The sequence below is a fragment of the Scardinius erythrophthalmus genome (assembly GCF_964197995.2).
Source record: "Scardinius erythrophthalmus genome assembly, chromosome: 5".
Classification (NCBI taxonomy): domain Eukaryota; kingdom Metazoa; phylum Chordata; class Actinopteri; order Cypriniformes; family Leuciscidae; genus Scardinius; species Scardinius erythrophthalmus.
The window spans coordinates 15,225,051-15,297,139 of NC_138225.1; the positions used below are offsets into that span (position 1 = coordinate 15,225,051).

The 72,089-nt window shown below is 37.3% G+C and overlaps 5 protein-coding genes across 9 annotated transcripts; 2 read left to right on the forward strand and 3 right to left on the reverse strand.

Moving 5' to 3' along the window:
- The first annotated feature begins 2,947 nt into the window (after positions 1-2,947).
- Positions 2,948-8,941, forward strand: gja2 (gap junction protein, alpha 2). The gene is made up of 2 exons (XM_081365659.1): positions 2,948-3,099; positions 6,182-8,941. Exon 2 carries the CDS (start codon positions 6,199-6,201, stop codon positions 7,255-7,257), a length of 1,059 nt encoding a protein of 352 aa, XP_081221785.1. The 5' UTR covers positions 2,948-3,099; positions 6,182-6,198; the 3' UTR covers positions 7,258-8,941.
- Positions 8,942-10,196: 1,255 nt separating this feature from the next.
- Positions 10,197-29,417, reverse strand: tbc1d8b (TBC1 domain family member 8B). Of its 2 annotated transcripts, XM_081367150.1 has the most exons (21): positions 29,108-29,373; positions 24,466-24,576; positions 24,237-24,355; positions 23,882-24,104; positions 22,303-22,543; positions 22,016-22,223; positions 21,375-21,542; positions 21,025-21,126; positions 20,374-20,524; positions 20,043-20,257; positions 19,143-19,260; positions 17,926-18,211; positions 17,446-17,572; positions 17,069-17,167; positions 16,173-16,241; positions 15,799-16,039; positions 15,615-15,680; positions 14,720-14,800; positions 14,343-14,384; positions 13,926-14,023; positions 10,197-12,551 (listed from the first exon to the last, which is right to left on the reverse strand). In XM_081367150.1, the coding sequence occupies exons 1-21, from the start codon at positions 29,232-29,234 to the stop codon at positions 11,985-11,987; spliced, it is 3,459 nt and encodes a 1,152-aa protein (XP_081223276.1). In that variant the 5' UTR covers positions 29,235-29,373; the 3' UTR covers positions 10,197-11,984. The 2 variants fall into 2 exon arrangements, with proteins under 2 accessions (XP_081223276.1, XP_081223277.1); XM_081367151.1 differs by lacking the exon at positions 14,720-14,800 and having other exon boundaries at positions 29,108-29,417.
- A 652-nt stretch (positions 29,418-30,069) lies between these two features.
- On the reverse strand, positions 30,070-44,700 carry rnf128a (ring finger protein 128a). The gene is made up of 7 exons (XM_081365890.1): positions 44,048-44,700; positions 42,704-42,948; positions 37,825-37,896; positions 35,991-36,073; positions 35,779-35,875; positions 31,725-31,896; positions 30,070-30,860 (listed from the first exon to the last, which is right to left on the reverse strand). Exons 1-7 carry the CDS (start codon positions 44,469-44,471, stop codon positions 30,769-30,771), a joined length of 1,185 nt encoding a protein of 394 aa, XP_081222016.1. The 5' UTR covers positions 44,472-44,700; the 3' UTR covers positions 30,070-30,768.
- Positions 44,701-51,992: 7,292 nt separating this feature from the next.
- gbgt1l1 (globoside alpha-1,3-N-acetylgalactosaminyltransferase 1, like 1) lies at positions 51,993-61,742 on the reverse strand. Of its 4 annotated transcripts, none has more exons than XM_081366816.1 (6): positions 61,606-61,742; positions 55,494-55,612; positions 54,368-54,403; positions 54,004-54,027; positions 53,659-53,793; positions 51,993-53,080 (listed from the first exon to the last, which is right to left on the reverse strand). In XM_081366816.1, the coding sequence occupies exons 2-6, from the start codon at positions 55,556-55,558 to the stop codon at positions 52,390-52,392; spliced, it is 951 nt and encodes a 316-aa protein (XP_081222942.1). In that variant the 5' UTR covers positions 55,559-55,612; positions 61,606-61,742; the 3' UTR covers positions 51,993-52,389. The 4 variants fall into 4 exon arrangements, with proteins under 4 accessions (XP_081222942.1, XP_081222944.1, XP_081222941.1 ...); XM_081366815.1 differs by having other exon boundaries at positions 52,113-53,080; positions 54,004-54,060; positions 61,606-61,650; XM_081366818.1 differs by lacking the exon at positions 53,659-53,793 and having other exon boundaries at positions 61,606-61,648.
- A 5,483-nt stretch (positions 61,743-67,225) lies between these two features.
- Positions 67,226-69,584, forward strand: LOC308691504 (uncharacterized protein). Its single transcript, XM_081366812.1, has 3 exons — positions 67,226-67,414; positions 67,891-67,967; positions 68,348-69,584. Exons 1-3 carry the CDS (start codon positions 67,289-67,291, stop codon positions 69,177-69,179), a joined length of 1,035 nt encoding a protein of 344 aa, XP_081222938.1. The 5' UTR covers positions 67,226-67,288; the 3' UTR covers positions 69,180-69,584.
- Positions 69,585-72,089: the final 2,505 nt, after the last annotated feature.

Below are 72,089 nucleotides of genomic sequence, written 5' to 3' on the forward strand. Positions count from 1 at the left end.
CAAGCCATCATCTACTAAGCACACAATGTGCCAACTACACAATGATGGTATGAATACAAAACACATCTGGCTTTTGCTTTCTCTGTGTACAGATGTCAATTTGAGGTCATACTTTTGTCATAGTGTCATGTAAACATATAAGGATCCAAACTTCAAGTGTTGGTGTTTATTCACACTCATCAAAACCAAGACAAAGTCAGAACACAAAATAGTAATTTCACAAAAAAAAAGGAAAAAAAAAGACAATCAGCCTACATCATGTCGTCTTTCTGGGTCCGGCCACAAAATTTCATCCACATCGCATGCGATATCCTCCAGTCCAAGGCACCGGGGAAAATATCTCCTTGAATGCCGTATCCAGGCCTGACATGATGCCTGGTCAATATCTCCACATGCCTCCTCCATTGCCTGTAAAAGGGCTACCTGCTGATGAGGATGACGGTCGTACACTTTCCAGCGCCAGGCAGAGAAGAACTCCTCGATGGGATTTAAGAATGGAGAATATGGAGGGAGGTTGAGTGCCATGAAGGATGGGTGGTCTGTAAACTAGTTGCGGACCAAAGCAGCCCTATGGAAACTAACATTGTCCCATATGATGACATATTGGGTCTGCTCTGGTCTCTGAACAGTGAGCATGTCATGTAAGGTGTCCAGGAATGCAATAATGTGTGCAGTGTTGTATGGGCCTATAGTTGCATGATGGTGAACAACACCATTTTGGCTTATAGCTGCACACATGGTTATGTTACCACCACGTTGTCCTGGGACATTGATGATGGCACGGTGTCCAATAATGTTCCTGCCACGTCTCCTGGTTTTACTGAGGTTAAAACCGGCCTCATCTACAAAAAGTAGCTCATGTCCCATGACATCTGCTTCTCGTTCCATCACTCTCTGGGCAAGACAAAACAAATGCAACACATCAGGCCCATGCACAGCACTACAGTATGCACTTCCAAATTCAGAACCAATGACACTATAGCTTACCTGCACATAGTCATATGGCAGTTGCTTTACACGTTCTGTGTTTCTCTCGAAAGGAACTCTGTAAATTTGCTTCATTCTTATTCTGTGGCGCGCAAGTACACGACTTAGTGCAGAAATGCTTACACTGTGTATATTTTGAAAGATGGTGTCATTATCAATTATGCGCTGCTGTATTTCGCGCAGTCTTATTGCATTATTGGCAATCACCATGTTCACTATATGGGTCTCTTGCTCTGGAGTGAACATTCTTCCTCTGCCCCCAACATCTGGACGTCTAGCAATTCTGTAAAGTAACAATTTCAGTATTTTTGCATACTGTTGTGTTTCTCATTAGAGTATGGCAGTGCTACAAAGTACTTACCGATTCTCATTTCGAAATGTCCTAATGATGCTTGCCACAGTGTAGCGGCTCAAATTAGGCTGAACCCGTTGGCCAGCTTCCCTCAGGGTCATCCCATGGTTGATGACATGGTCCACTATTGTAGCTCTGATGTCATCAGTTATTCTATTTCTTACTCTTCTTACCCTTCCTCTTTCCCCTCCTCGTCCTCTTCTTGCTCCTCCTTGTCCTCTTCCTCTAACTTCCTCTAACCCTCTCGCTTCTTCAACTCCACGTCCTCTTCCTCCGACTTCTTCACCTCCACGTCCTCGGCCTCCTCGTCCTCTTCTTGCTCCTCCTTGTCCTCTTCCTCTAACTTCCTCTAACCCTCTCGCTTCTTCAACTCCACGTCCTCTTCCTCCAACTTCTTCACCTCCACGTCCTCTTCCTCCAACTTCTTCACCTCCACGTCCTCTCCCTCTGCCTCCTCTGATTCTCTCTCTTCTCACTCTTACTGCTCCTTCCATTGTACTCCACACAGACAGCTTACCTGTGGCTTATTTATAGTGCTTAGGCTGATTGCAAAGTGAACTAATTATCTAAAACAGTTTTCACATGTGAAAGTGTGCCAGACAGTTGGCAAAATAGTGTTAATGTTAGCCATACATGTGTATAATTTTGCTAGGAGTGTGTTGGAAATTTGGTAATTGAGTGTAAGCAGTGAGTTGTGTTTAAAGTTCTGCAAAAAGAGTGTTGTGCAGTGAATTGTGCCTACAGTTTTGCAAAGTGTGTGTTACAAAATTGCAAACTGAGTGCAAAGCAGTGTTTGTGCTTTTAGTTTTGCAAACTCAGTGAGTGGTTTTGCTATACGTATTAATAGTTTTAGAAATTGTGCTACAAGAATCACGATTAGCGCTTAAGCATTCAGAAAAAACTGTAATTGCACAAGAAGCCTACTCGTAACTTTGAGATTTATTTTTGTTTTACTTGTCTTGTACTCTAGGTGGCGCTACAGTTCCAAAAGACCAACTCTCGATAGAAACCACAGTGACTGTAATGCTTTATCTACAATATCAAGGTCAGCCTCTCGGAACATAATGATGATAAAATATTTTTTTGATGAATTACTTTTTACATTATAAATGGGCAGGACATTTGTTTTAATAATCTGTTGTTAAAATGCTTATTATTTTAATTTGGACTGACCCACATTTGCTAAAGAGGTCAGCAAATATTAAAATATTTCATAAACCTGTTTATGAAACTGTTTTGAGCCCTGGGTCTTCTGTCACCAGCCAATCCAGATTTTACCTGGGCCTATAGGGAATGTAAAATATTCCCTGTCATCTGTCATTACATATCCTACATTCAAAATAGCTACAATCTGAGACACACAGCCTTGTTTTTTGTCTACCTCTAACTACTTGATCTCTGTCCGGTGCTAAACACACTTTAAAAAGGTAGAAATGAAAACAGAAAGACAAAATGCATCCGTTCAACTGTGAACTCAACCATTGGGCCTGACAGCTGTCACTCACCAGAAAGGCTTTGAGAAACAAGGCAGGTGGTACACTCTTCAAAATTCTCCCTAGGGATTGTGTTCCCTGCCAAAATTAACCCTAACGCACACACACACATACATGCACACATATACAGTGTATTTGTATGGGTCAGTCTTCTCTTACTGTTTGAGCCAGTGCTGGAATACAGAAGAAAGTGTGTGTATGACAGAAGACGTGCAGCACTCCGTTTGTGTGTGAGGGGATTATTCTAACTCTGGACATTTAAGAAAGGTAAGTTTCACACAATAAAACTAAACAACTTTCACACACTCTACCTTATACACACATAGAGACTGACAGCACAGGAACATCATCTGTCAGAATGAAAAATCAATTTAATTTAAACATTTCAGATTGTACTCACAGTTTTTTATTCCTTTCATTTAACAGCATGAATCAGTCTTTGTCTCTATATGTAAAGATGATGGCTTAGTGGCACAAATGATTGTCAGACCCTTCAGGTTTTGGGAAGCAAAGGGGGTCCTATATTTAGTATTATGACTAATGTGATTAATTCATATATGACTGTGTGTGTATATTTGTCAATGACTAATCACAGTATGTCTGTGTTATTATCTGAGGAAGGATGTGTATATTGAAATACTTTGTGTTTAGCAAGTATTTGAGAACCTGTTCTTCAGTGAATTTGTGTGTGTGTGTGTGTGTGTGTGTGTGTGTGAACTAAATGAACTCAGTAGTTAGATTCATATAAAATGGAAAAAAATCCATATTTTAGCATTTTATTATTAGAAGTGTATTACATTAGAAATGTAGAAGCAAACAGGAAGTTCAAGGGCAGATGCTGCCGCCTCACGCAAAACTGAATCAGGCTCCGCCGCCTCTGGAGAAGTGTACACGGCCCAGAAACACAGAATGACCATCGCCGTAACAGGCAGTACAATTGACCTCTGAGACCCCCTGACTTGCTACCACCACAGAAATGCCAAACTGCTCGCACCGCCATCAGCGGTGTGTCCGCCAAACTGGAAGCCAGTCTCAAATGCCTATAGCGACTGCCTTGGTAGCTTCAGGTGCAGCGTTCCGACAGCCGGAAACATGGCATGGCTGCCATGACGTGAAGAAGCTCTGGCGTGGCGGCCATTACGGCTGGAAACTCTGGCGTGGCGGGTACAGAGTGAATGTTGCATTCATCCTACATGACACCCACAGTAAAATCAGAGCCGCTCAGCTGCTATGCAAGATCTATATGTTCCAGAGTCTTAGTTTTGATCTTCTGCCATCTTTTTTTGTGCTGGATTTCCCTGTTTGCCTGTGTTTTCTGCTCTGGTGTTGTTTGTCTGGGTTGTCTGCACGGTGTTTTGACCAATTGCCTGTTACATGGATGTGATCTGGATTCTGGATAGGCCAAAAAAAGCTGCATTTGGATCTTCACCCAAGTCTCAGAGTAGTCCGTAACAGAAGACTTCGCCAACTATGGACCCGGCAGTGAGAATTATGCGTCACTGACAGGGAGATTGACCAGTCGAGGACTATATCAGACTCTATTGAACTGGCATATCTAACACAGTATGCCTCATGATATGCCTCATGTCTATCTGAGCTGTTTACATGGACACGGAAAACCAGGATACAAGGGCTCAGAATTGCAGTGTCACATTGAAAATACAAGACTTTGCAGTTCGCACTGAATGAGTGAAAACACCAGGCTTATATGGGCAGAGTTTAACCAGATAATGAGACACAGGTGGTGGTGACCAAACAAAAATGAGTACAGGCAATGGGTTATGGGAGTTGAAGTTCATGTGGGAAAGCAAGGGAGTTGGGAGGAGTGCCCTCTGGTGGAGATCATGGGCATGGTGGAGAGATGTGATAAATATATGACTGAATGTAACAAATCACCATTTAATTCTGCTTTTTAAAAACTGGTCTAATGAGATTAATCACTAATTATTTTGTTCTATTGACAGATACGAAACAAAAATATGTAAATGTTACAAATATTACAAATTAGATATTTTCCAGAAAATATTTTACACATATTTATAATGTCTTCAATTTTTACAGTATACACAAACATATATAACTACCTTTATAATTTAGGAGGGGGGCCCCTTCGCAAGGCCATTATCCTATTTGGAGGTCCATAGCTTTAAAAAGTTTGAAAACCCCTGAGTTAAGACAATTTAATGTTTAGTTAAATGGAATCAATACACAAACAGTATGGAATACAGAAAGGATGAAGTGTTAGAAGATCCATGTGTGTGTGTGTGTGTGTGTGTGTGTGTGTGTGCGTGCGTGTGTGTGTGCGTGTGTGTGTGTGTGTGTGTGTGTGTGTGTGTGTGTGTGTGTGTGTGTGTGTGTGTGTGTGTGTGCGTATGTGTGTGTGTGCGTGTGTGTGTGTGTGTATAGGGGTCGAGCATGTCCACCTGTTTCAGGTCAAGCTCAAGCATGAAGACATGCCAGTCAAACCTCAGGGCATATGACAAAATATATGACAAAGAACCTTCAAAACCCCCCTCTACTACTGTGTATGTGCGTGTGTACATACTTAACCAGATTACTTGGTATATATGCATGTGTGTGTAACAAATTAATCAGATTTTAAGGACAAATTTGTAAACTTTTGTGTGAGCCAAATCTGCTAAAAAAACCCACTTGGGGACTCATTTGTAAAAACAGTATAAAGTAAATAATGTTTTATGTTTTTTTGTTTTGTTTGTTTTTTTAAATACAGAAAGATTTCTGTTAGGGTTAGGTTATAGTATTTTAACAAGATGCAAAAACAATACAAGTCTATCCCTATTTAAATAAGTGCGTGTGTGTGTGTGTGTGTGTGTGTGTGTGTGTGTGTGTGTGTGTGTGTGTGTGAGCTGTGAGCGTGTGTGTGTGTGTGTGTGTGTGTGTGTGTGTGTGTGTGTGTGTGTGTGTAAAAGGGTCAAGTTGTTCCAAATCTGTATTTCTTTCTTCTGTTGAACTCAACTGTCTGGTTACTAACATTCTTCAAAATATCTTCTTCTGTGTTCAACAGAAGAAAGACACTCGTACAGGTTTGGAAGAACTTGAGGGAGAGTAAATGATGACAGAGTTTTCATTTTTGGGTGAACTATTCCTTTAATACATGATGGATCTGTATTGGGCTGAAATTCAAAACGCTAAGATATATCAGAGTATTTTTGTAGGGATGTATCGGTACAAAGTATTGACAGAATTATTCATTAAAATTATCATTCAAACAAAATACTAAATAATTTTCATATCTATCTTTTATTGATTATTGGCCATAAAAAACGATTATTGGCTAATTCATCATTTTGCTATTGATGCATCCCACTATATTTGTATGTTTTTGCAGGTGGGCACGAAACAGTAATGGGAGATTGGAACAGTCTTGGGAAGCTTTTGGAAAGTGCCCAGGAACACTCCACAGTGGTTGGCAAAGTCTGGCTCACCGTACTCTTCATCTTCCGTATCCTGGTGCTCGGTGCTGCCGCAGAGAAGGTTTGGGGTGATGAGCAGTCCGGTTTCACCTGTGACACCAAACAACCTGGTTGTCAGAATGTATGTTATGATGTAACCTTCCCGATCTCTCACATACGATTCTGGGTGCTTCAGATCATCTTCGTCTCCACTCCGACACTGATCTACCTGGGCCACATCCTGCACCTGGTGCGCATGGAGCAGAAACATAAACACAGTGAGGACAGCGGGGCAGACAAACAGGCACTTTTAAGCTCCAAAGATGGAAAAGGTCCTATACGTGATGAACAGGGGAAGATCCGCCTGCAGGGAGTCTTGCTACGCACGTACGTCTTCAACATCATCTTCAAAACACTGTTCGAGGTGGGCTTCATTGTGGCACAGTACTTCCTGTATGGATTCGATCTCAAGCCACTGTACACCTGCAACAGGTGGCCCTGCCCTAACACCGTCAACTGCTACATCTCACGACCTACGGAGAAAACCATCTTCATCGTGTTCATGCTGGCCGTGGCCTGTGTCTCTCTGCTGCTCAACCTGGTGGAGATGTATCACCTGGGTTTCACCAAGTGCCGACAGGGCCTCCGTTACCGGCGCGCTCATTCTGTCTGCGACACTGAATCTAAAGCACCCAGTGAGATGGTTCAGTTTGTGCCAAACTACCCATATTTTCCAGCTCACGCTCCTCCTCCGGCTCCCTTTCCCGCTGAGCCGCACTTCAACCTCCCAGAACCCGATGGAACCTTCCCACAGCATGGCAGCCGCTCTGTTTGCAAGCAAAACCGCGAGAACATGGCTGTAGAGCGCAGCGGAAAACCTGACGCAGCGGATGTCAAGACCAGTAAAGCGACGAATTCTGTCCCCGGATCACCAGCGAGCCAGCAGCGCAGGCCCAGCCATTCAAGTCGCTACAGCAGCAACAAGACCAGGATGGATGACCTCAAAATCTAACCAGAAGGAAACGAGACTCCATCACTGTTTCCGGGCTCTTCCGTTCTGAACACACAAGAGATTCCCTCTCTCTGGGAATGATGAGATTCATTTACAAAAGTGTAATTTAGAGTGACATCAGAATCAGGGAGTCTGAATGTAAATTGGTGTGATGCTTTACTTGAATTCATTTTGTGGGAACATTGCAATCACTTGATCATCGATTGAACAGATTGATGATTGAATAATGGACTGAGTCATATGGAGCCCATTTCTGCCAAATCATGCTTTTGGTAAATTATAATTTGGACATAATTATGAGATAAAAGTTGAAATTATGACATACTAAGTAGGGGCATTCCAAATGAAAATGAACATCTAAAACCCTTCACAGGAGGGTTCACATTCAGATAATCAACTCAATTAATGAGATAAGAGCAGACTTACCTCTGTTCTATGACAGTTTTCCAGCATCCCTCCACCACACCATCTCCTCACTTCTAATTATTCCTATCCCAACCTGGGATGGGGAGAGCTCTCTGGGTTCGGGCCAAAATCGCCAAATACGCATTACCTTTACTCTATTTAATTATATACAAGTGTGAACTCGTGAAAGGCCCTTCCACAAGTTTGTTAGCAAAGGGTACATGCCATGGCCACTTCAAAGAAGTGTTTTTATTGTTTATGGTCATGTGATTCATGGTGGTGATGGAGTCCTCATTCATTTTAAAGCTAGATGGCGGGAGAGTTTGAGGTAACATATAAATAGAATAATTTATAGAATAAGAAGAAGGGGATTTTGCGCAACAAATTTCAGTATTCTATGAAACAGGTCCGATCACCTCTAGTCCGGGTCATTTGCATGCGCTTCATTAATTATAGAGCTGCTTTACTCAAGATGCCTTCAAAAGAGCTACTAAAGATGAGCATAACTGATGTCCTTTGCATATGCTGCTGGATATCTAAATGTTTTTTTTTTATTTTTCTTCTTCTCATAACATTCGGATATTCAAATTTAATAAAATGGCAAGAATAAAAAGAACTAGCTTGGTTAGCGGATTACCTTAAAAGTCCATAGATATGGCCGTCAGTTCATACTGCTGTTAACACATTCTCCGACAAGCAATATTACACACATTTGTCATACATTTCATATGAAGTTTAAATAAGTTTCATCGGTAAGAAATGTGTTATTAGTAGATATGTCAGGTAAAAGTCTCCAAACAAGAGACTGCAAATTTGAGAGCAGAGAGCAATTTTTGTCATAAGTATGTTTTACCAAAGCATGATTTGTTTTGTGGCAGAAATGATCTTCCATAGGTATGATACTTTAGAATGATTCAGAATTACTATACATTTACCAGCAATAAAATACTTAGGAGACTTACGGGTAAAATGTGTATGTCTGAATTTTGTGAGGTTTTTTGGAGGGGTGGGGGGTTTGGACAGACTACGGAGGAAAACTGATTTATTGATATTCTTTCATTGGCAACAATAATCACATTTTACACGTCAAAAGCTTACAACAGTTACATCATTCAGACTCCAGGTCTGTTTTTTTTTTTTTTTTTACCAGGTGTTTACAGAGTCTTCAATGTGTCTATGGCCTGTTTAAATCTTTTTAGCCAGAGAACCAGCACTTTATGAATGTAGTGTCCACACATTCTCAGCATGTAAACATGATTGATATAAAGCAAAGTTGCTATGTGTGTGTTCACTTCTTAAATAAACACTGAAGACTATTCTTAGAAAGATGAAATGAGTGCCCAGAGACACTCTGTATGAGCATGAGTGTCCGGTTTGAAACCTGATACAGGTCTAGCAGACGGACGGGAAGGAGCACCGATTGGCTAAATCTGTCCCATTAGGCAAGAGTAGCTCAAATTCAAGTGGCTTAAATAGTTGCAAAAAGCATTTCAGCAGATCCAAAAAGTTTAAAGTGTCACATGGGCAGTTATGGATCGTTATGTCAAGCCAGCTAGGCTAGGCAGCTCACAAGGTTTTGGAGCAGGGCTAGAGAGATGTTGGTCATTCAAAGGCAGCATCATCCTGACTGAAAAGGAGCCTCAAAAGTGACTAATTTGAAATAGGCTACAAGTAAAAAGGTTTAATAATCACTTATGCCCACACAAAGATTCTCATGTTAGCATGTTGCTAAGCTAATTGCTTGATACTATCACAATAAATACACAATTTTACACGCATTTTCAAATATATGAAAGACCGGTGAAAGATTAGATACTTTCAGTACAGAATAATACAATGTAAATGTTTTACGCAGTCTGAGGAGAGACCAAACCCACTAGACTTTTGGTATTTTGGAACATGACCAGAGACAGACTTTCCCTCAGAGGGAGAGTACAACCTCTGCTTAAAATTGACATGAAATGCAAATTCACCCCATCTATTTTCTAAATGTATGTTTTGTATGTGAATGTTTTATCCATGCATATGTTTATTATTATAATTATAATTATCACTGACCTGACCTCATAATTACTACAGTCAGAATATTATAACTTTATATCATAACTTATTTATTTAGCTTAATCCATCCACAATCGACTGCAAGTTCACATTTATTTTTGAGTGCAAAGCCCACATCTCAAAATCCAATTCAACAGCCAAAAAATAGAACCAAATCAGTTACACTCGGATGTACGTCACAACTTGGAAGAGTCTTAACTGCTGTTGCATTGCGACTTGAGGATCATTGAGATCAGAGGCCGTTCTAGTCAATGTAGGGGTCATAGGACATGATGTCAAGCTGTGCCAACATGGACTTCATAAATTATGTAACATTCCTCATGTAACCTCTCAAAGGCAGCTGAAGCAGATCACAGCAGGGACCTGTCTGCATGTCTGCAGTTGGGATCGATCACTCTATTGACAGCACTGTAGACGTCCTGCATACATTGTTCTCATTTTACCAGGAGGCTTAAAGAAAAATAGACATGGGAGATGTTTTCTTCATACATTTTATTTTATCATTAAATTTTCATTATGTGACAGAGTTTATGAGGCACAAACAGTTTGTAACAAAGAAAAAACTTTTAGACAAAGAAAAAAAAAATCGAATCAAAATGACCACACTATTACCCCGCAGAACATGAAGTGAACATCAAATGTTCAGTATGAACAGCAAGAGAGTGACTTGGAGAAGATGTAACACTAATAATTTAACTTTCAATTCAACTCCATCTGCAAAGTCCAGAGCGGGTTACTATGGAATTGGAGGTTTGTGTGCAAGAAAGCAAAACTAAAACAGCATTTTCCTTAGATGAACAACCAAACAAATATAAAATACGCACTATGGCTTCCTTGTCTTAGGGCGCCTTTTAGCTTTAGAAGAACATAATTACTTCATTAAACATTGAACAAAAACGTGTTTAGCTGGTATAGACCTGACATAGCTTTAAACAGAATAACCACAAAACATCAACTTCCCTTTTTGCATTCATCACAAGCTCTCAACATTTACACAAAGCTGAAAATTAAGAACAATTCTGCATATTCATTGGTCCATTTTAAGCATCATACAACATATTTTACTTACGATTGGACTCATCACTTAGTGTTTCTTACAGGTTTGATTATGTGAACTCTGACAGAAAAATTACTGTGCATATCATTTACAGCGCAATAGTTGTACATATTTTTCTTGCCAAAGCATTTCCGTATGTTCTGTATGAGATTTTTTAATCTGTAAAATAATGGCAGAAAATATCCTTGTTTTATGACAAAATTTGCATTATTTGGAAACAAATCTTATAAATGGTTGCGATAAATGTTTACAAATCAATAAGAGGAATGATGAAATAGGTTTCGTTAAATGGAAGCACTTGTGATATTCGTATCCGTGAAGACCTGAATCAAAAACTAATAAGGCATAAACCACAGATTCCGGTTTGTAGACACAAACACATTCAGTGAATCAGAATTAAACAGCTATGATCTGGATTCCTAATACAGACCTTCAATGCGATGGATATAAACTGCGGACTAAACTCTGCCTCCTGATTGGCATAAGCCCATTTTTGGGATTTCCTAATCAAGCCTCTCAAAAAAGAACAACAATTTCATTTCATGGAGCATTTTAGTAGGGTAAGTAATGTCAGGTGACATGTTTAATGGACTGAGATATTTTGAACGAATTCTCAAACAACATAGTTTGTCAGCAGTTCAACAGCATAGCACTTTGATTTCCCTTAGAATTATCCCACTTTTTGTGGTTTTACATGTGCTTACGTGAATTAGGTCAGGCTGGGAATGAGAGCTGGAGGAATAGGTAACTTAAATAAATAAAGAAGGCAAAGCCTTTTCATGCCATCATCCCAAATCACAGGTGCCATTTATATTATCATTTAGAATATAATACCTCATTCAGTTCTCTATATTACATCATAATACCGTCATCTACATTATATCACCTGTCCTCTATATTACATGAATAACATCTAACACTAATCATTTATTTGACATTAAATAACCTCATACCCGTTGTACTTCTTTCCTAAAACTATACAATCTGAATCATTTTATACCTCAATTCTTTTTTTTTTTTGTCCCTCTGACCTGCATATGTGCATTTGTATTTAAATTAAACGATTTCCTCATCTTTAACAGACATAGAAGTGTTTCACAAACACTGACCTGTAGAGGTTGCACAGAGTAAGAGAAAGAGAGGAGGAGGAAGGGCTTATGGCTTTTAGGGCAGTGTTTTGCTGTGATTGCTCTGAAATAGTGTTTTAGTGTGCGTCTTTAAGCTGGTTTTTACGTGCGTGTGCGATCAGAGCGTTTGTGTCAATAGCCCGTTCAAAGAAGCGAACGACAGACGGTTCATTCAGGAGAGATGCGAGAATCTGCTCGAAGGAGAAACTCCAGTCCCCATCTCTGACCGTGGAGGGTGAGCTGGGTATGTCTGTTGGTGTGTCCAACGCAGGGCTGCTGGTTCCGGTGGGACTGCTGGTGGGCGTAGAAGGGCGCGAAGTTGAGTTTGGGGTAATGTCAGAACGGGACGGGACGGTTTCATGTTGACTGACCGGAGACTCAGTGTGGTCCTGGGTGCCTTCACCCTCAGCGATGGTCTCTGCCTCAGGGCTGGTCGGTAATGTTGGGGAGGTCTCTGTCTGAGCCGTGCTGGTGGGTGTATTTTGGGGTGTTTTTTGTGGGCTGCTCTGCTGTAGCTTCCGCCCCACCTCCTCCATGCGCAACAGAAGACTGGTCACTCGCGCCACGGCGCGGTACAGACTCTCCTCCTCCTCATCACCGTGGAACACACCATACAGAGTCTTCGTCAAACGAATAAACTGCACCTGGAACAAATACAGTCTATTTAATTGATTTGAACTGCATTTACATGGCTTCACATTAATCACAACAAATATGTTCAGCAATGGGCAACATTCCTATTACACTTCAATAAGATAAGTCTAAACTTAAGTTCGAGGGCAAGAACAAGTTGTGCGTTCAGGACAAAGAACAGCGAGACTCACAGACTATGCCAGAGAACAGGAATAGAACCGCACTGAACAATGTTAGTCAGTAGAGAATGGACACTGTTGACACAATTGTCAAAACACCTCAATGTATTTGTGGAATCAAGGACTAAGCAAACCAGGTGCTGTACTCAAATTAGCATGAGAAACCGTCTTGATGTCCCAAATTCATTTCAGAGATGATATACTCATATTCCAATAAAAAAATATGTATATATTCCTATTTTAATAGTACACTTACAGTATTTGTTTAACACTACATTCATTTAATAGTTTTTAATATATATTATTATTATTTACATACACTGCCTTTTCAAAAGTTTTTTTTAAATTAATACATTTATTCTACAAGGAAAAAGGAAAAGTAAAGAATACAAAAAAAATATTCTCATCATACTTTCTAAATATATTTATAAAAAAATGTATCCCAGTTTCCACAAATATATTAAGCAGCAAAATATTTATAACAATGATAACAATAAGAAATGTTTCTTAAACACTAAATCAGCATATCAGAATGATTCTTGAAGGATCATGTGACACTGAAGACTGGAGTAATGATGCCATCACAGGAATAAATTACATTTATTTTTTATAGAATAAAAGTTATTTTAAATGGTAATCATATTTCCACAATATTACTGATTTACTGTATTTGATCAAATAAATGCAGATTTGCTGCATATATACATATATATATATATATATATATATATATATATATATATATATACACACACACACACACACACACACACACACACACACACACACACACACACACACACACACACACACACACACACACACAAATAAAATAAAATCTTGAACCAAATAAAACAATTTAATCAAATGAATCTGACTACCCAAACTTCCCAACACTATATATGAGAAAGAGGGAACTTTATGAGAGAATATTTGATTATTGCCTTCGCTCAGCTTTCAGACGATGTGCACAAACAATGTTAAAACAACAAGGTAAACACTGGACAGTTAATAGCGATGCTATGCAGTGCATAAAGTGGAAAATCTCAGCATCACACAGAAAAAGTTAACAGATAATGTTCAGTCATTATTAAATGGCTGGATAATGCCATTTAATACCATTGATTTTTTCCTTTTTCCTGCACAAAGACATTGAGATTTATGTACCCATTAAATTCTTACCATGTTTCATTTTTGTGTGTGTACCTGATTAATTCTGGGCAGATCTTTAATATTTTCATCTCTCCGCTGCAAGTCTTCCTGCCACTGTTTCAGATATTCTTGCAGATCTACTTTAGCACGACCTGAAGGGCAAAATACATCCGATTTTTATACATTAAAATTGATTGGTTGATCGCAGCATTCTGTGGTAAAATATTTTTGTATAGTATACTCATTTGACGTTTCTGTCTGCCAACCAATCTCTTTCCTTTCACATAATCCAATCATTTCAACTCAAATCAATATGTTCTGCCCATCCATTTATTTGGTAAGTAGTCAAGTAAAAATGCAGTCATTTGTTTTTTGCACAGTGACCCTGACCACCCTGTTATGGTTTATTTTGTGATATTGTTTGATATGATGGTGGAGAACATGATTATATGACATGGATGAATACTCCACCTCTCTCTGGACATTTTCTGATCACTCCATCCTCTGCAGAGTCTACAAGGAAAAGAGGAGAAATTGTAAAGTCCACAAAACAACGACACTCACACATTAATGAACATAATACATGCATACATAGAGACATATTTTATAAGCTTTTTTTAGGGTGGGCAGGGATTTAAGCTTCTGCTTCTTGATAAAAGAAATGAAACTTTTTTGATGTTAGCTGATTAGTTCCTCTTAAGCACAAATAAAAAATTCTACACACAACACACAAACATGAAAATAACACATAAGCACACAAAATATATCACAAACATTATAACACACCCAGAAGAAAGAAGAAAGAGTAAAAAGAAAGGCATGAGCCACAGAAAGGAGTGAAAGCTGACCAGAAAGACGAGTGGAGAAAGAGTGATCTTCAGCTGGAGGAAAAAATCTAGACGACGGTAAAATCTTACACTCCTGGGTCCCTGAAGAAACACAAAATATGAATATATGCAGAAACACACATTCTTCTATTTTTTTTTGCACTGGTAAAAAAAATTGCCATGATCTGTTGTAAGTTATGGACAAATCTGCACTTATCAAAATGGCCTATTTTTTTTTTTAAGGCGCCCAATTACATCAAGATTGATGGGGATTTAGAAAGTGGTATTATCTTCGTTGTTATAAAACCAGGCGAGTAATCCAAAGGTTATTGGCTCATATTACACAGGTCCCATATCACTATTATGGCCTTCTTAGACTAGAAGAACTGCTGCCATTGCTGTTTAAGTTCCTTTGGATGAGAAAGTGTCCAATAACTAACTAACTTACTAACTAACTAACTAACTAACTGTTTACAAATAAAAAAGTAAAATGAGGGGATGTAGAGAGGTTAGATATATAGATTATACAGGGTTACAGAGGAGTCAGATACTGTATATAGATTAAACAGGGTTATAGAGGGGTTAGATGACATATAGATTATATATCTGACCCAACTATTACCCTGTATAGATTATAAAAAGTTATTGAGGGGTGAGACTTCTAGATTATACAGGGTTATAAAGGGGCAAGACATACAGATTATACAGGGTTATACATGGGTCAGATATATAGATAATTAAGGGTTACTGAGGTATAAGATATACAAATTGCATAAGTTCATAAAGGGGACAGATATAAAGAGATGAATCTATAAAATTATACAAATCATTGCACAATCATATACATACATAGCCATATCATTATGTTCACACTAAACATTATAGCACAGTGGCAGAGATCAGAGAATTAATTTACCTGGTTGAAGGTGTAGTTTGAAGAGAAGTTTTAGTTTTTCAGTGAATGATCGGTTGTATAAGATATCTGCAACACACACACACACACACACACACACACACACTTGAATGAATCTGACAGATTGGAAAGCAAGCTGCTATGTACTGAGGTGAAAGGTCAAAGGGCAGAATTAGGCTCCTCTTACCCAGACCGCATATGAATTCTTTAAAGGTCACAAGTCCATCTCCATTCTCGTCCAGAATATGAAAGGCTGATCTTGCCAGCGAGCATGCGTGCGTTTGTGTGGTCCATGGCAGCAGGAGGTTAAACAGGCTACTAAACTGGGACTGATCCAGCTGATACTGGTCCAGATATGGAAGGCTTGGGTCATGGTTCTGTAGGGCAGGACTACACACTGACCAGTAACAGCTCACAAAGTGCTGCCTCTGCAACACACAGACATAGACAATAAATATCCATATGCCCACACTCACACATACGCAACAAAAGACACACAAGCACACACAGTTCATGTGGCAGTGGCCGTATTTTGAGGCCTTTATGTACTGAAAAACTCACCTTAAAAAGCAAGTAGAGCTCGTCCAGCTGAGCAGCACGGAACTTCACACCTTGAGCAACAACACGCAACTGCAGAAAAAAAATGACGGACTATTAAACAATTTACCAGGGACAATAAACTTTACTGCCACTGTATGCAAGCAATGTGTAAAAAAGAAAGTATGCAGATTACACCACATTCCAAAGTCCAAAAATACAATACAGCAATACTGAGAACTATCATTACAATTTAAAATAATTGTTTTCTATTTTTATATATCTTAAAATGTAATTTATTCCTGTCATGTGAAAGCTGAATTGTCAGGAGCCATTACTCTTACACAGTCTTCAGTGTCACATGATACCTCACAAATCACAGAACCCAAATCAAAGAACAGAAAGAGCACTTATTTGAAACACAAATATTTTTTAACATTATAAATGCATTTACTGTCTCTTTTGATCAATTGAATGCATCCTTGCTAAATAGATTCATCAAATCTTACTGATCAAAATCTAATTTGCCATGAAATTAATGAATGTAGTTTTATAATGCATTTTTGTTTCTTTATTTTCATATATTTTAAATATCTATATTTATATAAAGATTTATATATTATATTATATAATATTATATTATAAGTGCCATCTGAAATTTTCTTCTAGAATGATAATTTTTATCAAGCTCGTATATTTAAGTTCAGTAAATTCACTTAAATGGCAATGAAAATTACCTATTAATTGTCATTTAAGTGAAATCACTTAACTTAAATATACAAGCTTGATAAAAATTATCATTCTAGAAGAAAATTTCAGATGGCACTTAACGTTAGAGGCTTCTGCATCTGAACTCTTCATATATATATATATTATATATGGACTGCAAAGGAATAAGGTTCACACACATTTGTACTTACTACATTTTGTTTTGTTGTGTCCTCTAATGTCTGAATGACACAAAGCTTGTTCTTCTTCCGCATGTTTTCCACTTCCTCTGTTCGAATGTCTCCATATTTCTGAAACAAAGACGCCTCATTATTATGTCTGTTTCAGGCCTGTCAGAGGAGGGTTTTCGTCATTCCGTCCACACAAAATTTACACAAAACTATAAGATCTGTCAACCTGAGTACAGGTGTTAATTGTCAAAAGTATTAACAAAGACATTACATTTAATCATTTAGCAGACGCTTTTATCCAAAGTGACTTACAAATGAGACATTCCTAACATGTATTTTTTTCTTTGCACAGACAGATTTTAATGTTCACTACAGTGTATTAAAGTGTGCAGATTTACCTCGTACGCCTCTTTGATGAGATCACAGATGTCAACCTTTTGTATTGATTTGTCGTTGGTTGTTGCAGATGCCTGCTGCACGGTAGCTGGTAGAGGACTGTCTTTATTTGTGACATTGTCAAAAAACCTGAAGGATAAGATCAAATATGAAGACAGATCGAGTTTGTAAATATAAAAATCCACTGCAAAAACCAAAGATGCTCTTTACAATTAAACAGCAGCTTGTCATCCAAAGACACTCTGTAGGTTCGGTCATCCTGATCTTGGCTGAATGAATTACCGGTACACAGCATGGACAAAAGATCCATGTAGAAGTAGTGGTGGTAATAATAAACATACATGCAAATTGACTGACAGTGGTCAACCTCTACTATAAAATGCTCACCACACAAATGACAGGCCACACAAATAAAAGGAACTGATAGAAGGAACAATCCAGCTCGCTACTCACAAGCTTGGCTTTTATAAAACGACAATCACCTGTTGAGGACTGTGACAGCTTCTGCGTCGTCATGGCAACAAAGCAGATTGTCCATATTGTAGTCGAGCACAGCAAGGCCAAGCTGCAGAATGGCTTTGATTCCATCATAAAAGAAGCAATCGACAACATTCACAGCACTCTCAATTGGCAGTACACTGATAAAGAGAGTCAGGAACCATGACAACGACACTGACGAGAAGAACGACAGGTCTGTCATGTGTTCGGTCAGCTGGGTTAGATGCTCACGGATCAATTCCTCGAACACGGCTTGGTCCACCAAGGCACCTGGAAAACATACACACGGAGACTTGAATAATACTGTAAGCAGGGCCATAGCTAGAGGATTCGGGACCCCCTGAAAAAACATTGAAGTGGGCCCCCACCACCCTCCACCAATATCATATACTGTACAATAGATGAGCATGGAGGCCCACATATATAGAAGATGGTGATGTTGTTGTAAAACCTTTATTTTAAAAGTTAAATGTTTATATAAAAACTAACAAAAAGCAAGAAATTGTTAAATAATAATAAAACATAATGATAAAAAGTAATGGCAAAATAATGTCCCCCCCCCCCCATCAGTCTGTTATAATTCATAAATCAAAAAGTAAACATTTAGAAACTGACAAGAATGCAGTCAAAGTCTTATTTTTTAATAAAGATAATATGGAAGTTCATCTTCCACCAAGTTCATCGTTAACTTTACGCAGCTGCCGCCTCAACTCTGATTGGTTCTGTTCACGAGCTGGGGTGGGACTTGCAATTTTATTGGGTCCATCTGATGTTTGTCACAGACTGAATAATTATTAAATACTTTAGATCGGACTAAACCATTTTTAGGGAGGTAAGAGAAGTATATTCTCTTATTTGGAAAAAAATATTAAACCAAATTGCATGTTTTTGTGGTTTTCATTTAAATCTCAGGCATACAACTAATATAAATATTATAATTATTCATGCAACAGGGGCCTATATAGTATAATTGCTGGATTTAATTGTCACCACCTTTCACCCCACTAGCGACGGCCCTGACTGTAAGCAAAAATAAACATTTGATAATTGTAGAGCACACCTCAACAAAGCTCAGTAATAATAATTCACTTCAGTTGTGAGGGCAAGTAATTACGACACCTTTGGCAACCTGCAAATTTATGAAGATTATTCAATGACATTCTGGGTATGAGATGTGTATAACCAGCTCTCACACACATACCAATAATTCTGCGATTGAAGTAGTCTGGGAGCATTCGTTCACACACAGCAACCAGCAGCCAGAAGGCCTCTTCCTCTTTAGCATACAGCAACAACACAGACGTCAGGATATTCATCGCCTGGACAGACCGACATATAAACATTGAGTGAGAATATATACATCTTCTAAAGCTAAATGATGTTATAATATTTTAATAATCTGACTTCTTACAAATAAAAAACGTAGTCACAATATCTTTCAAATGCATAGACTTCACTTTGCATATTTTCCATGATTATACTTTGCATAGACAAAGTGTTGGATTAACAAAACATTTATATTCCATGTCATTCCTGTTTTGCACACAAAAATGTTTATATGAGGCTCCATAGTTCATGTGATGTCCTTTATTACCATAGATTTAGCTGTTTCTCATTTTTCTCTTGTTTTGTTAAATATCTGATTTAATATCAAATATTGGTGCAATGTGCAATAAAAAATCTTTTTGTGCTAATGTTTATGTGCATGGTAATGAATAATTGTGTTTGTGATAGTCTGGCAGACAATGCTCTATTGCTGTGCAAAAGCAGGATGTTGCGCACAGACATACACCATCATAAGGTCTGCTCCCCTTTGAAGCTACAACCGGTCACTTAAACACGACACGAACATCTAACAGACATTTAACATTTGCTAAGTGAATATTTCAAAAAATTCTATGCCATGAAAACACTAGACCATTACAAACCTGTATGACTCTCTGAGATTGTGCAGTCAATCAATCAGAGTGCAACTTGATGGCTTTGAAAAAGCTTTTAAAAAAGATTTGTGCACAAGAAGCATCGGATGTCCTGTGAACTGTACCATCTGATGCTGAGACCATGTGTGAAGACTAAATGAAAGAGTCACGTGTGCGTATACCTGGCAGTAGCCGATTTTGGGGTTGCGGTGAGCATAGGCAGTCAGGACGCGGCGAAGGGCCGAGATTCCTGTGTCACTCTGGAATGCTGGGTGTTCTGGGAGAGAGCGATGCAGATCTCTCTCAATCTCATCACATGCGAGTGAGCTGCTGCCCATGCACTCCTCCAGCAGGCGCCCGTAGTACCCAGGGTGAGAGGTCATGTCATGCACTGCACCTATAACACAAGCAAACATATATGTACAAACTGCAGCACAGACCTACTGTGCATACACACACACACACACACACACACACACACACACACACACACACACACACACACACACACACCTGAGAATAGCATCCACAGTTCTCCTCTGAGAGTCTCTGGAACTCCTCGTACAATGAGATCACGTGTTTTTTTGGTGCAAAACATTCCGGTTCCACGGCCATATTCAGCGAAGTGGATCTGCCACGACTGCTCCTTCATTCGCTCCTTCAGCTGTCAACAGTGGGATCAAAAGTTTGGGTCTGTAAGATTTTTTAAGGATTTTAAAAAAGAAGTCTTTTATGCTCATAAAGGATGCATTTATTTAATCAAAAATACTGTTTTCTATTTTAATAAAAATGTTCTTGTGATGCCAAAGCTGAATAATTGCTCCAATTTTCAGTGTCACATGATCCGTCAGAAGTCTTTCTAATATGCTGATTTGTTGCTCAAGAAACATTTCCAATTATCATCAATGTTAAAAACAGTTGTTGCTTAACATTTTTGTGGAATCTATGATACATGTTTTCAGAATTCCCTAATGAATAGAAAACGTATTTACTGTCACTGTTGATCAATTTAATGTGTCCTCACTGAGTAAATATATTCAATTCTTTCAAAACAAAAATAAAATCTAATCCCAAGCCTTTGAATGTTAGTGTATACCGCCTGCTTTGATTCCATAAATCCTTCTTTACTTAACTAACGTTACACCAATATTGCAATAAGGTTACCATTTTGGGGTCAAGGTTTTCCGCATCGTGTGGATGAAAGACGTTCATGAGAGCTTCCGTGCTGACGGCTTGACTTTGCCCCACCATCACACCCTCCTCATCCTCGGAGAGAAAGACACACACATACAGATTAGTGTCCAATAAGAATCCTCTGGGATTTGTACAGTTTTTTTTTCTTCTTCTTTACAAAATCATGCCATGAAATATGGGATACTTTTAATTTGAGACTGCCTGTGACATTTTTAATTGCTATGGAATATATATAATAATGGTATTATCATGGTAAGATATGGTAAGGTTAGGTAACACATAATTTCTTTATATTAGTGGCTGTAGTGTAGAGGAATTACCGGATTACTGATACAATGCTGGGGGCTTCCTGCTGTGCCACACTTTCTGCGGATGGTGGCAGCAAGTCGCTCAAAATCCCGAACCTCAGAAAAACGCAAAGCTCTCTTGCCACGCAGACACACAGTCAGGGAACGACTACTGCGGTCTGGCAGCTCCACACTAAACACCTGCAGGCATACATTAATGCCATAAACACACAGAAATAAGCAAACACACTGATTACAAAACAAAACTTAGGAATTATGACTTTTTCAAAACTCCCCAGCCACAAAATATACTTGAACATCATTTCTATTGAAAATTATGTCATGTATATAAATAAATATATTTGTAATTACATATTTGTAATGTTAAAGTTGTAATTTAGTACATATAAAGTATAACTTTAAGTGTAATATATTATAACACACTACATAAATTCTAATCAAGTACTTCAAGTTATGTTAGTCAACATATCAAAATAAGTGTACTTCTCTAAAAGAAAATCAAAGTTAAACTTTTAACTTTAAACTTTTTTTATATATACTTTTAAGATTTGAAGTACATTACAAGTGCACATTCAACACAATTAAGCATACTTCTTTTTCTTCACAACGACAGATTTCTTATCAGTTTGCAGAAAAATTAGCAGCTTACGCACCTCCCATAGAGGTATAATGAGATGGCACTGAGACCCATCCTGGCTTGCAAAGCACAGATAGTTCTCAGAGACACAGATTTTTCCAAGCGCATTCACGTGGCTGAATGGAACCCAGAGGAAACTCTCGTACACTTCACAAAGGTTTTCCTCCTGTGGCAACCGGAAAAAAGCTCGGAATGACTGATTCCGTGCATGTATTTCCAGAGCCCTGTGAAGATTACAGTAGAGTCAGACATTGTTCAGTAAAAAAAACAAAGGTAACATTCAGAGGAATAAAACTAATGCACCTTTGCGTGATGTGAAGGGGGTTGGCAAGTGGATGTTCAGCATTAAATGTTTCTTTATCGAAGAACCGCACAATGGCGTAGTCGGCCAGCTGCTGCATGATCAGATAAGTCTGCTGGAGTCTCAGGAGCATCGAAAAGAAATGATCCTCTCCACGCACACGCACACGGATGCTTTCTGTCAACATCACGCTTGACGTACGTTCCAGACGGCTCACTTCATCCCAGGGATACACCCGTTTCACTAAACAAAGTAATGCACAAACCATGAATAATATAAGATTTTTCAACTGTAAAATGAGGAAACCACAGTATATGAAGTGCTTAATAGAGTAATATGTGACATATCTTGTCATAAAATCCTAAGGAGAAAGAAAGTCATACAGGTTTGGAATAACATAAGGATGAGTACATGATGACAGAATTTTCGTTTTTGCGTGAACTAACCCTTTAGGACTTTGCTATGTAAATGTCCTCAATTATGATTGGTTAACCTCTTTGCACGTGGAAAAATTGCCATTTCCAAGTTGCTAAATTGCTATGTAAACTTGGGTATAATAATGTAACTTAGTTACATGTTAATACAGGCCAGGGGTTCAGGGGGCCACAAGATGCTGAAAATAACAACCAATCATATTATTTGAGAAACAACATCTCTTGATGTGAAATGCTTTATATATTTCTCACACGTATAAATACACGGGTCTTCATATGAGAAAATACATTGCTGCTATTATATTTTAAGAAGTGGCTCCCTGGAAAAAGGATCATGTCATGCCCTGTTTACACCTTGTATTAAGATGCATTTTGGTTGATCGGATCACAAGTAGACCAGGAAGACACATTCCTGTTTACACCTGGTGCTTAATCCTTCTCTTTTGCCCACTTTTAACCACTTCTGTCATGATTTTATCAAGGGGACGGTCTATGGGCGGGTGAATGTATGGGCTTTTTTTTTAGATCTTTTAATGTAATGGACATAATAAGCTTGCACAATTTACATATGAACGCAAAAGGAGACGACGGAAAACATACGGAGAGCAGCAGCTTTGATTTCTGCTCTGACAACGCCGAACTCTGTTAATGCGTGTTAGAAATCAGGAATAGTGAGAGAACGTTGTGCTTGGTACGATTTCGTCTTCAAACCGAACTTGGGTCTTCAGCTGACAGTTTAAATCCGGTCTGGCTAGTGCGCTTGCCATAATTAGGTCAGTAGGCGGAGAGTAGGCGGCCTTTTGCGGCTGTTCGAACACATTCGACCACATGAAGTGTCCACACTATGAAAGCAATCTGGTTGAATGCGTTTTCGACTACCTCTGTAAGTGTTTGAAAGTGGACAAGCCCAAAACGCTTTAGACCCCATTTACACCTGTATTTAGCGTCATCCACTTGTGATCCAATCAACCAAAATGCATCTTAATATCAGGTGTAAACAGGGCCATAATATATGTGGGGCTTTAGCACAAACAGATTTAAAAAACACTTTGTTAATACATGCAATGTTTTAACATCGTGCCCTCATAAAATGGTACTGTAATAGAGCTTGTGGCATTATGTGTAAGCAGGACAGCATGTTTCTAACCCTCATTTCCCAGCATATAGGAGTAGAAACACAGGAAGTTGGTGCTGAGGTAGATCCAGCCCTGGTTTGGCACTCGTCCTCTCCAGTAGCTGCAAGAGAAATATGTCACGAGCTTCTCTTTCTGAGGCAAAACAAACAGACGTTCAAAGCGCAGAACTGCCTCCCGGAAGCGTTCGGGATCTTCCTCGTCATCTGCGGATGTGCCCTCCTCTGCTATCAGACCCTACACAAACAACATACCACCACTAAGGTCAACACAAGAGCAAATGCTGGGAATGATATCTAAAATACCACAAAACACAAAAACAGGCGGGAAAACATTCAAAGGTATATGGGAGCCAAATAACCCTCTCACCCTTATCTTTCCTTGGACAAAACTGGTGATGTCTTCACCAGAGTCAAACACAGAGAGAGTTCTAATGATGTTCTGCTGAAGCCAGTCCCAGTGCTGTGAGATCTCCTCTAAAGATGCTCCTGTACACACACACACACACACACACACACACACACACACACACACATTATATCAGGATCTGAATGAGCCCTCACATACACATTAACACTGTGTGTAGCATCTCTCTCACCACAGGCAATGATCCAGTACACCTGAGAGTCAGGCGTCTGGTGTAAAATGCGAAACGGGGCAACTTTGGCTGTAGAGTCAAAAACTGTGTCCAAAGTTCCAACCAGCAGGCCTAAAACAATGATGTAAAACAACAAACATAACATTATAAAAACATCTCCCTGAGCCTAAAACGTGGCTACATTTCTTAAAACCTGCAGTCTGAATTGCAACTGAATGTGGTCAGTTTTTCCATTTCAAATAACTGCTGTTCTTTTGAACCTTCTATTAATTGAAAAAGCCACAAAATATTAAGCAGCTGTTAAAAACAATGATAAAAAGAAATGTTTCTTGAGCACCAAGTCAGCATAATAAGGCCCATTCATACCATGACACGCCCACAAAAGATAACTATAAAATAATTATATTAGCATCCACACCCACGGATAATATTGTTGTATTTATTATAGGCACATGCTGCAGTTTTGTCATCTGCCGCTTTAAACACTAGTGCACATTAAAGCAGGACGGATTCTCATTGGTTGTCAATGTTTTTATCATTCATCAGCTGGAAAAAGTTTTTGTGAAAGTGATTCCAATAATATCTTTTTTAAAAAGCTATCTTTATATAGCTATAATTAATATATACTCTATTATATAGCTATAATGAAACTATATCGTTATCATTATAGCTATAGAATGATTTCTGAAAGATCATGTGACTTAATGACTAATGAAAATTCAGCTTTGCCATCACAGGAATAAATTGCATTTTAAAATATATTCTCATAAAGATATATAAAATATATAGCATAATATGAGGTTTAAATGGCACTAACTTTTTTGCAACAAAAATTCTGCTTTGCCATAACAGGAATAAATTATATTTTAAAATATATTCAAAAAGAGATATATAAAATACATAGAATAATATGAGGTTTGAATAGATTTACTTCTTGCAATGTCTCTACCGGGCAGAGGTGGGCACAAATACATCAAAAACTATTTTGTTACAAACTACAAATACTGGCTCATGAAATGTAACAAAATAAAATACAAAATACTGTTGTGAAAAATGTATTTAAATAAAATACAAGTAATTAGTATTTTGAAAATACAAAAATACTCCCACAATAATCTTAAGTCTTTTTTTATTACTGAAAGGTCAATAACACAAATAGTAGCAATAACACAAATATGTGAAATGTGTAAATTCAAAATGGCGAAGTAGCAAAATAAAAAAGGGAAAAAAAAACAGACCGAGAATTTGTCACAAAATCAAAATTCCATTTTAATCATAATATATATGATTAATCATATTAATCATAATATGTGTGGGTTTGTTTTACACACAAGACTCGAACTGCCCTGATCGCGTATGCCTTTTCCATAGTAGAATCGCACTGTGTGCGCAATTATTGAAAAACAATAGGATTGATGTAGCCTGACTTCGTCATACTCATATTCTAGGCAGAATGTGAGTCTGATACTGCTCCATAGGGCTTTGATTATGAGGCGTGTCTTAACCGAACCAAGAAAAAAAAAACTCTGCACTCAGTTGGATAGACCTACAACCAATCAGAGCAACGCAGTAAGTGAATTATGTTGAGCGACGCATAGTTGTCAACAGGGCTGCGTTCAGCCCCGACAAAACGTTGCACAATGTTTTTTAAACAGAAACGGTGATGCGTTGAACACCCTGTTCTGATGACGCAAGAGTTGCAACTATGGCAGCTGAGAAGGCCATTCTTTGTGTTCTTTGTGAAGAACAGTGTGTTCAACGCATCACCGTTTCTGTTTAAAAAACGTTGTGCAACGTTTTGTCGGGGCTGAACGCAGCCCTGACCGAACTTCCCGACCAAAAAATGTTGTGGGCGGGGTTCGGGCTGGCACCCAGGCTAGGATTGGTGATTATTTTATACAAAATCCGACGGAATATCAATATTTCTCATATGTAATACGTTTAAAAACATGTAAAACCTGCAGATGGATGTTATATTGTGAACGCTTGCTTAGCATGGAGATTTCAGTGGAGTTACAACAGACACGCTGTTTCATAATAGGTATGATGTCCTTTTATGAATGACAACACAGTGCATTGATCTCATAAGGCACACTTTTTTTCTCTATAATGCTGTTCAGTGTACAATATGTGTGTGTAGACTGTATATTTTTCACAAAACACTTTACCTTAAAGGGATAGTAAGTTCACCCAAAAAGGAAAATTCTGTCATCATTTACTTATCCGTATGTTGTCCTAAACCTGTATGAGTTTCTTTCTTCTGTTGAAATAAAAATAAGATATTTTGAAGAATGTTGGTAACCAGACAGTTGACGGAAGCCATTGAAAAATAAAATGGAAGTCAATGGCTAGGCTACTGTCAACTGTTTGATTACAGTCATTCTTCAAAATATCTTTTTTTGTGTGTTCAGCAGAAGAAGGAAACTCATACAGGTTTGAGACAATAAAAGGGTGACAAAAGTTTTATTTTTGGGTGAAGCAGCGCCACTTCTTTTCCTGTGTTCAAAACATAGACTGTAAAAAAATATGGACGTAGTCAGAGAATGTCTAATAGGAAGAGAATTGGCACTCTCTGCTTACTTCCGGGTTCTGGATTGGTTGCAGTAACACGTCTCTGTCCATGCGGGGGCGCTCGCGAGCGAGTGCAGAATGAATGGAGGTCTATGGCGAAATACCCCTCAAAACCCACTTTTCTCAGGATATAATTTTTTGTCTAGTAATTTGAATGTTGTATTCGAAAGGAGATGCAAAGAAATTACACATTGCTGGGTGTTCGATTTTTTTAGAGTCACTTATTTGGTTTAAAAAGTCTTTTAAAATGTCAATGACGTCAGAATGCTGACGTCATTAGCAGAATGCTAGCGTGTTATGGGCAACAACAACTCAACCTGTAAGAAATAGAAAAGAAATAAGTACTCGTTCATTCAACTTTCGACCTATAACCCATGTTGAACTTGCAAAACCTACAATAAAATCTGAGATTTCTCAACGGCATTTGGGTGAAAGAGACACATTTAGCCGTATAGCCCCATTGACTCCCATTCAGTCTGCACTCGCTCGCGATCACCCCCAGTGGAATTCTAATGGAACTGCAACCAAAATCAACACAATGGGGCTGAATAGGGAGTGCCAAGGCTCTCCGTAGACGGGCTCTGACGTAGTGTCCGTGACGTCACCCGTAGGGGTTCAAAACTCATTCACTTCTTGGAGGGAGCCCGGTCTACAGGGTGTCACGTGATTTTCGTGCATCTAACCTGGACATTGCCATTGCCAACATCAGACCGAAAATATGGCAAAATCATTTACTATGGTGATAAGCATATGGTGATTTTTCTTAAGTATTTAAGTATTTGAAATACTCTAAATACACTCCCTCAAAATATTTTGTTACAAACTACATTTTATTTTTTACACACCTGCAAAATACAAATTACAAAATACACTAAAGTAATTAAATACGTATTTAAAATACATTTAATTGAAATACTGCCCATGTCTGCTACCGGGGATGTTAGCAGGGACAAATTATTATATGATAGCCACTGCAAATATGTCCTCTCTGCACTGCTTCTACACACTGCTTCAGAAAGAAGCTGCTGTATTATGGCTCTTAGTCATGAAGCAAAGGTTTCCATGGTGATGAACTCCAAAATGGGAAAAAGTCACTAATAATTAGAGTAAAACCTACAATCAGCTCACCAACCATTCTGGCCATATGTTCCTCAGTACTGGAGGAGACTCCATGACAGTATGACTTTTATTATTAATCATTTATTTGTTTGTTAATAATATTAAACAGTTTTTTAAGCACCACTTCCAATGGCATAGCTGTGGTCCTGCTTGCATCTATCTTCTTTTATTTGTACATACTCTCGGTCAATTTGAAATGGTGGATCAATTATAAAAATAAAAAATAAAAACAACTCTGAATTATTAGTAGTCATTTTAGTAAGATTAGATATTGTACTGATATCACTAGAGCTTCCATGCGAGTGAACATAATTTCTCAAAACTTAAAAAACTGTTTATGTGTAAAACCGTTTTTATGTTAGCAAAAAAATAAATAATGAGTGCACCTTTCAACTAAACAATGTAAATTGGCTTAAAATAACACAAAACTTGCATATCACTGGCCTTCTTTCAGATGGACAACCTCAGTAAACAGTAAACACGCTGAATCCACCTGAAACCTAAATAACCTGACGTCACAGCATGACGCAACAACTGCTGTCAAAGATGAGATGAAGTCAGATCTACCTAAATATTCTCCGTATGAAACCCGTTTAGGCTTCAGGTTCTAAACATATAATGTCTGGAGGAATGTTGCATTTTTAAGTACCTTTACGCACACGGTCAGTTTACCGCAGTGGTGACGTCAGCAGCACTCAAAAGAGCACATCATCAGACCACTGATTGCGAAACTTGCAAAAAAACAAAAAAATATACCTTAACCCTTGACCTGTTGCAAGATGACTTTTGGTTAAAACAAAATCAATAGTTTGGGAAACCATTTGAGGTGTATCCTATAAGGTGTAACACCGTAAAAGACGTCCCACTTGGATACTTATTTAGCACAATTATTAAAGCATTACAGCCGTTCATGTTTAGAGCTTGCACGCGGATATCCGCGCGTTCGCGGTACCTGTCAATCCTCCGCTGTCCTCTCCGGATCCGCGTCTGCGCTGCAGCACGAAGTAATCGTTGGATTTCTCCGTCACCCATAATTTCAGCGCGTTTTTAAGAAGCACCTCTTCGGGTTTGAGCCACATGCTGGAATTCGTTTTCAGAAATACGCGTCCTCTTGCATGACACTCGGATCATCTCAAGCGCATACACCCATAGATTTGCGTGTTTGCTCTTGGACCGCTTTTCCCACGTCGACAGAAACTGAGCCAAAGACAGCGACACCGGCGCCAGTGGGATTGTAGTCTTCCACATCTGCCCCGCTGAGCAGAGGAGAGCGCTACCCTGAAAACTATCGACTACATTTCCCACAATCCCCGCTCAACCTCATGACTTTGTTTCAAATTATTTAAAGGGACAGCAACATTTGTTTACCAGGAGTTGTCACGATAGCGTTCTTACCTGGAACTAATTTCTACCATGCAGAAGAGTGTTTTGGACTAGGGGTGGGAATTGGAACGTATAATGATTCCGGGTTTCCCAATAACGATTCTTTAAGTAAGTTAGCTACTTTAAAAAAAATACAAAAATAAAGAAAGAAATGCAATTCTTGCAAAAGGTGAGTTTACTTTATTTAAGAGTTAAATATTGTTCAGTAATTGGCTCTAACTATATATATTGAATAAAAAAAAAAGTCTAAAAAAAATTGTGAAACACCACCGATTACAACACAACGTGTGTGATCTTCAACCGACCGACCGTTGTCATACAAAGTAGAACAGCCATGAATTACATGGCTTAAAGTCTCATATAAAACCGTAGTTCTTGGTGCTTTTCTTTAACGACAAAAGTAATTTTTAGCTCAGTAAGTGATTCAGATTTCTTTGATCCGCTCTGATTTGTGAATTGTTTTGGATTCATTAAAAAGAACGGAGTTGTGAAATAATCTTCTTAAAAAACACTTAATAATAAACACACAGTAAATTTCATAAAATATTTTATTTACAATGTTAATTTTAATGTCAGTAGGCTACTATTCATTTGAAAGAGTAAAGAAATATTTTCATCTCTTATTTAAATATTAAAATCAGGAGAACTTAATCCAGATATTTTAAAACCAGCCCCATTAGGTCTATGCAAAGAGTAATATACATTTGCACACTTACATAAGTGTGTGTAAGGCACAATATTTCAGAATTTAAAATTTTTCCATCAAAACTGGAACAATATATTTTAATAAGCCATGAAAAAAGGGGGAAGTACAGTATGCATTAAGTGACTGATGTACAGCAGGTGGAGCACTCTTGTCTCTCTCTGTGTGTCTCCACAGTTGCTCTGACATTGTGATGCTATGGAAGGCCGTGAGTCTCAAATCCTTACACAACCACAGTGGGAATCAAACCCTGAATTAGAAATCATAACCTGAATTAACCACAGACAATTAAAACATGACCTCCGATATAACGAGAGAGAGAGAGAGAGAGAGAGAGAGAGAGAGAGAGAGAGAGAGAGAGAGAGAGAGAGAGAGAGAGAGAGAGAGAGAGAGAGAGAGAGAGAATATGTATAGGCACTTAGAAACTAATCAGAAAAGGGCTCAGCAGTGCTTCAATATAAGTCCTCAAATCAAAACCCTTCATTTCATCTGTATGACTGCATTGTATCAGTGTTTGTTGGTGCTGCTCAGGTCCTGACTTCACTCTGGCTGTGAACGTCACCCTCGAAGGCAAGATTATCATAATGAGGTGACCCGTCCAACTGCTCCTCTTGCACATCTGCAAACCAATCACAACAAACCACTCAGACCAAAAGACCAATAACAATAACTGACCTATCACCTTGTTTCTAGAGGCATCTTTTTCCCCAATCATTTTCTCCATTAGCGTTTAAAAAAAACGATAACAACCATCTCCAAATTTATTTACAACATTACAAACTTCAGCTTTAAGGCACACTGTGAACGGCTTCATCAAATCAGCAATTACAGAGAAGCATTAAACTATTATAGATATTATTCGGACATAAATGATTAGACAGATTTATTTCAAAATAGTATATTATATAGTATTAAAACAGGATCCATTTTGAGGATTACAGAATTGAACACAAAATCAAGCAACTGCATTATTTGTGGCACAAAATTTCACCAATAGATTAGATTTAAATCAGTACATTATTTTACTGGAAATTAATTGATTTAATATTTCAAGTGAATGTTATCATTTAAAAACATGAACTAATAATTGAAAACATTTAAATGTACAATACAGTATGCAAAATATTGTCTCTAACATATTTTTGTATTTTCAGCAAAGCAGAATTATGAGTATTTCTATACCAGTGCCATCACTGCCTTGTGCATGGATAGCAATTTCAGTAATTATACACAAAAATATTTTCATGTAACTGTACACATTGTCACTAACACCAATTACATAAGCACATCATGGTTATTGGTGGGTTTTCAATGTAAAACAACAAAAAAGCTACATACAATATATATTAATGTGTGACATTCAGCACAGATACGCTGTCATTCTATATATTTGTATGTGAAAGTTAATTATTACAATCACAGTAAGCTGGAGTGCATTTCTACATGGCGCGAGTAATGTGCTTGTGTGCGTGTTTTTTCATACCGTTCTGTGTGCCTTCAGCAGGACTTAGGTGCTCGATTCCACGCATGGATGCATATCCAGAGGATGCAGTCTCGCTGTGTGTGTGTGATGCTGTCTCACTCTGCAGGTCCTCGGAGGTTGAAAAGGATCTGAAATCAGGCACTGAAATCTGTGGCTGCTCCTCTACATCCAACTACAAGAGAGAGAAGATCAGAAAAATTTATTTCAGAAGATATCTGGCCAAATATTTTTTTTAGTGCGCACTGATTGATTGTTCAAAAACTGAAAACTAGATTTTGGCAAATTCCCTAAAATTATGGACTCCAGACTTGAAGGGCAAAAGAATAAAACCAGGCTGCCAAAGAGAAGAACAAACAGAACTAATCCTCCAGCTTTCTGTATATGCGAAGCATGATGACTAAGCAGCAGTCCAGTTTCAGTGAGAGCAGTCTTTTTTAATAACAAGTGACAGAGAATCCATCAACCCTCTGGTTACTGTAATCAAGGATCATGACAGGATGGTTAAGAAGAGACACACATGGTACACATCATGTGCAGCTACTTACTAATGCCACTTAACACCCCTTATACTCCAGATATGGTGTTTGTCACCTTGGGTCAGGACTGCTTAAGGACATTCTTTGGAACACCCAAGGTGAGCACCCAAGGTGCAACAAACACAGTGGGAGATGCTCCGGATTTTTTGCCTTATTATAAACATTATAATAAGGAAGAAAAGACTATTGCAAATTATTCAACTTGAAGAAACAGAACACTGGACCTTTTTTTTTTTCTATCCTATCACTGCTTCTGGGGGCAAACATGTACTCTATCGAAAGCATCCTGTCAGGCTGTACTTCTGCCTGGAATAGGAGCAGGATCAAAGAGACTTACAGTGGCTAATACAAGCAACAGAATGTAACACCGCAGGTATGCTGCCCAATCTGCCAGATATTTCACCAAGGTGAGCAGGGCTAAGGCCAGAAAAAAAAAAGCATCCCAGATATGGTATTTGCTGCAGATAGACAAATACCACCATAGCCTAGGGACATTAAAAGTCAATACTTATAATCTATAATTCAATAATTTATTTTTATTTTAAACAATTGTAAATAATGTATCTGTATATTACTTGCATATTTGTATAAAATGTGTAAATGTATATTATTATCACAATATACACCATTCAAAAGTTTGGGGTCAGCAAGATGTTTTGTTCTTTTGAACTTTCCTTTTATCAAAGAATTCTGGAAAACATTTAGTGTTTTTCCACAAAAATATTAACCAGCACAAGTATTTTCAACATTGTTGATAATGTAAAAAATAAGAAGAAGAAATGTTCCCTGAGCACCAAATCATGATATTAGAATGATTTCTGAAGGATCATGTGACACTGAAGACTGGAGTAATGATGCTGGAAATTCAGCTTTGCCATCATATAATACAAAAACGTTTTTAAAATTGCAATAATATTTTACAAAATTACTGCTTTTACTTAGCCTGGAAATCCAGACCTAAATCTAAAAGATTAATGGTCTGGCGTCGACTAATGAAAATCGGCCAGCTCGAGGGGCGGCACCAAGCATGCATTTGAAAATCTCACTGCACGCAACTGGATAACACTACGACCAATCACAACAAGTTATCGCTTAGCTACCAGCGGAGCTAACTGGTAGATTAGACTCTTACCGTATCCGGCCGGCAAAACAGCAAAAACGCCCTTCTTGCAAAGGAACGATTCGAGCGCCGTCTTCTGTTCCTCTTTTAGAGAAAAAGTCTAAATCTTTCATTGTAGCGGCCAAAGCCATTTCAAACAAATGGTGTTCATCCATAGACATCTTGCAATGTTTACTAATGACTTCGACGTTGCAGTGCTGTCGTCATCTCGCCTCTGGCCCGCCTATATCAGACAACCCGATGTGATTGGTGCAGCTCAGATAGAAGGGCATATTTCAGTCCCTCCAGTTTTCCGCGATTGCTGAATACAATGCAAAATCAACAAAATGTCGCATTTTTTTGCGATCCTGCATAATTCCTTATTTAACCGCAAAATAATCAAAAAAAAATGAAAAAGACCTCACAAATCATTAAATTATAATCATCCAATTGAAATATCTCTAGTTTAATTAAAGTTTCAATGCATTTTTACGTGGATACAGATGTTGCAGGAAAAGGGGAAACTCCTTTTCCTCGATTTACTGAAGCCTATAATGTAAAACGCATTTTGCAGCTGCACATCCAATGGCGCAGGCACCTCTGACGTGTGCGCCAATGAGCTAGCATCACGCCATTACAAGTCAGAGCCCGCCAAGGGGGCGCGGCCTTAGCCTATATTATTCTTTTACTATATGATATTAGTCCCCGAAAAACGCTATTTTAGCAGGTTTAACGACTGAAGCGACAACTTGCCAGGTTACTATAGTGCGGCCAGCTACGCAATACTTGTTCCCTACTCTCAGGGAACTGAGGTTACGATAGTAACCGAGTAGTTTCCTTTCGAACGGTCACTTTGTATTGCGTAGCTATACGCAGTGGGGCCGCCATGCAAAACGCTGCACTTTAAGTAACTGGTTGCCTTCTGCAGCTCAGGACCCCTCAACTCAGCATTACACACAGTTCTACAGTATGAATTACTACACCTGCTGTTAATATTTACATAGGTCAGGTAGAAAAATTGCCCATAGGTTGTTTTAAAAGTTAATTTGATGAGAATTTGATTAGACCAAAATAAACAAGCTTTATGCATTTTGTTTGTGATTTGTGTCATGTATGACTATTGTGCATCTGACATAATACTATTATGGTAAATGTGATGTCAATTATAAAATTTAGAAATCGCAATTTTTTTTCACAAATTTCTGGAAATTACCACCACAAAATCAGTCATTTTGATCACAAAAATCACACAAAAAAATCGTGAAATCCTGGAGGGACTGATATTTAATGAGCATCATTACTCGATACCAGAGTAACTCGCTGAGCAAATTCAACTTGTGCTCTCGCGAGAACTCTGGATTACCAGGGTAGCTTTTACAGTATTTTTGCTGTAAAATGCAGCCTTTCAAAAACAGCATTTCATTGAAATGAAAATCTTGATCATTTTAATACATCTTTGCAAAAAAAATATATATATATCTTACTGACCACAAACAATTGAAGGGCAGCATTAATTTTGTCTAGTCATTCTAGAAGCCTTGAGAAAAAAAAAAAAAAAAAAAAAGCATTGTATGGCCTCACTCGAACATGTGACAAATAAACTTTGAGCTGAGGTGTGTCACTGCTGATGCATCTCTTTCCATCTTCACTCACAGCCACAATAAAAGATTTCAAAAGACCAAAGAACAATTTCTCTCCCAGGAGCACCCAACGTTAGTCAACGCAAACAGCAATGTAATGTTGCTCCTTGTGACTCTGCATGACTCAGAAATCAAATGCTTTAAACACATGAGCTTTCTCACATTGAACAGGAATAACACCAGAGCTTTTGAACATCTGTTCCTCTTTGCCTCCTACCACAGGAGGCAGAGAAAGAATTTGGCCTTGACGTCTTTTCCTTTTTAAATAATGCTTAGTAATGTTATGTTTTTTATTTTGCAAGTTTTCATCTGCAGCTAAGTTGCTAACACTTTAGCATGATAAACAACAGGACATTTGTATTGTCATGGTAGCGCTTTAAACTGAACAGAAGAAATAAGAGTTCTGGTTTGTTTGTATTTGTTCAGCTTTTATCTTCTTTGTTTTACTGTGTTAACAATAAGACTGTGGTCTGAAACCTGAAAAATTACACCTTATCAGGCAGTATCTGGAAAACATCAAGGCACGTTGTTTACGCAACATCCTACCAACTGAGGTGCCTCTTTGAAAGAAGGTAGGTTGAAAAAAAAAAAAAAGAAGACATTTGACAAGAGTGGTTGAAAAAAGTAAATGAATTCATAAATGTGCTTTTGAAACTTTATTTCAACTTGTGATTCCGTGTTTTAGATAAAGATGGAGGGGAGGTGAAAAAACATTTTATATTTGCTAGCACCTCTTGAACATGTCAGGGGCGACAAACAGTCCTAGTGTGAAAACTCACCTCAACTCCAAGGGTTTTAAGAATGTCACACTTGCACATTGGGCAGGTTCTGTGCTCTAGCAGCCACGGCTCTATGCAAGATCTGTGGAAGAAATGACTGCAAAACACACACAAACAAATTGTGCACACATTAGAACTGAAAGGACAGGAAAAAAGTAATAAACATCTGTGATTGACTAAGATGTAATGGAATGAAAGACAGAGAGACATACTTGCATGTGAGAACTGACAGTACATCTCCTGGTTTATACAAATCAATACAAACTGCACAGGTATCAGCATCGGGGCCAGTCTCCTGTGAAACAAAGATATACACATCATCAAAACACCATTCACACAGATGGTTCATCCAGTTCTTCGTATATCTGCAATTAATAAGTTATCATATTGATAATAACCCATAACATTGATTAATTTGTCTTTTTTCATGCAAATTCTAACTGTACAATAGTTTAAAAAAACAAGCATTGTTTTTATGCTATGTTTTATGCTTTATTTTGGCTTTTGACTCAATTTACAAAAGGACTTTTCACACTTGAAATAGTTAAAGGAGAACTCCGGCCAATTTTAACATTGAGCTCATTTTTTTGTACATTTGGAGTGCTGTCAATACAGAGAACAACGACAAAAATCGGTGTTGCCTACACCGAGTTATTCTATTTTTAAAATTTGCACCCTGTTGACTTCAATGGGGCAATGTTTAAACCTGCTTTTAGCCTCTTAACATCCTTGATGTGTCATTACAAGTGCACAGAAAATGTGAGTGATTCCTTCTGAGTGAACACGAGTGGATCTGACTGCAGTAGATTTAAAAGATATGTATAAAAATTATGTTATTTAAGCCAGCGCAAATACCTGTTTACATCCTGTTTTTCGGTTGAAGTCCAAAGTAGTCGATTGCCGAGTTCATGCGCATAGGTTTAGTTACCAATGATCACGCGCGTGAACTCGGCAATTGACTACTTTGGACTTCAACCGAAAAACAGGATGTAAACAGGTATTTGCGCTGGCTTAAATAACATAATTTTTATACATATCTTTTAAATCTACTGCAGTCAGATCCACTCGTGTTCACTCAGAAGGAATCACTCACATTTTCTGTGCACTTGTAATGACACATCAAGGATGTTAAGAGGCTAAAAGCAGGTTTAAACATTGCCCCATTGAAGTCAACAGGGTGCAAATTTTAAAAATAGAATAACTCGGTGTAGGCAACACCGATTTTTGTCGTTGTTCTCTGTATTGACAGCACTCCAAATGTAAAATAAAATGAGCTCAATGTTAAAATTGACCGGAGTTCTCCTTTAACCCTGGATCATTGGAAACTCCAGGTAAATGGAATCCTGGGTTATCTTGCATCGTTACCAACTAATCTATACATAAGATGACGTTTCACACTAGACATTCCTGAACCTTATTTGCAAATGGACAAACAAAACACCCGATATGTTTTACATAATGGCTTCAGCATTGCACATCTTTATGTTATATGTTGCCAACTGTACTATGAAGTTTATCCAGAACAGACTTTTCGAACTATAATGGTAAGAATGAAATGGTGTCTTCTTCACTTCTATCACGCTGAAACGTCATTTCAGCGTGAAGCTTCAACACTCAGTGAAACACTCAGCGTGAAACGTCAACACTCAGTGTTTCAATGACTATTCAAAGCCTGTGAATATGAGGCACGCAATTGGTTGTCTGTTGCTAAGCATTTGCTAACCCCGGGTAAAAAGCAGTGCTAACCCCAATTCTAGATTACAAGTGTGAAACGTTCCTTTATCCGGGGTTAAAAACTGGGGTTAGAACGTCAATCACCTGGGGATAAGCAGTATGAAATAGCCCGAAGTGTCCAAAAGTGCTGTAACATTTACACTCCTGTTACACATGTTGCCTAAAAATGTACCATCCACAACATGAAAAAAAGGATAAACCCACAAGCACTTACATGTACGAACATAACCTATTAAAATTTTTGAAAGGCAATAAATAAAGAAAATGCATACATACAAATAGAAGTACTGTATGTATGGTGCTCAAATGTACCTGATCCCCTTGTCTCAGTGTGCGGACCTGCAGCTGGCCAATTGCCTTTTTTGCTTCAGCTTTCAGCTTTTTCTGAAAAAGAACAGACAAACAGAGCTTGAAATGTGTGTGTGTGTGAGTGTGTGTTTCAGTGTTTTTGGTCTGGTCTAACTGGTTTTTCAGGAAGTGTATGAATATCGTTAAACTGTAACGCGAGTATCAACACTGTGTTCTCAGATTTGTTTAGTCTGCTACACAAACACCTACAACAAAGGGACTTCAGATTAGGATTATTAAGTAAGTATATAAATTGAACATTACATTTAGCATAAAAAAACCCTCAACCTTCAGCGAGAGATCTACTGTGGACTCATTTACTCGGCTGATTCATACAGAGTGGCCGCAACAAGAATGTGGACACTTGAGACAGACTTAAAGATTTATGAATGTCAATGCATTAGATAACCAAAAAAGAACCTCTAGCAAAACACACATTCACACTTTCACAACCCAGACAGAAAAAGGAAAAAGTTGGCACACCAGATTTATAAATCGTTAGCCTCATAGCATAATTGCCTTTAAATATAACTTAGGCAATTATGCTATGAGGCTAACGAAATAGAACAATTATTTACTGCATGTTCTCATCACTTTGGTGAGAACATGTAATAATATTTCTATTATCGAGCTGTGGTGTGCCAACTTTTTCTTTTGTGAGAATACCAACATATTTTTAGTCCAACTCTAATTTCTGTAATTTTAACTGCATTATCTAGATACATATTATTAAGTTGTATATATGACCTCACAAATTTAGGGAATAGTTAATACAACAGACATGGATATTTTATGAAATATAATTTAAGCCACCATTTTGGCTGACATCACATTTGACTAGCTTAAGAGATATTGTGAATATACACATTTGAATTTATCTGGAGGAACAGAAAAAAAGAATACTATTAATGTGCATGTCTTACAATAAATATAGCCTAGTCTTACATGTGAATATGGAATGAATAAATTAATAAGAATAAATGGCAAGTTGAAAATTCACAATCCTTACCCAGCAGTCCAAATTTGAATAATAATTTAAAAAAACTATTCATAAAACAATTTTTCAAATCTAAAACAGTGCAGTAGTTATTAGTCAGAGTTAGAATGCAAAAGCAAAGTTTGCTCAGGCGCTGCTTTAGAGTAATTTATTGCCTCTGATATTATTACCAATGATGAAACATTTGTGATTGAAAATATGTAACTAATTAACAATGTTGACTAAAGTTATACCAAAAAGTATAAATGTATTCATGCAAGACCACATGAATTTCCTATTGAGGAAATGAACATACTAATGGCCAACAAATAATAGAGACTCAATAAAAAATAAATCTGTCTATTCAACAGTCTGAGCAACAATTTGATGTCTGTTAACTTTTTTTAAAACAGCAATTATTTACAACTGACTGTTCTTCAGCAGCAAAAAGTAAATCTAATGGCGCTTTTCCATTACCAGTACCAGCTCAACTCGACTCGACTCGGCTCGCTATTCGCTCCGTTTTCCACATTGCAGATAGTACCTCCACAATAGTACGTGGTCGTCATAGCGACGCCGCAGGAAACTGGCGTGACTTCATCTTCTACGCGACACACACCCGCTACCCACACACACAGGACAATGGAGGAAATCGAGTGTATACTGTTTTTGGATGTTTTTGTTTTTGCTGTTTTTTATTCAGGATACTCCGTCTGGCGCGTGCAATGATGACGCAGTGAATAGTGACGATTCTCTCTGACCAATCAGCAGTCTGCCGTGTTTTCAGGTCACATTTTAGTATCGCCTCAGCTCGCTTAGAACCTCGCCGGAGGTGATACGAAAAAAAGTACCTGGAAGCAGGTACAGGTACAACTTTTACACAGTGGAAAACCAAACAAAGCCGAGTTGAGTCGAGTCGAGCTGGTACTGTGTAGTGGAAAAGCGCCATAATACTCTTGACAGTCCACCCTTTTTGAACACCTTACAAGCCTCTAAAGAAATATGGGTTTCTTGGAGCTCTTTCTGATTTGTCATTGACCTGATCTCAACACTGTGTTATTTTAAGACAAATGAATCATAGAGTGACTATGTATGTAGAGTGACATTTTTAAATTCCATGAATAAGACCCATTGTGACAGTGTGTCAATTCTAAGTCAGTATGAAGAAGGAAGTAATTTTTATTGCTCACCCAAACAAAATCAATACAAATCTGGTTATTACTCTAGAACCTACATACTATCACTCATTAAACTACTTTTATAAAAGGAGCTATTACAGGAATTGCATTTATTTATGGTTGTGAGTTAAATAAATCGCAGAAGAGGCGTGTCTTATGTATGTATGAAATGTGTTTTGGCTTGGACAAGAAAATGCACAGCATACTCAGACAGAAAGGGTCTGATTTTCCAGAAGTTACAAAGCACAAACATGTAACCAGGCTGTTGCCGAGATAGAAGAATGGGATCTCTGCCTGCTAAAGTTCAACAAAGACTTTTACTTTACAATTTACTTTTATTATTTTCTCCCTGTTTTACCTCAAACTAAATAACAAACAACAGGAAAAGGTACTTTTGGAGCACAGTAATGCCTTTTGGTTTTAGTAAGCTTAAATATTCCACGGTATTCCCCTCCGCAAACAAGATTTTTAGAAAAATTCCCAGTGTAATTTCAACAGTAGCGAACTGAAAACATTCCGTCCATCTGTGTGTGCGCGTGTGTGTGTATTAATCTCTGATGGGATGTGATTTTAGTTAAACTTTATCCAAGATCAAACATTCCCTTGATACTAAAGTTAGTCCTAATGCCATTCTTGAACCAAACTCATACACATACAGTGATTACATTAAAGTTGAAAAAAGGATGATGATCTCAGAACCCAATACTGTGAAACCAGACCAACCAGTAAGAAGATAGCTACACCAGACTAATAAACCAGCAAGCATGAAGTGCAGAGTGCAAAACTACGCATTTGTGATTTTCAGAACAAATGTTGACTCATAGAATCATAACCAAAGTACTGACTGTGTGATCCAGTTTTGACATCTATATTTAGTAACATTCTCAAATAGTCTTGTTTATACAACCACTTACCAGGCAGACCAACTATCGTCTATAATATAAATGAGTAACCAAAGTCAATGGCTTTCTATTATTGTTATTGCTGTGAATAACACCTGTAATGATAATGACAGTGACAAATGGAAATATCAGAGATGGCATTTTTGATAAACAGGAAAGCATTATCACATTTGTCATGATGTTATTTAATAAACAAGCTCAATCGAGGTTCAAATTTCAATTCGCCACAGGCCACAAAAATGGTTGGAAGCAGCTCTGGTGGAAAGACTGGCTCTAAAAGCTTTGGCTTATAAAGCGTATATCAATGTCTCTGTGAGTTACTTTAACCCCACATTATATAGACCTCCTTGATTTTTCTTGTCAAACATGCCAAGAAATCCGAGGCTGACTAAACGCAGTAACTAAAGTGATATGAAACGAAAGCAAATAAAATGCCATTTTCTCATTTCCAGTGTAGTTAGCCTATTGGATTAAAGAGTTTCATTTGGCACTTAAATAAGGTTATCACTCTTTGGTTACCAAACTGTACAGTGTGTACAAAGCCAATAAAATTATCTTAAAGTGCAAAACTTTATTTAACTTGTTCGCCTGCCCGTTCAGCCTTAAAGGTTAATAGTAAACTAACTTGGCTTGCTATCCTTGGAGGAGGCTCAAACCTGAGGCTCGGCATGAGCTCAGAGTTAACCCCCCCCCCATTATGGAATTGCGCATAAGAGCATAAGAGGAAGATAATTTACTGGAGAAGGGGCTACCGGAAGAATTTGTCAATGAGATGACTGTGGTGTGTGCTGCTTATATAGTATGTTCTATCATTTCTGAGTTGCCTTCTTAAATCTAGTTAAGACTTATTTTTCCTGTAAATCACATAAAACTGATACAAATGTTTTAAAAATATAATTTACTAAAGCATACTGTATCAGTGATTCATATTTCAGCCACAGAAATAAGATATTTTATTTTAAATTTAATACAGTGATTGCTTTTATTGGTCGCACCACATGATGAGCGGTCGCTCCAAATGACACGAAGACCTTATGTAGGTAAAAATCTATTTAAAGAGATCAATGAACAATACATTTTATACAAAAAAATAGATTTAAACCAGATTTTATAAAAAAATTCACAGAATTTTCCTGAACTAAAAATGGTAGTTCCTTGATGGTCGCACCACATGATATTTCATAAAATCATCGGACAAAGTTTGTTTGTATATCATGATGGAAATATAAATACAAATGCTTTGAATTTTTTTAAAGGATTACAAAACATTTTGGATATCATGCCAAATAGTGCAGAAAATAAATTTGAATAAATTTAGAGTAATTTCAAAGATGTTTTCAAAACAGAAGTTATGGCCGGACGGTCGCACCACATGATGTTTTGATACTTTAAATAAAATAAAAAAATAACAAATAACTAAAGGTTTTTGAAAAGTTAAAGTGAGTACATACATGGGAGAGGTACTACAAATACTTTTTATGCAATTAAACCCGTTTTTGGCTGAAAAAATGCAATGGCCAGAAAATGTAGGCGTCACGTCATTGACCCATATAGTAGTGCAAAAAATATAAAAGGATCTCCTTCAAATAGTGTTTGTTTTACCATTTATTCATTTCGAGGTATTATCTGTGTCTTATAAAGATGTAGGCCTACTTTAATTCAGTTTTATTTACTCCATAAAAGTGTTTTTGGGCGAAACGTAGATTAACACAATATATTAACAGGATTGACGTTCACTGCTCATCAAATCAGCAGCCTTCCACGCAAATCTTGTGCTGTAACGTTACCTGTTTGCGGTTCTGCTGTCTGAGGCCGGTCAGTCTCCGTGCGGAGTAAAAGATGAAGTATCCAACAGTCGCCGCGGTGACGATGAAGAAGGAGATGGAGACGAAAAACACTGAATAGTGACTCATCCAGGGACCGTGCTGCTTCCCGACCTCTATCGCTATGGAAACGGGAACGCCCTTGACTAGCAGCTGGACCAGATCCATCCCACGGTAGTTGCCAATCATGACTGCAACGATGCTCGTGCCTAGAAACAAACACAAAAGAGACGATACTGAAAACACCAGCAATACGCATGCGCAAAACAAAACACAAACCGTTGCGCTTAACAACCTGACGGAAAGAGCCGAATCGTCACCAAACATGCAACATTAGAGGTGTTTACCAACGCGAAACCAAATAAATTGCGTTTTTAAATTAAGGGAGAGGAAATTATGCAGCTTGATACACTTGTTGTGCCAAAAAAGTGGTCAAAACAAGAGTTTGTTTCGAGAGAGATGTGAGCTCTGAGCTAAAAAAAAAATAAATAAATAAAAATTCAACATTACTTGTTCGCATGCGCATGACAGACAAAAAAAAGCAATTACCAGGATTATTATAGTTAACGTTACTTTTAAAACTATTTACAAAAATTCCAGATCTGGTCCTGTGAGCGTCAGTAGGTTATCACACACAGTGATCACAGATCACACCTGCAGTTTGTTACTAGAAATAAACGTTAACTGATTAAATTAAACCTATATAAAAGGCAATGTTTCATTTTTTATTTAGTTTGTGATGTTGTTATTTTTTGTTTTAATTATTTTAGAACACGTACATATTTTTAAAAACACGACAAAATAACTCAACTAATTTTAACAACAACTATAATAGTATCTTCATGATTACTAAAATAACACCGTAAATAACATTTACGTATAGGCTTACACGCACCCTAACTTTTTATGGCATGACATAATGTCATAATAGGTCATCTAAAAAGTGAGTCATTATGCAGTGAATTTCTCCTGATGATCAGTGAGTGGGTTTGTGATAATATATATATATATATATATAAACAGATCTAAATTGCGGATCTAGTCCAGATTCTTTTCCTGGACAGGTGAGAGCAGAGCGCGCGCTCTTCCGCGTTGAGGAGGTCCTACGGATCAACCGTCAAGTTTACATAACTTACACAACACAACGCCCGGGTTAGAGTACAACTGGCACCCAATATAGACCAGAATTGATCAGAATAAATAGACAAGGGAACACTTGTCTTATATACACAAACTAAAACCTATACAGGACCGTCTAAAAAAAGTTCAGCAGCCCACCTGAGGTCCTAAGCCCGTTGAGTCACATACCTGGGTGGGACATTTGAATGACCCGATTTTCTGCCCCGAAGTCGTTGAAAATGATAGCAGCGGCAGCTCCGTTCATAGCTGCGACGTTAATTTTATCGCTGAAAGTGCAACCGTTTCCGCGTTGGATTAAGGCGATCCAGCCCCTGGAATCGTTCGGTCGGCTATAAACGGTGTCCTCGTCACAGCCAAAGATCGGAGCGGCTAAATACACATTCCCCACGACAGAAGCTTTGGGTGAGTCTTGCCCATAGAGTCCAATTTCCTCTTGATTCCAGGTGGTTCGGTTCGTTTCAGGATTGGTGTAGGAAATGTTCAGGTATGCAGTGCACAGGTAACTGGCCTGCGCCAAGCGCACACTCGACACCTGGAGAACCGAGGCCACCAGTAGCCACGAAAACACATCCCGACTCGCAAGAGGCCCCATATTCGGCAAACCAACCCTGCCGCTACCCTCCTTAGTACAATTCAAAGCACAAACTGGGTTTTAAAACAATTTAAAAATGCTTCCGCAAACTAATGTAATCGATAGCTCCCTATTGAGCGCCTACAGGTGTTTTGGTAACGCAACTGAATAGAAACTCTACCTCGCTGAGGTCACTGCGCCTGAAGCCACGCCCACCTCTCTCTTAAAGCCACACACGCTGTTTTTCTTTACTCGTACTTTTGCAAAGGGACTATAATTATGTGGTTCGTTCAAGGGGTAGGGCTATAAAAAATATTGAGAATTTGTTGCCCACCTAAGGTAAAGTACAGATACTATGTCAAAAATGGTACTCATTTAAAAAAAAACTTGAGTGAAAGCAAAAAAGTATCCATTTTTAATTGTACTTAAATAATTTAAAGTAAACACATTTTAATTTTTTTATTTGACTTGAAAACAAGTTGAGATTTTCTAATTTTTGATGCAAAAAAATTGTAAAGATAACTGTAAAAAAAACTTCATGTAAAAAATGTCTTTTACATTGTTCTGGCCATGTAAGACTTTGGACCCAATATGCAGAAGATTTTCAGCTAAAATTAGTAGCAGATGATTCATGACTCATGCTATGATTTTGTGTGTGTGTGTGTGTGTGTGTGTGTGTCATTTTTGGAACTTGAAAGCCCTTGGTTTCTATTCACTTTCATGGTGGTTGGGAAAATTATGAACATTATTCAGAACTTCTCCTTTTGTCACCCACTGAAGAAAGTCATGTTTGGAATGACAAAGGAATAAGGAAAATTATTAATTTTTTGGTCAACTATTTAAAAAAAAAAAAAAAGCAGCTTTATCAGTATTTAAACTAAAATACATTTCATTAGCTGTTTAAATAAAAGGATTTAAAAGGTTTAATAATATATAGTTCAAGGGGTTCTTGAAGGCACTACTTGATTTTGCTTTGTTGAAACTATAAAAACAATACATTAACATAATATATATTAACATAATATATATTAATATGTCTCGATTAATCTCATGTTTTCCAGTTCCCTTTTAAAGTCCAACTGAAATCAAAATTGACCCTATTTACTTTGTTAGCGCATATTACTAGTCTTGTGGTGAAAAATTAATCCGTGCAAGTTAATACACAGAAAAAAATTGTTTGCCGTCGTAATCTTTAATCAAAGTCTGAAAAGTTACTTCAGGTCTGGAATGGCATTCGTTCTCTGATGATGTAGGTTTGACGGCTTGGGTTGGGAAACGCTTAACCACTCCCCTCAAACTGTTAGTCTGCTATGAGTGAGAGATGGAGAGGAGGAGCGCTGGAGTAAAACCCTGCCCTCTGTTTTTTTTTTTTTTTTTTGCAGAACTTACACATAATTACAAGCTCAGGGAAGTGAAACAAGGTTGCATCTCTTACAATGAACAAACAATAATATAAAAAAAACAAAAAAAAAAACTGGATTTGCATACAGCACATTATGTAATTATACATACAAAAACAAGAAAAGAAAAGCATAACAAGATTAAGTCATATCTTTGAATAAATCATCATAATGTATTAAAAATTTTGCACTTTTTTTGTTATTTATAAGTCTAAGGGATGAAATAAAAGAATTAAGGTCAGCAAGAAAAAGAGGGAAGCTCAAAGGAGACTTAAGCCATTTTTGCTTATGGATGAAGAATTTTGCATAATATAAGAAAATTAACAACATGCTCAAGGGACATCAGCTTTGGGTTTTCATAATAAAAGATAACCTCTTTGAGAATGAAGGTGTGGGTCATATTTGTAGGGCCAAAAACAAAAACACTCAATTTAGCCCAAAATCTATTGGTTACATTACATTCACAAAATAAATGGGTGACAGTTTCCTCAACAAAACAACAAAAAGAGCAAGTCTCATCAATATCAGAGTATTTAGAGATGGGGGAGTTAACAGAGTAGATTTTATGAAGGATTTTATAATGAATTTCCTTAACTTTGTTGGATACACAAAATTTACTAGGCAAAAGCCAGGCCTTTCTCCAAATTACATTTGTTACAAGGGATCCCCAATAGAATTTACCCCTTGGAGTAACCTTTCTCTTGCTTTGAAAAATTGTGCGAAATATGTCTGTTGTTGCATTTTCGATCTAAAAAATCTATCTCGCCCAAGCGTAAAGCCGGATAAACACTATTACCTTTACTGAAGTTAAGGTGATTTTTAATTAATTGAATTAAGCCTGCTGGGATAGCTTTTATCAAGGTATTATATTCCGTTGGTGGAACTGGAAAGTTATGGAGACACTGGGAGCCGCGTTTTCGACCAGGCAGAACAATCCTTCCATCCACCATAGATAATTTCTCAAATTGCTTATCTAATCTGTCTCAGCTGCTGCCTAAACCCAAACAAACAGATGAACTAGAAGAACTAACTAGCACTATGAGCACCATTCTCTCTAGAACATTGGATGTTGTTGCACCCATTAAATTAAAAAAGGTCAGAGAGAAAATTAAAGCACCATGGTACAACAATACTACGCATGTTCTAAAGAGAGAAACACGTAATTTGGAGCGTAAATGGAAACAAACTAATTTAGAGGTCTTTAGAATCGCGTGGAAAGACAGTATGTCACGTTATAAAAAGGCCCTAAAAGCGGCCAGGGCTGAGCATCTCTGCAAACTAATAGAAAATAACCAAAATAATCCAAGGTTTTTATTTAACACCGTGGCTATACTAACAAATAAACAGACGTCACCGGAACAAAATATTCCGTTACAGTTTAGTAGTAATGATTTCATGAACTTCTTCACTGAGAAAATAGAAAACATCAGAACCACAATTGTAAACGTTCAATCTTCAATTGCGCCTTATAATTCAGCCTTAATTATCGCCTCGCAAGAACAATTACATTGCTTTACAACTATAGAACAAAAAGAGTTAAATAAACATCACTTCATCTAAAACAACAACATGTTTATTAGATCCTATACCAACTAAACTACTGAAAGAAGTGTTACCTGTAGTGGAATCTTTCGTCTTTATCTTTAGGTCATGTTCCAAGAACATTTAAACTGGCAGTTATAAAACCTCTCATTAAGAAACCACAATTAAATCATAATAACCTAGCAAATTATAGACCCATTTCAAATCTTCCATTTATGTCTAAAATATTAGAAAAAGTTGTGTCCGCTCAACTGGGCTCTTTCTTGCAACAAAATGATATCTATGAAAAGTTTCAGGCAGGATTCAGGCCGCACCATAGCACTGAAACTGCGCTCGTTAAAATCACAAATGATTTACTTTTAGCTTGTGACCAAGGCTTTATCTCAATACTAGTTTTACTTGATCTTAGTGCTGCGTTCGATACTATAGATCATGCAATACTCTTAGATCGACTACAAAATTATACTGGTGTTCAAGGACAAGCATTAAGCTGGTTCAAATCATACCTATCTGACCGCTACCATTTTGTCTATTTAAATGGAGAAAAATCGATCATAACTCCAGTAAACTATGGAGTGCCGCAGGGATCTGTGTTAGGCCCTCTATTATTCTCAATATATATGATGCCACTTGGAAATATTATAAGGAAACATGGAATTAGTTTCCATTGTTATGCTGATGACACTCAAATATATATTTCATCACGGCCGGATGAAAACACTAAATTATCAAAATTGACAGAGTGTGTTAAAGATATAAAAGATTGGATGACGCGTAATTTTCTTTTATTAAATCCAGACAAGACAGAGGTAATACTTATCGGTTCAAAAAACCACCCACAAAACCTCTTACAATACAACTTTAACATAGTAGGATGTCCTGTTACTTTATCCTCTACAGTAAAAGACCTGGGTGTTATACTCGATTGCAACCTGTCTTTTGAAAATCATATTTCATATGTTACAAAAACAGCCTTTTTCCACCTTAGAAACATTGCTAAGCTACGTAATATGCTATCAGTTTCTGATGCAGAAAAGTTAGTTCATGCATTCATGACCTCGAGACTAGATTACCGTAATGCTTTATTAGCTGGTTGTCCTGCATCCTCAATAAACAAGCTACAGTTAGTCCAAAATGCCGCCGCTAGAGTTCTTACTAGATCAAGAAAATATGATCATATAACACCGATTTTATCATCACTGCATTGGTTACATATAAAGTTCCGTATTAACTACAAGGTGTTGCTACTGACTTATAAAGCCCTAAACGGCTTAGCTCCAGTCTATTTAACGGATCTTCTATCGCCCTACAATCCATCGTGCTCTTTAAGATCACTAAATTCAAGGCTTTTGGTCATACCTAGGATATCCAGAACCACCAAAGGAGGGAGAGCATTTTCACATTTAGCTCCAAAACTCTGGAATAGTCTTCCTGATACTGTTCGTTGCTCAGACTCGCTCTCCCAGTTTAAAACTAGATTAAAGTCGCATCTCTAGCCAGGCATTCATATAATATTTTTAATCTTACAGTTCAAACTACAATCCGGCCTCTAGTTCATAAATGCCAGAGGAGAACTGGCCCCCGACTGAGCCTGGGTTCTCCCAAGTTTTTTTTTTTTCTCCATTAGGTCACTTGATGGAGTTTTTTGGTTCCTTGCCACTGTTGCCTTTGGCTTGCTCAGTTGGGGATATTTTGGGGATATTTAATTTAATTTTATCAATCAATAAATTCCACTAGAAACAAACCTTGTTGTATAATTTTAATTTAATACTGTGAAGCTGCTTTGATACAATCTGTATTGTGAAAAGCGCTATACAAATATACTTGACTTGACTTGACTGGGAAATACGTCACAATACTTCCGGTTCACGTGGACTTTAAGGAAAAGTAGTTCTGGTGTAATTATTTTTTAAAGTTTTTTTTTTATTTTTTTATTGGGCCTAGATAGAAAAGATTGAAGGTTGGAACAGAAAAGAACACATGCAGTTATCATAAGCATCATATCTAAGACATATATCATTTAACTTAAACAAACAAACAACATTTCATATGTGAAATTAAATGTTGAATTTCTAATTGGCTTTATGTGATCATTTTTTCTGCTTTGAATGGAAAGTATGTGAAGGATCTAAGGTTGCTCTCAAAATTTGTGTTTGAGAGCAACCATATCATATACCATATTAACCAATAACCATTAAGTTATTTTATGTTTTTATATTTTATATTACTTGTAGCTTTCCTCTCTTTTGCTGTTTAATCGTGTGGTTTCATGGGATGTTTGTCTTGAGTTTCACAGGACAGTGTTGTGAGTGAAGCAGTAATATTCCATTGTTTTTGCTGTTTTATAGGCCTAATAACTCTTGTTGATTTTGTATATATATTTCTGACGTGGAGATTAGTCGGACTCGGCAGGATATCAGCATGATCTGATACGTAATAACCAAGACGTGTAAACAGTAATCTCATTTACAGATTTGACCTGTTCACTCTGCAGTCGACAGCGCCCTCTCCTGCTAGATTTGGAGAAATATCGGCCTCGTTGATTGCTCTTTTCCATGCTTTTGCTTTTGCATTGTAAATACAAAAAAGCATGGCATGAGCTATATAGTTTTATACCTGTGAAAATAGGAAAATCAGCGTTGTGTCCACTGAAGGCCTGTTTTTGAAAGGCTGAGTTGCAAGCCAAAAAAGCTTATTAATCAAATCAAACTTTGTTAAAATGGCATTTGTCTAAATAAGGAGACATAGATCCAATATTACCTAGTTCCACCTGATCACCACCTGCGGGAGCCTGCACCTCAGTTCTGAACGCAACGTTAAATGTTCACTTTTGTAGGCTATCATGTTTGTTTCCCAGTAAAAGCCCCAAGCCACGTTTATTGTTGTGCTAGAAATTTCACAGGCCTATCAGATTATGTTCTTGGTTGCCACTTTGGGTCGATTTCTTATGGCTCAATAGGCCTTGCTGGGTTAGTTAACTGATATGTCATTGTTAAAGCGCTTTTCACAATCTTGTTTCAAAGCAGCTATGATATGTGATATATTCTATAGAATATCATTCCTTATGTCATAAAAGGAAATACATATTAAATAAATTGATTAATAAAAACTATACCCTATAGCTAAAAAATAGTATAGCCTACTTAAGCACAATTTATTCATCTGTACTTTAGTATAACTAAATGTTGGCCTATTTGTGGCACACTATAAATTGGTATACTTAAAGTCTGTTAAATTGGATCAACTTATATAAGTACTAATGAACTAAATGCATTTTAGTTATCCAAAAGCAGTGCTGAAGTTCAACTAAAGTTGTATTAGGCAAAAGTGGAACTATTCCAAGTGGCTGCAGGCTACTTAGTTACTAAACTAAGCACCTAAGTTTTGAAATGCAGAATTCAGAAAATTTAAATGTATTTTGGTGACATTACAATTGCAATTCAGTTACACTCTAAGAGTGTTGAACATACATTAATATTATACTGATATTATAATTAATTAATAATATTATTTTGTTATAACAAACTGAGGTCATACTATCCTTTACTTTTATTGATTTTAAAACGCATTGCAATAGCATTCAATTGAAGTGTGCTGATGAAATAATTTTTGTGTGCTTCAAATACAATAAAGTAATCTTTATAAATAATGGCACAATTAAAAAATTTGCCTTTTACTGGCATTTTATAGACAACCCCCAGTATAGCTGTATCTCACATATCTAGAAAACATCAGTGAGTGGTAAGAGATATAGGCCTACGTATAGGCTACATTGAATGTAGGAACTATTGTGCTGTTTCAGTGCATGCGAATGGAAAAAAAAAACATCCGTAAGATTTCTCGGCAGCCTTCAACTCTCAATGGTCTGCAGAACTGTCTGCTATTGATGTAAAACGCAATGAAATGACTTACGCCGTGGGCGTACAGGTATAGGGCTCAAGAACCATGAAGACTAGTGGTGGAAATCTTACGCTGCGGATTTAGGCTAAATGTGACGCATGAATTGAAATTATTTCAATACATTTTACATTGTTACTTTTAATGCAGTTAACGTTTCTGAATTTATTTGACATTTTAACTTTTTGTGTCATTTTTGAGGACTGGCCAGGATCATTTTAATAATTCATTTAATAATTCATAATATTTTGACAGCCCAAAGGGCTGCAGTCCACATTTCCCAAAGTGCAACGGGCCATTAAAGTGCCATTAATGGGAAAAGTGTATGAGTAGGCTACAGGAGTATATTTGGAATACACTAAAGTAATACAACTTCTGATCAAGTAGCCTATAGGCTACGTGAATTTCTTTCACCATTTCAAACGGACTATCTTGTTTTCTTAATTTGTCATAATTACATATCTTTACTTTTGTAACTACTTATGTTAAGCTGCTTTGCAACCATGCAAAATTGTGAAAAGTGCTATAGGAATAAATTTTAATTGAATTAAACAATAGGCTACCTGATATTCAAAGTGTGGTTAAATTATTGAAAATACATTATTAGCGGCCTTGTTTACTTTAATAATACGACAATATACAAACAATCCCCAAAGACAAACATTAATATGGTCTTCATTTTTATTTATTTATTTATTTATTTATAAGTTTATTTATATAGGGACAGTAAATTTGCATCTCGGGTCCCTAGAAAGGCTTTTCTAAAAAATTAAATACATCATTACTGATTTTTCATTACTGATTCACAGCTCACGAGAACATTAAATTACACACATAGCATCTTTATTAACTTATCAATCAGACATCAGAAAACTATTATGACACATTTTTTAATCAGGATTTAACAAAAGTATTCAACATATTCAGTCAAATTCAAAACTGATTTCCCTGTGGAACCCTAATGTGCTTGCAATGTGTTTTTGACCCAGATTTGTTATCTACATATCGTTCACAATGCTTTGTCAAACCAGTTTATGTCTCAAAACTAAGGGATAGGGAAATTATGCTTTTTTGTGAACCATGATGTTAAATAAAACTTGCTAGAAGTTTGGACGAACTTCTGCATTGTTTTTAGCTACGTGAGAGAAGCGAATAATTTTTACTTGGGCTGCACTGATACTGATGTCCCGCCACAGATATTCAGGAGAGAGCAGTTTACTGGGTTTGTTATAAAGGAAATACTTGTTCAAGTGAGACTCCTCGTGCCATATCGCCTCAATGGAGTTTGCAGCATCAATGTTCAGCTGTTCCCGGCAGGTTTTGGTGAGATGATGTACATCAGCCAATGAGCCACCAAATGCAGCAGCAGTGTAATAATAATCACCTTCCCCAGCTGGAATGAATGCTTTAGACTCTGGTCTACGCTCATATGTGAATTGATCTCTTGGATAATCAAAGAACCAAGGATGTATCACACCGACCAGACGCCCCAAAGACTCCGCCCCCCAGCGGCCATAGAACTTTGTATCCACGTCCAGGCAGTAAATATAGTCAGCTTCACTGGCCAGTTCGTCCTTTATTAGTTTTTCTAGTATTTCCATCCTGCCCATACTTATGTCCTGCCATCTGTCCAAACTCGGAACACTCCGAACTGTCAAATGATGATTTTCACCCATCTTTACTTCAGGAACTGCTCCTGGTTGATCCGTAAACAAGTAGTAATGCACTCGAAATCCAACAAAGTAATTCTCCTCCGCTGACTCCAGAAATTCTTTGAGGAAACGTGTGTATCTGAAAAAGAGTGAGGAACAGATATTGAAAAAATAAAAATTGTATGTGTGTATGCTTTTTCAACATTATAATAATAGAAATATTTCTTCAGTATCAAATCAGCATATTAGAATGATTTCTGTTAGACCATGTGACGCTGAAGACTGGAGTAATGGCTGCTGAAAAAAATCAGACATCTCTCTGATTCTGCCACAAAAATGCAGTATCAGATTCAAAGATATAGATTTGACTCTGTGTGTGAAGATCAAATGGCGTTATCTATGTGGCTGCATTTAGTTGTGGTTATGTGTAACCACAACTAAAAACCATGCAATCATGCTCCATGCTCCAAACAAAGCAATCATGCTCCAAGCAATCATGCTCCAAACAAAGTGAACGAGTTTTACAACAGTGATGCAAATTTGGTCCTGTTGTTGTAACAGGAAGCCAGCATGAGAATGTGAATATAAGGTGTAATTTGGCCCAAAGTACTTCCATTCCATAATCTAAAGACATTACAAAGTCACCCAAGAATATTAATAAATGATAGACAGAGAGAAAAATAGTTATTTTGAGAGTTTGAGAAGTAACTTTATTACTTTCCCAAAGCGAAGACAGTGGTCGCTATAGTGATGTTTTGTTGTTTGAAGATAGAGTCAATCAGTATGGAGTCAAAGGTTCCCTCCCAAACAACTGGGGCTAACCATGGTGTCATAGAAACAATGTCTGTCCCACTGTGTATTAACACACACACACACACACACACACACACACACACACACACACACACACACACACACACACACACACACACACACACACACACACACACACACACACACACACACACACACACACACACACACACACGAGTGTGCACATGAGATTTTTATGTTTAAGTTGAGGAGAGAATTAATTTATGAGTGTATGCATCGAGTACTTACCTTAATTCGTCTTTTTGTTGATTTCTGCAAGCCAAAACACAATTATGCAGGAATAGACTGTATAACACAAAAGACCTTATCGCAGCACTGTAATCAAACTACAGCGCAGGGTTTTGTGTAGTTGTGTAGTCTTTATACGTGACACAAGGCATGATAATTATCGAACATGTAAAAGATTCTGGAGCATGCGTAGAATGAAACTGAGCTACAATTGTATTATCTGTTCGTCTGACTTACACAATAATTGGACTATACGAACTAAAGCAGTTACATGTGACAATTTAATAAAACTAATCATTGTTTTATTCAGACTGAAATTTAATGTTTAATGTTCACATAAACGTATATACAGTAGGCTACTTACCTAAACCAACTGGAAGTGTAACTCAATAAAATGAGCCTGTGAGAGAAGACATACTGTAAACAAATAAGCCAAGATCTTTTGGAAATGTGTGTAGACACCCTCACAATCTTTTTAGTAGAAGTATAGGTTTTAAGATTTTCCCTTGTCAATGGTCTGTGGAGGGAGGTGCTGAACCTTCAAAAATGTAGTTTGTCAACCTCAGGGGCTCAAACTAAATATTAGCCTGTGGTGTTGTCTTTAGATTTTGTGTTCAACAATATAACACACAATTTGAGCCTTTAAAACTTTAACATTTTTGGCACATGCCATGAATATTGTCCATTTCTATCTACATAAAATTACACAGAATATTTCAGATGAAATTATTTATAGGCTACATACATACATGATGGAAAATGACCCATTAGCTCAACAGTAGTAGAAAAACAAATGAAATAAACACTCTGAGAACTTGCTGCTTGTCTTCTATTTTAAACCAATAAAAAAAGGGTCTCATCTATAAGCTCCATTAGTACCACTGTATTTTACTTTCAGCAGGAACCTCTTGCCTTTTAATACGTGGCTTTATAAAGCATATTTGTTTTATTTGACTTTACTGAATCATTTTTACTTAAGAGCATCCCCAATTTCCCATTAAACACACCTATGAATGTATTTTCAAATGTTCCATCATTTTGTCAATTGTTCACATATTTGGTTTCCCAAATACACAAATACTTAGAACATATGAACAGCACATAGGCATTAAAGTTTCATTAATGAATGGAACATGAGGAAAGGGAGATAACCTCACTGGCTGTCTGTATGATTACTTATATCTTTGAGAATAACACTTCATGTCTTCTGAGACCTGCATTCAGTAATGAATACTTACTGGTTTTGTGTTTAGGGAGATCTGAGCTTAAAGCAGTCAGAAAACACATTTTCCCTCAGTGATCAAATAACAACTAACTATCGAGCTGTCTTTTAAAAAGAAAAAAGGCAAAATGCTTTAAGTATTATTTATAAACGTCAAATTCTGTTAGTCACTAATTTCACTACAAAAGTATGACAATTACATTTAGTAAATAGATTGAAAACAAGTGTGAGAATATCAGCAACGGATTTTCAAAAATATTTTACATACCCACTCAGTGATAAGCCAACAAACATGCCAAAAAGGAAGAAATGAACACTCTGACGGAGTCGCATTATTGGCGTATCATGCAGCTGGGTCTTGTGTCTTTATTCTCTTGATGGATTGAACTGGAAAATGAGAGTGAAAATATCTGCCAAGATGAGTTTGTTGTAATTTTACTGGAGAGATTTGAAAGTCAAATAAAAGCCTGCAGGTGGAGCTTTACAAACACAGCTATTATAAGTAGGCCTACGTCAAAACAGACATAATACAACAACAGCCAATGACTGTTTCACATCCTTCAGCACATCCTGCTTGCATGTTTCTGCATTCATGCAGTATAGAGCAAGTGTTGAAATAAGACCATATAACGTACAAAGTAGGGACCTATCACAAAGTTTAAGAACTGGTTCTGTGTACTATTTCAAACGACTTGGGACTAAATTGGCCCATTTTTAGCATATAAAATACTTTAAGTGTAAAAGTAGTTAACTTTGAGTACACAAGTTTTTCATTTGTACTGCAACTATACTTCAAGTGAACTTGTAGATATATTTATAGTTTACTAGTAAAATACTTAAAGCACTTTTTTTTTTAGTTTATGAAAGTACATTTTGAAGTACTCTCAAAAAATACTAGTTTTTACTTGTAAGTTTTCTTTAACTGAACATAACATCATACTATTAAGTATTAAGGTATTACTTTTTTATAGGCTACTTGAGAAATATACTGTAGCCTACTTTAAATCTTTGTTTTTTTCTATAGCTTCAGGCATTCTTTTTTAATCAACTTTTTTTATTTCAACATGTTTGTATATATTTCATTAAAACAAAACGCCGGATCGGATTCAGAACGATGATCAAACACAAATGGAGTAGATCGAGTCCATCAACACCCCCAAAGCTTCAAAGTCGCTTTCCCCTCGTGGGATCGAGATTTCATTCGGTAGGCTATATTTGGCAGTTTTGATTTAAATGCTGTTTATTGTTTGATGATCGTTATTTATATTTGCGTAATTATTTGTTTTATTCGTAATTTGTTTTTTATCCTGAGATTATGTACTCTTTCAGAAGATGGTTAATAGCGCCTCCTACCGTAGAACAGTGAAAATAGATAGCCCAAGCTCTAGCTCCACCTCGCTGGATCTAATGGGCGAGGCCGTGCAGGCGCAGGTATAGTCCGTTAGAACTAACTGTAGCCTACAACTTCTATCTCACGGTAAGAAAACTGTTCTTTAAAGATAAACTGAACTTTGAGATGTATATAAAATCTCAATCTTACATTTATCACTGTCTCGACATGATTATTAATGTTATTGTTATTTTCTTACCCCTTGAAATATTAATCACATTTCTCCCAGTACACCTCCCAGTACAAAGTAGGCACCTATCACAAAGTTTAAGAACTGGTTCTGTGTACTCTTTGCTTGTAAACTCATCTGTAGTGAGAAATGTGAATCTACCAGTGGGGTACTATAATGTAAATAGTGATTCAGTTTTGTTCTGTATGTGAAGTATGTTCTTAAATCATATTATACCATTAAAATGTTGTGTAGAAAAAAAGTGTTGTGTTCTTGAAATATATTTATGATATTCATTATTTTATATGTTCTTCTTATAACATTTTATCTAGATTTAAGATTCATTTTATGTTAGATGCACATTAAGCTAATTTAGGTTAATAGAAACAAATAAATCCAACTCAACACTTAGGACAGTGGAGTATGTGACTATTAAATTACATTTCTCCCAAATGTTGTTGGAGAGGATGCCTCACTAATCTCAGACCACATTTGTAATCTTTTTTTTCCTCTAGTGTGGGAAGTCATATGTCTGGTTTTAGACTACTGGACTGCTTACTTGTTTCCATTTCATTAAAATAGCTTAATACATAGCCTATCACATGAAGGTTGAGTCTATCCAAAATTACAGTCAATATTCCATTTAAATTTATAATTTAACAAAATAAATTGCAACTAGCCTGTTGGAGTATGCAAAAAATAAGGATGGGTGCACAGATAGTAAGATTTCACATTGCCTATTAAGTCTAGTAATTTACATAATCATATAGCAGACACTTTTATTCAAAGTGACTTTTAAAGTGGGGAAAACAATGAAATTATTCATCCTAATAAAGATAAAATAATAGGGGTGAGCGGGGCACAAACTAGCGCGGGGTTAGTTGTAACACACTTGTTTTAAATACTTCCACACATGCTAGCATGACAAAACTCAGTGTATTTACTTGCCATATCAACACTATATTGAGAAAAAATTGCCCAAAATTCAAAGATCTTTGAAAGATATCACTGAATATTTATTTAACCATAACAAAAGTAAAAAGTAAAAATCTTATGTTAATTTTTCATCTCTATTTTTTATTATTATTTAAAATTAGACAAATATCAAGCGTAGCGTCAGTTCTGACAGGTCACGTTAGTCAAGCTCGCATCAGCTGACTCTCAGCTGGTCCACGTCTACCTATAGGAATACGACGCCTATCACTGTATACATATATAAGCTCCTTCAGTATTATCAGCAGCTATCGCGTTTCTCATGAGCTAATTACCCTCCTCCATCCTCAGCTCCTCCTCTCGCCCAGTCAGGATTTGGCATTCTGATTCCCCTTGAATCAGAATAAATTCTCAAATTATGTTGTACTTTAAAATCTTGAATTAATGATATCTGCATACATTCATGTTGGTTCTGTTATGTTTACCCCAAGGGGGGTTATTGCTGCTCTCCCTGCTCTTATCCATGCTAGGCTGCATGGATGAACAGGGAGTTCTTGCCCAGAGCTGAACCATAACGCCAATCCAAACTGTATGCTAATTGTCAATCGTATTTGACGATAGTGGTCCTGATAGAACTGATATTATTTTAATCTCCAATATGTTATTTAACAGTTAAGATCATTCTTTAATACTTCGCTTGTTGTGTCGGTGGGGCATGTTGTAACTCTGCATTACAATGTGCCCCTATTAGAACTATGATATTCAATTCTATACTTTTATGAATTTTATTGAGAAACCATGAGAAGAAGGTGAATAAAGACTGATAGTCGATGTTTAGAAATTATTCATTATTATTATGCTTTGAACTAGTTATATAGCTGTGTTTTCCAGTGTGTTGGTTGTCAAAAAAAAAAACAAAAAAAAACAACAACAACAACATTTTAATTATTAAAAAATGCCATTATTTTAATATGAAAAACTACTTAATTGTATTTTATTGAGAAAATATTTAAGTTTGTATTGTACATTTTTTTGGATTAGATCATGTTGTCACATTTCACTTCCATTCTTTCAGGGTAAATCAAGAAAAAATATACACTGTATTAATGAAACAAAGTCAAGTCAAGTCACCTTCATTTATATAGCGTTTTTAACAATTTCAAAGCAGCTTTACAGTGATAATAGGAAATTAAAGTAACAGAGATTGTTTTGGCTTCACAGCAGCTCTAGAATAAAGTTATTGTCCAGCTAAAGTTAGTTTTGATCGATTCACTTCCGTTGCAAAGATCATTAGTGATTAACTCAGGGGCCACTAACACGACACCGTTCTAACAGAACACCCTTAATGTGCTACGGCCCGCTCATTCGCACAACAACAGTGCCTTGGTGGCTCGAGAACGCAAACCTTGAAATAGGTTCCAAGTTGCAAGCCTTGCAAGCCTAAAAAAAAAATAAAAAATTATATATAAATATATATATATATATATATATATATATATATATATATATATATATATATATATATATATATATATATTTTTTTTTAATATATATATATATATCTCTGTGCCAGCTTTAAAAACGCAAACCTGTGAAAATGCTGACAGTGTGCACATGCGTATTACGCGTTTAGTCTATAGGTATGCGCATTTGAATATATGTGTGCAGGTGTGTAGTCTTTCTTTACAAATTGACCAAAACAAATTACTTGTCTGGCCTTAAAAATTTATAATACATAATTATTTATCGCTTCCATTTTGACAACGTTTTATCTGTACAGATATAAAGGGTTGACACTTCAGGACTGTGTTGTCGTCATGTCTAAGAGCAGGTCCTTCATCAGATCTGGATATGCCCTGGATCCAGCGGACTACGGTAAACCTCAGGATAAACAGAGAGACTAATATTAGCGTAGACGCCATTCTTCTTATGATGTAATGAGTACATCTGGATTTATGGGGAGTGTTCCCGGTTCTGGCTGACCTAATCTATGCAGCCTAACATTGAATTATAGAAGTTTATAATGTGTTATGTGTATAGGTCAAAGAGATGTGTTTTTAGTCTAGATTTGAACTAACAGAGTGTGTCTGCTTCCCAGACAATGTTAGGAAGACGGTTCCAGAGTTTTGGTGCTAAATAGGAAAAAGATCTACCGCCAGGATATTCTAGGTATTATCAACTGGCCGAAATTTTGAGATTGCAATAGACGTGAAGGACTATAATACACTCGCTCAACCATTACTACCAGTACTGCGGAGCTAAACCATTTAGTGCTTTGTAAGTAATCAGCAATATTTTAAAATTGATACGATGTTTGATAGGGAGCCAATGCAGTGTTGACAGAACAGGGCTAATATGGTCATACTTCCTGGTTCTGGTAAGAACTCTAGCTGCTGCATTTTGGACCAGCTGTAGTTTATTTATTAAGCATGCAGGGCAACCACCCATAAGAGCATTACAATAATCTTGATGTCATGAACACATTAACTAATTGTTTCGCATTTGTCATTGAGAGCATATGACATAATTTAGATCTATTTTTAAGATGGAAGAATGCGGTTTTACAGATACTAGAAACGTGACTTTCAAATGAAAGATTGGTATCAAAGAGCACACCCAGGTTCCTAACCGACGACGAAGACTTGACAGAGCAGCCATCAAGTGTTATACAGTATTCTAGGTTATACGTGAGGAAGTTTTTTGTCCAATAAGTAGAATCACTGTTTTTTCAGAGTTAAGTAGTAGGAAATTACTAATCATCCAGTTTTTTATATCAGCTCTGCATTCTGTTAATTTTGTGAATTGGTAAGTTTCATCAGGACGTGAAGAAACATAGAGCTGATTATCATCAGCATAACAGTGAAAACTAATGCCATGCTTCCTAATGATGTCTCCAAAGGGTAACATGTACAGAGTGAACAGCAACGGTCCTAGTACTGAGCCTTGTGGTACTCCATACTGAACTTGTGATCGATAAGACATCTCTTCATTTACTGCTGCAAACTGATAACGGTCAGATAAGTATGATTTAAACCATGCTAAAGCAATTCCACTAATGGCAACATAATTTTCGAGTCTATTTAAAAGAATGTTGTGGTCAATAGTGTCAAATGCAGCACTAAGATCGAGTAACACTAATAGAGAGATACAACCACGATCGGATTATAAGAGCAAATCATTTGTGACTCTAATGAGAGCTGTCTCAGTACTATGGTACGGTCTAAATTCTGACTGGAATTCCTCGCAGATACCATTTCTTTCTAAAAAGGAACATAGTTGTGAAGATACTGCCTTTTCTAGTATCTTTGACAGAAAAGGTAGATTCGAGATCGGCCTGTAATTTACTAATTCTGATCAATTTGTTTAATCATAGCCCGCTTAAAAGTTTTTGGTACGTATCCTTATGACAAAGATTAATTAATTATATTAAGAAGAGGATCTATGACCCCTGGAAGGATCTCTTTCAGTAGCTTATTCAGTATAGGGTCTAACATACAAGTTGGCGATTTAGATGATTTAACGAGTTTAGAAAATTCTTCCTTTCCTATAGCAATGAATGAATCGAATTTTTCCTCAGGGAGACTACAATACACTGATGAAAAAAAACACATAATTGTACTTGACATGTGGGAAATTAATGTGGGAAAAAATAAATACTCTGAACCCTGAGTAGGTTAATACAAACTGGTAAAGTCAAAATGCGTTAGGTTGTGCCCCGCTCTCCCCTACATAGATACAAAGTTCAACAGTTTTTAGAAACAAATACATAGTGTGAGCAATGTTCTTATTGTTTACATAATGCCGTTTGTCACAGAAACGATACTGACCATGCTGAAAAAAATCAATCATAATCATGACAAATATTAGAGAAAAATAGGGCAATATTACCTGTGCCAGCATCTTGCGCATCAAAACAAACATTTCCTTCCGTTTGAACTTGCACTCACATTAACAGGCTTGATAGCACTTCAAGCCCCGCCCACTAGATCCAGCGAGTTGGAGCTCTAGCTCCTCCCATTTAATTCAGTCAATGGCAGGAAAAGAGTAGGCTAAAGTAGATTTTCTACTTTAGCTACTTTAGCCTAAAATTCAGATACAAACACAAAAAATTCAGATACTAAGAATAGGCTCTATGCGCAACTTACATTCGCATTCTGCGAAACGGGTGTCACCAGAGGGGGTGGATCCGGCGACTCAAAACGGGGGTTAGAGGTAACGGAACAAAAAAAAAAAAAAAAAAAAAAAAAAAAAAAATTTACACTGCCTACGTAGCTTCTCTGCAGGGGCGGCGCCAGAGAATTTTTAACGCATGTGCTGAGGGGATGCTATATCATTGACGGGGGGAGCTGCGCAAAATTTGGCCACTAAATATTTAATATTTAGTTATGTTAATGATCACAATTAAAGTTTAATTTTATTAAATTGAACAAGCGCAACATTCAGCATTCAATCAAATATTCTAAAATATGTAGGCTATTATTAATAATAATGTTATTTCAACACAATATCTCGTTATTTCGACATAATATGTGAGCGTGCAACAAGCAAGATGTGCATTTGTAAATCCAGTGACACGTGTATTGATTTTATTTGACTTGTTTATTAATAAACAAGTGTTTTCTCTGACAGTGTCGACTCGGCTGCATGAAGATGAAGTTGACGATCGCCATCTCCGTGTGAACGCGCCTATAGAGAGAAACAGGCACGTGCACAGGTAGGGCTCAACCTGTGCAGAGCACATGCCCCTTTTGACCTTACACTCCGAAGTGCCCTTTTTTTTGGTGGTGGTGTTTTTTTCTTCAATAAATCAATGCTATTGGTCACCCTTTACGTCTGTCTGTCTATTTTACAAATATTTAGCCAATGAAAGTTCTTAAAAAGAGCTTGTGTAAATCTTTTTTGATCCTCAAACTTTCAGTAAGCCTGATAACTCCGCCCCCTCTCTATCTTGACTGAATTAACTGAAGTTCCGCAGCAGCCGCTGAATGAAGTTTTGCAAGGGTAAACAAAGATCTTGTTGTTTGAGTAGGCCTAAGTACTAAACACTATGTCTATAAAGGCTCATATTTTATTTATTTGATGTCTGACTGAGACATGTGGGACCTGACAGAGAGATCTAGCATTTGCCATCTAGTCATAGCCACATAGCACACTTAAATAGCCTGTGCATACAGTAGCATTTCATCTTTTATAAAATGAGATTTTGGCCAAATGTATTTTAAAACAGGAAAAACTGAATTCCCATATAGTTAAAACAAACTAGTTTGTAACCTGTTGATAAAAATGTAATGTGGTGCCGCCGGCACCATTTTAATGACGGATAAAATGCACATTTACACACATTCGCTGGTCAAAAACCCCGTAACTGCATTTGAGTCTGACTTTTGTATAATGTTAACAATATATTGATAAGTAATACAACAACATAGCCTATAATTTGTTTTTACCATCGGAAAATCATGAGCACAGGTGCGCCCCCGCGCTGTTTCGTATATATTTCTGAAATTTCTTCTTTGATTTATGATTGCTGATACACTTAATTTTTTAACATTTAATTATGTTATGGTAATGATATTAAATTATGGTTAATTCAAGGCTGTTAATATGCACGTATTCGCTATCTTGCTATTTTTGAATCTATAGTATTCTATACTCTCCGCTCGTCTTCACATACAGGTATAAATGTAGTAAAACATGTTTTTTTTAGGGCTTTAGGGCTAAAGAGGCCCTGAAACCCTGTATATCTAAATTATCTATTATTATTATGGTTGCTATTAATAGTGAATAAATCTAAAGCTTTTGAGACTATTATTTAGTGTTATTGAATTTGTCATGAAGATGTGACCATTTCTTCCTTTTATGTAGGCTTACTAAATAATCTTAATATAAAAAATATATATAAAAAAGGCCCCTCCCCCTTTTTTTATATTAAGTTCCCTTTTTCAGTTTCAACACATGCTCCTCAAAAGGTCTGTGCACGGCCCTGGAGAGAAATGCACATAGGCCTAATGAATTACATAATCAGAGAGTTTCTTTTTTCGTTTTGAATTATTTCGTTTAAAGACATTTCAAGCTTTGTGTATTTGATGTATTTTTCATGTCTGTGTGAGGCATACGCTAAATTTCGTTAAGTTAGGATGAGATGTGCTCCAGTCCAGTTCACGTGCAATGCAAGTGACCGCGTGGGCGCCTCCATGATTGTCTGTTATATTTTTCTTTTTATTCATTAAATCCCGGCAATTGGTTGATGAAAAATTGATTAAAATTAAGATACAATTTATACAAAACGAAATTCACTTTAAAGAAATGTTTTCTACAAAACAAAACTTGATGAAGTGGTCAAAATCATGTCTGACCCGCTCTATATCTCATATTGTGCATCCTATCTTACTCGTGCTGTTCACATTTTATAATCAACATAGATGGAAAAAAAATAACATTATAATATTTTAACAAATATGAAACTAAATGCGCTTATTTAATGGCTACAACAGTATAGGCCTACATAGGCTACTCTCTATTTGTACAAATTGCTGCACATTCATTTAATTCTGAATTTTGCACACACAAGTTGAAAGGTATTTTTTCAAATCAAGTTCACGGATAATTGTGCGTGCTTTTATTAATCATTATGATACTAAAATCATAACAAAGTAGGCTATGCTATGTACAAAAAAATCAGATGAGCCCAGAATATGAACGCAATTACACGCAGGGCCGGAGTGGGGCCACATTTCAGCCCGGGAGTTTCAGGCCCAAGACCGGCCCACTTTTTCCATGGTGGAATTCCAAATGAGCACTTTCTTAAAATTGGATAAATGAAGCAACAGTTCAGCTCGTACTATTGTGTAGTTAGTATTAATACCATGGGTTAACAAATAATGTAAAGGTTAAATAATAATTCACTTAGACTTTATAAGAAGCATAAGAAGCAATTGCAACTTTTTCACACAATTCTGACGTTATATTTCGCAATTCTGACTTTATATTTCGCAATTCTGACTTTATAACACGCAATTGCTACTTTATATCACACAATTCTGACTTTATATCTTGCAGTTCTGACTTTATAAGCAATTGCGACTTTATTTCACACAATTCTGACTTTATAATTTGCAATTCTGACTTTATAACACGTTTTATGATTTTATATCAGACAATTCTGACTCTATATCTGGCAGTTCTGACTTTATAAGCAATTGCGACTTTATATCACACAATTCTGACTTTATATTTCGCAATTGTGACTTTATAACACGTTTTTGACTTTATATCACACAATTATGACTCTATATCTTGCAGTTCTGACTTTATAAGCAATTGCGACTTTATTTCCTGCAGTTCTGATTTTATATCTTGCAATTCTGACTTTATAAGAAGCAATTGCGACTTTATATCACGCAATTTCTGACTCTATATCTCACAATTCTTTATAACACGCAATTGCAACTTTATTTCAGGCAATTCTGACTTTATATCTCACAATTCTGACTTTTTAACACGCAATTGCGACTTTATTTCAGGCAATTCTGACTTTATATCTCGCAATTCTGAGAAAAAAAGTCAGAATTGCGAGATGTAAACTCGAGATAAAAAGTCGCAATTATCTTTTAAAATGTTTTATTCTGTGGCGGAAACAAGGCTTCCATAGCCTACCTCCTGGCCTCTTCCTCCCATCCATCCTCCCTGACGCGTACCGTTACGGCCGGCCCAGCTATCAGTAGGCGCCGGCGGAGCCGCGGTAGCCTCCCGAGAAAACGTTTTGAAAAGACGGGCTATGGACACAACCATTTCTATAGGAGGGGAGGGGAGAACTCCCTCACATGGTACAACCCATGCTGAGTTGCGCGCTGTGGTGGCAGAATGCGGAAGGTGTGTATCCTAATGTAACTAATGTGACATTGAAATGTAAAAAAAAAAAAAAAAAAAAAAAATTCCTCGACCGGCCCAAAAGTGAAGCGGCCCACCGGGAATACTCCCGATTCTCCCGATTACCCACTCCGGGCCTGATTACACGTTAAGCATTTTCCTCCCATAGAAAACCATTATAAGAACGCTTAATGTGGCTTAATGCAGATTAGAATGTCCCCTTATTTTGTCGAAATAACGGGATATTATGTCGATACTACTAGGCTACTGCTGTGTCCACCGTGGTCTCCACATTCTTGATCAGCGGAAACGATTTTTGCTTGTTTGGGATCTGACTGGCCAGTGTATTTGAAAAAGTTAAGCAATCTTTTTGACATGTTTCCCCTGAGTGAAACGATCGAGGCTAACAGCAATCTCAACTACAACAAGCGGGCAAGTCATAAACATTGAACACTACACAAACAGTAAATCTTTTTTTTTCATTTAGGAAATTAATTTTCCATAGTGACACAGGAGGTGCAGGTGTTGTGCCGAATTTCGACCCCCGCCAAATTATTACCCCCCTGGTATTGGTAGGTTTAGGATTAGTTGTGGGGGAGGGGGTAGGATTAGGGGTGGGGTTAGGATTAGGCAATCAGGTACTGACTTCAACGAGGGGGGTAATAATTTGGCAGGGGGTCGAAATTCGGCACAACACCTGTTCAAATTAAGCCCTGGGTTTAAGCTATACGCCTCTTCATTCATATTTGACTATGAAGGTTTGTATCTGCTAGCGATAGCTCATGTTAGCATTCCCAAACGGGAACAATGCAGTATGTCACTATGGTAGCTAAACTAACTATAACATTAAACTACTAACCTGAACTGATAGAAATAACATTTTTTGATAGAACAAAACAAAAACCATTTTTTGATAGAAAAAAATGTCACGCTCTGCAAATTTATGATTGCTAGCAATACCTACATAATCACGTTTTCACTTTATTTTTCACCAGTATCAAACTAAGACAGACTGACTGGTGCTGTCAGCATCAGGGCAGCTAGTCACAGATCTATGAGGAAAAACGAGAAGCCACCACAGCCTGAGAGTAACGTTAGGGATGGGTTGGGTGTTCTGTTCGGGTTCTCAATCTGTTCCAGTTCAGGGACAGTATTTATCAAGCCTCTCAGGGTATGGGGTACAGTAAGAGTAGATTAATCAGTGATCATGAGCGGGTCCCCTTGACTGTCTAATCACCATGGACAGACTTGCAGGAGCTGCTTTAGTCTTGAGACGCTTGGTAAATGCATGCACAGTTGTTCCAAGTTCAATGTTGTTTTTTGTCTACTTGTTAAAATATGTGTATACTGGGGTAACTCTGATTGGACATCCTTGATTCTTGAGTGCCATCTTTCCATGTTATTCATAATATGTCCTATAAAAATCCCTCTATTACAGCATGAACAAATTCTGTTATTGTGTTTGTTGTATTAATGTCATTGCCAAACTTGCCCCAGCAACCTAACTAGACTGTTACTCAAATCAGTGGCATCTGTTTGAATCACTGCTCAGATATGATACATTAAAGCTCAACCACATTCTCAAATCTGTGTCAATGTTTGTAAAAACAATTCTCCATATACTTTTGTACAGATAGTGCTTCGGGATTCGGACCCTGTCATTCTCGCATCAAATCGGTGCTCATGTGTAGCTGGCACTGCAATGTGTAACCACACAGTTGCTTTGCTGTTTCAAACTGCACACTATTCACAGTTGAATGTGCAGGTTGTGCCACCTGTCCACACCTGCACTGAGACAGAGCAGCAATGGCACAAGCCAAGAACCGCGGTAAGTGTTTAGACAATTCCTAGGCATAATATGTACTGTCCCTCTTCTACTATGTTATCCTTCACAGTTTATATATCATTTCTATGTTATGTGTATTTGTAATTACCGGTATTGTAAAGTGACCTTGAGTCCTCAGAAAGGAACAGAACATATTATAGAAAATAAACATATTATTATTATTATTATTAATAATACTCCTGGCATTAGTGATATTTAAGTATACACATATGTATTAGAATAATATGTCAATGCCAAGTCCAACTTTTAAAGGGTCAGGAACCTTGGAGAGCAATGCAATTGAATGCAATTTTGTTTTGTTCTCATTGTTTTAACATAGGCAGTTGTAATATACTTTGCCAGATTAGTTAGTTTTGTGTGTGTGTGTGTGTGTGTGTGTGTGTGTGGGGGGGGGGTCCTTTCAATTTTATTGTCTCCTATTGTTAAGATTGTATGTTGTTTGTCCTTTTTTTTGTCAGGGAGTGAAACCTGGGCCAATAAACAAAACGGTCATCAGCAAACCAAGACTCAACCGGCTCACAGAAGGAGGAGTCAGGTGAGGTAGAGAGATGCTATTGCAATTACTGCATCATACAGTCTACAATATGTATACACACACACACACACTTATGTACACATATACATACATACAGTATACACACACAGACTTATGTGTACACACACACACACACACACACACACACACACACTTATGTACACATATACATACATACAGTATACACACACTTATGTACACACATACATACATACAGTATACACACACAGACTTATGTGTACACACACACACACACACACACACACACACACACACAAATAAAAAGAAAGATTCCATAGGTGTCAGTAACCTGCAAATGTTGCTAACACTAATTACACTACTAAAACTAATATTACTAACACTATTACATTCTTTCACAGTAGTACACTCTACAAGGGCTTGGTTGGGGACCCACTAGACATGTCTTTGCTACTGATGGAAGACATGTACAAAGACTTTAGCATTAGAGAGAAACCTCTAGCAGCAACTATGGGCATCAGTGACGAGAAGACCCTTGTTGAGACAGCTTTTGGCTTAGCACAAAGGGGCAGTGTGCTCTCATACCAGCAGCCTGTATTGCCCACAAAGTCAGTAAAGATGCACCAGGATCCTCCACCTTACCCACCGCTGCCTATTGGGGAGTACAGGCTTGCCCCGACAGACTGTGTGCATGTGTGCACTGAGCAGGAGCACTTCCACCTTAAAAGCTTGAATGTTACACTGGACATGGCCTATAAGATTGAGGCAGCGACAAGAGAGCAGGCAGCAGACCAGGAGTGGCATCAGCTCCGCAGGCCTAGGATCACCTCCTCACGTTTTAGAGAGGTGTGTTTTGTGAGGGGAGAGAGCTCTGCAGATTCTCTTGCAGAAAGAGTGCTCAAAGGAACAAGGCAGACTGCAGAAATGAGAAGAGGTGCAGATATGGAGTTTGAGGTGGCAAGGGAATACTGCCAGATGAAAAATGTCAACTATACACCCTGTGGCCTCGTCATCCACCCAGATGCCCCTTGGCTTGGTGCCTCGCCAGATGGCTTGATTTTTGATCCACCGTTTGGACTGGTTGAGATAAAGTGCCCTAATGTGAAGAACTATGTGGACTGTAAATACCTTAAAATGCAGGATGGCACTTTGGCTCTACGTAAAAAACACTTTTACTACTGGCAGCTGCAGGGTCAACTGTTGATCACTAGCCTGCATGGTGTGATTTTGTGATTTGTGCTCAGGAAGACCCAGGTTGACTCAGCGGTAAAAGCAGTCATCAGAGAAGAGGGTGGACCAGTTTTACTTTACAGTGTACATGCAGAAGTACTGTCTGTCTCCAAAAGATCTTACTGATCGATGCAGGATAATTCAGGTGGGGGCTTCAGATTTTTCAAGCAAGGTGACTTTTTTTTCACAGTTCACGTTTGTCATTTACATCTAGAAATTAAAACATAGCTATATTTGAGGAGCTCTTACAGGCAATTTCAATGTTTCATGCATCACTGTTGGAAGGATGTTCTTTAGGTCAGCCAAACTCTTTATCGCCTGAAGCAATAGTTGCATCAAAGTTACACCATAATTGTTTTATAAATAGGTTATATAAATACAGCGTATTTTGCAATAAACACAAAGGAGTGAAAAAAGTTTTTTTTCTGATTTATTTGTTACAAAAATAATTAAATCATTTCATATACAAATGTCTCATGGTGACTATAAAAGATGTTTTCAGATTTCATATACAATATTTTACTGTATGCATGGTTTGATTTCATACATTTTATTACAAGAGATAGAGAGGGGGACAATTAATGAACAGTTGGCACTTTGACAAATTAAATCACTCAAAGTCAAACATAATATAACTTGTATTGCTACATAAACATGTATCATGGAATACATATGTCAAATCTACATCAGAGAATCCAGTTCGTTGAAATTATGTAGGCTAGTGTTATTGTTTATAAAGAGAGACAAATGGAACAGAATTGACCTTTCAGTGTATTAATATCCAGAGAGACTGGCTCAGTGAGGTTAACAGTTATTTGGCCCAAGCTTTGACCAGTGGCTTGTTTTGATAGTTTGCTAGGAGGCAGGCTACTGCAAAAAGCTGGTTGATACTGCCACAAATGGACAGAGGGATAATAGTGTCAAACAGTTTGTTCTCTTTGATGCGCCTAATTGTCCTCTCCACATGTATCCTTAACTGTGCAATGTCCCGAGTGACCAGCACTTCGCCATGAGATAGCTGTGACTTTTTACTCAGAAAAGGTGGTCTGTAAACTTTGCAAGGCACTAGGTCGTCAATTCTGAATCCCTTGGCCACCATTACAGCCATATCTTTATCCAAAAGAGGGATAATGCCAGATTGCCTGAACAATTCTTTGTCACTGATAGAGCCGGAATACAGTGAGGAAATAAAAGTAACAGCACCATGTGGTGACACACCAATCATTCCTTTCAGGGTAGTGTGGGATTTATACTGTGAAAACATCTCACTCTGTAAGAGTAAAGATGAAGGCATCTGACATCTCATCTCTGCACAGTTAATAAGGACTTGGGTGTCAGAGTATTTGCCGAATACACTCGGCATCGTGGCTCTAATTGTCTCAGGAGACATCCATATCCCAACAGCACCCAATAAGGTGTACAAAAAAATTACCCAGGTTTTGATTATCCTGCTGACGGTGGACTGGTGAATACCGAAACGATCACCCAGATCTTTCTCCTTCAGTCCCAGTGAAAGGTACACCAAGAACAGGAACAGTTCATCAATCATCAGAAGGCATCGGCTCTTGTGGGGAGCAGGGGGAACAAGTCTTAGTAGTAAAAATGATAATCATTGCATGGTCATCATAAATGTTTGTAAAGTGGGGTCCAAAAGTCTGAGACCACTTGTATGTGTTTTTAATTATATTGAATTAGACAGTTGTGTTGTTACGGATGCAGATTTATCAGCAAGCAAGCTACTTTTATAAACAAAATGATTAAAGGATGTATCAGTGATTTCAGGCCAAAACATAAATGATCACATTCATCTAATCTTTCCTAACGATCCGCTAGGTGCGCGCCCCATAAGCATGCCGTCAAAAAAACCTGCGTCTCTGTAGGCAGCCTAGGCTCTGAGATCTGCACACCAAAACAGTTGGTTTCACCACCACTCAAAACCAAAATAAATAGTGTTCCAACCAATCACAGACAGGGGTGGGTGTTGTGAGGTTTTGCGCTCGTGCACGACTGCCTATGACGGCTGCACGCGAAAACCTCACAACAAACCTTTTGGTTTTGAGTGGTGGTGAAACCAACTGTTTTGGTGTGCAGATCTCAGAGCCTAGGCTGCCTACAGAGATGCGTTTTATTCTCCTTGTTGCAGGTTCAATCTGTCTCCAAAATGCCTGTAGGTGGCGGTAGCTGGCAAATCTAAAAGTGAAAGAAAATTATTATTACCTTTAAATCAAAGCATAAACCTTTATTGATGTTTGTAAAATGCATCATCACAAAGCTGAGATATGTGGTTCTCACAGGACAGAGATGCTGGGGGGCTGGAGCTACCGCAAATTGATGATAAGAACAACAATAACAAAAAAAGCACGTCGGCCCACCGGGAAAATGCCCGGTATGCCCAATGGCCAGTCCAGCCATGGTAACGGGGTTGAAAAGACAAATACAGCTAAACATACATAGTTGTTTTTTACTCAAATTCACTGTAAGATTTTCTATAAACGCGAGTTACAAATACCCTGGGGCTGGGGGCTAAGCCCCCCCTGTCTTCCAATCCTAGTGACGTCCCTGCAACAGTATATAAAGAAGTTAAAAATAATCTCAACCGTAAACATCTACAGCAGTAAAATGAAACATACACATTAATGCAGCAGTAATATTAATCCATAAACATATAATAGTAAAACAATGAACTGGATCATTTTACTGCACTATGAGTACTTTTACTTTTCATACTTTTAAGTACATTTTTCTGATAATACTTACATACTTTTACATAATTAAGGTTTTGAATGCAGGTAGTGGAGTATTTTCACAGTGTGGTATTAGTGCTTTTACTGAATTAAAGGATCTGAATATTCTGCCCACTACTGTGATTCATATGAATGGATTTGAACACAATCTAGGTCTGCAAGAAAGTCA

Coding starts and splice junctions, on each gene's coding strand:
- gja2 (XM_081365659.1), top strand. CDS start 6,199: ATGGGAGATTGGAACAGTCTTGGGAAGCTTTTGGAAAGTGCCCAGGAA.
- tbc1d8b (XM_081367150.1), bottom strand. CDS start 29,234: ATGTGGCTCAAACCCGAAGAGGTGCTTCTTAAAAACGCGCTGAAATTA. Junction 24,577..29,107: donor GGACAGCGGAGGATTGACAG/GTACCGCGAACG, acceptor TCATTGTTTTAG/GCCTGCTGGTTGGAACTTTG. Junction 20,258..20,373: donor ACTGTGGATGCTATTCTCAG/GTGTGTGTGTGT, acceptor CTTGTGTTATAG/GTGCAGTGCATGACATGACC.
- rnf128a (XM_081365890.1), bottom strand. CDS start 44,471: ATGGGGCCTCTTGCGAGTCGGGATGTGTTTTCGTGGCTACTGGTGGCC. Junction 42,949..44,047: donor CATTCAAATGTCCCACCCAG/GTATGTGACTCA, acceptor GTTTGTTTCTAG/GCACGAGCATCGTTGCAGTC. Junction 35,876..35,990: donor CTGTCAGTTCTCACATGCAA/GTATGTCTCTCT, acceptor TGTGTTTTGCAG/TCATTTCTTCCACAGATCTT.
- gbgt1l1 (XM_081366815.1), bottom strand. CDS start 55,558: ATGCGACTCCGTCAGAGTGTTCATTTCTTCCTTTTTGGCATGTTTGTT. Junction 54,061..54,367: donor TACACTTCCAGTTGGTTTAG/GTAAGTAGCCTA, acceptor TGTGTTATACAG/TCTATTCCTGCATAATTGTG. Junction 53,794..54,003: donor CAACAAAAAGACGAATTAAG/GTAAGTACTCGA, acceptor GTTAATACACAG/TGGGACAGACATTGTTTCTA.
- LOC308691504 (XM_081366812.1), top strand. CDS start 67,289: ATGTGTAACCACACAGTTGCTTTGCTGTTTCAAACTGCACACTATTCA. Junction 67,415..67,890: donor GGCACAAGCCAAGAACCGCG/GTAAGTGTTTAG, acceptor TTTTTTTGTCAG/GGAGTGAAACCTGGGCCAAT. Junction 67,968..68,347: donor CTCACAGAAGGAGGAGTCAG/GTGAGGTAGAGA, acceptor ATTCTTTCACAG/TAGTACACTCTACAAGGGCT.